Source organism: Microcaecilia unicolor, chromosome 1, assembly GCF_901765095.1.
Source record: "Microcaecilia unicolor chromosome 1, aMicUni1.1, whole genome shotgun sequence".
NCBI classification, from domain to species: Eukaryota; Metazoa; Chordata; class Amphibia; order Gymnophiona; family Siphonopidae; genus Microcaecilia; species Microcaecilia unicolor.
Window position 1 is genome coordinate 752844532 of NC_044031.1, and position 72089 is coordinate 752916620.

Consider the following 72089-nt stretch of genomic DNA (forward strand, 5'->3'; position numbering starts at 1 on the left):
TGGATGGACCATTGGTCTGACCCAGTTTGGTTATTCTTATGTTCTTAGGGAGGGTGTGGAGGAAAAAGAGATGTTAATGATGTGAAAATGCATGTGTGTGGATTAAAGGTCTGTGTGTGGGGTGTGAGGGCATCGCTTTGGAAGTATGGAACCCAGGGTCTGGTCCTTCAGCTGGGGTTATTTAGGTACATTTTCAGAAGTTCTGGGGTACATGCTGCTTAAAAGGATGAGAAAGCCTGAACTAGGCGACGAGGAAAAGCAGGTAAGCCTTCCACTTTTGAAATAGAAAAATAACACAATAGGGCAATAATGCATTAACATCTATTTATAAGCAGCATGCATGCAAATGCATGCAAATTAACTCATTACATTTAAGTGACTCACACAAATCATGTGAAGTCACGCAATCTGTGTTAACTCAAAAAGAGTTATATCTGTCTCAAGAGGTTCAGTCACTTATTTTTTAGAGCATTGGCATGACAATTTGCCTGTCAGTATCTCATTCCCATCTCTCCTTTCTTCCTGCTGCCTAAAGTAAGCCCTCACAGAACAGGCAGGAGCAAACCCTCTCCTGCAGGAGCTCCCCTCCCCCACAAACACACGCCCAAGGAAGTTGCACCCCCTCCTGCATGAATACCTATCCCTGTGAGAGATCCCCCAAGAAGATTCAAAGGGATTTTGAATTGCATGTTCTCCCAGCCTCCTCCCTTGAACCTCCAATTTCCTGCTCCTGGTGAAAGGGGAAGGTGGAGGATAGGATTGCTCTCCACCCATTCCTGCCCTTTTAGCATGGAGACATCGGGTGACATCTGTTTTCCTGATGCTCTCCTGCAAAAAGGAAATATATTGAAGCTGGATTTTAAAATATTTCAGAGGGTACAATAAATTACCCAGATAAGGTGATTGGTGCGGTATGAGATTCTGTACCTGATTGGTTGAATAGACTGAATTGAAAATCACTTTAAGAGGCTGGTGGTTGCTTTTCACTTGGATATAGGACTGAGTCTATTGAGAGGGCCTCTAGCAAAGGAAATATAATGAAAGGAGAATAAACATGAACAATCCTCATCAAACAGCTGATGCTGGTGGGATTTTGTATCACAGGGAACATTGCAACTGTTGATCAAATCTGAGGAAGGCTGACTGTAATTATGACCAAAAGAGAAGTATCAGTGAGTGAACCTGCACATGACGGCAAGAAGAAATAGAGAAAATGAAGGCAGAAAAAGACCCTGATCCCAATATTCTTAGCTGGCTAACCACTAATATTCATAGAACAAGAGAAAAATGACGGCAGATAAAGATGATATGGCCTGTCCAGTCTGCCCATCCATGCCTTTTATTCTTCCTATCACTCCCTTAGAGATCCCATGTACTTATCCCAACATCTCTTGAATTCAGATACTGATTTCATCTCCACAACTTCCAATGGGAGGCTGTTCCACGAATTTACCACCCATTCCTTGAAGAAATGTTAATTTATTTATTTTATACATTTGTATCCCGCGCTTTCCCACTAAAAGCAGGTTCAATGCGGCTTACATAGTATTAGGTTATACAGAATTTAGTTAGGTAGGTAGGAAAATTAAATGTAGCATAGGAATAGCTTGGATGGGTTGGTAAATATAGGTGATATGGGGCAGTGATTGGATGGAGAAGTGGAAGAATGGATGGGTTGGTAGGGATAGGTGATGTGGGGGTGATGTGGGAGATGTAGTCTGGGTCAGTGTCGTTGTCGTTGCTTCTTCGGTGTTCGTTAGGTAGATTGGTTCATAAGTTTAATCAGGGTCTTTAGGGTAAGCTTGCTTGAATAAATGGATTTTTAATGCATTCCTGAAAGGTAGATGGTCATAGATTGATCGGATATTTCGAGGGAGGGTGTTCCAGAGTTGGCTGCCCAGGAAGGAGAAATTGCATCCATAATAAGTTTTGTACTTGAGACCTTTACAATTGGGATAGTGCAGGTTGAGGTAGTTTCACGAGAATACAGACATGTTTCTTGATGGAAGGTCAACTAGATTTGTCATATAGGCCGGAGAATTGCCGTGTATTATCTTGTGGATCAATGTGTGGACTTTAAAGTTGATACGTTCTTTGATGGGGAGCCAGTGTAGTTTTGCACGGAGAGGAGTTGCACTCTCAAAGCGTGATTTGCCAAAGATGAGTCTCGCTGCTGTGTTTTGGGCAGTCTGAAGTTTTTTCAGGATGTGGGATTTGCAGCCCATGAAGTTGCTGTTACAGTAGTCAACGTGGGTAAGTACCGTGGATTGCACCAAGTTCTGGAATGTTTTCAGGGGTAGATATGGTTTTACGCGTTTCAGTATCCACATCATTGTGAACATTTTCTTCGTGGTGGTTGTAGCGTGGTTCTCGAGGGAAAGGTGGTTGTCTAGTGTCACTCCAAGGATTTTCAGGTTGTCAGAAATGGGGATTGTAGTGCCGGAGGTGGTAAGATTAGATGGGGGGGGGGGGGGGGTGCAGAGTGCTGAGAAGAGAGGATTAGGCATTGTGTTTTTTTCTTTGTTCAATTTCATCCTAAAGGTGTTGGCCCAGGACGTTAAGATGTTCGTTCCCATGGATATTTTGTCAGAGATTTCTGTTAGGTTTGATTTAAAGGGGGATGAATATGGTAATGTCATCAGCGTAGATGAAAGGGTTGAGATCATGTCTGAATAGGGCCTTGGCTAGTGGGATCATCACTTCCTCTTTCTTCCCTACTTAATCTCTACACACTACTAACTGTATCTGATATTCTGGAATGACAATGTCATAACAAAACTATGTAAGCCACAGTGAGCCTGCAAATAGGTAGGATAATGTGGGATACAAATGCAATAAATAAAATAAATAAATAAATTAGATTGAAGGCTACTTCTACGCCCCCTCGTTCCAAAGCTTCCTTTCAATTGAAAATGACTCTCCTCCTGTGCATTTATGCTGCATAAGTATTCAAATGTTTCTATCATATCTACCCTCTCCTGCTTTTCTTCCAAAGTAAACCTATTTTAACATCAACTGAATAAATTCTTTACCCTAGTTACATTTTCTATATCACCACGTAGTAACTCTTCACTATAATACAATCCCTCCTCTATATGGACAAGTTCATATGAAATAATTAAAGGGAGACGTTTAGATTTCTATGGCATTATGTAATTAAGATAGATGAAAAAACTCCGGGGATAGAGGGATTGTATTATTATTTACATGTTTCAAATAAGTGCATTGGATTTTAGGTGTGAATGAGCGGAGTGCATGATTAAGATTGTGAGAAGACATTTTACGTGTTTAGAAAATGAATCAATAAAGTGAAATTTGATAATATAGTGAAGAGTTACTATGAGGGGCATAATCGAACTGGATGCCCAAGATTTCCTGAGGGCGTCCTCGTAGGACATCCCCATGAAGGGGCGGGGAAACCCATAGTATCGAAACAAGATGGGCGCACTGTAAAAGTAGTTAGGTGGATTGCCAATTAAAGAACTAGGAGTGGCCTAGTGGTTAGGGTGGTGGACTCTGGTCCTGGGGAACTGAGTTTGATTCCCACTTCAGGCACAGGCAGCTCCTTGTGACTCTGGGCAAGTCACTTAACCCTCCATTGCCCCATGTAAGCCGCATTGAGCCTGCCATGAGTGGGAAAGCACGGGTACAAATGTAATAAAAATAAAATAGATACTATTGGAGATTCTACATGGAATGTTGCTACTATTTGAGATTCTGTTGCTACTATTTGAGATTCTACATGGAATGTTGCTACTATTGGAGATTCTACATGGAATGTTGCTATTCCACTAGCAACATTCCATCTAGAAGTCTGCGCGGCCACATTAGTGATATGCAAGGGTCGACTTCTACGTGGAATGTTGCTAGTGGAATAGCAACATTCCATGTAGAATCTCAAATAGTAGCAACAGTGGAGGAGTGGCCTAGTAGTTAGGGTGGTGGACTTTGATCCTGGGGAACTGAGGAACTGAGTTTGATTCCCACCTCAGGCACAGGCACCTCCTTGTGACTCTGGGCAAGTCACTTAACCCTCCATTGCCCCATGTAAGCCGCATTGAGCCTGCCATGAGTGGGAAAGCGCAGGGTACAAATGTAACAAAAAAAAAAAAACACTGGCCCTTGAATTTCCCAACATAGCACTAGTTTTCAGGAAAATGACGATGATTATTGCTATATATCTGTATACACTTATTTAAAAACTAGTAAAACAGGCCCGTTTCTGACACAAATGAAACGGGCGCTAGCAAGGTTTTCCTCGGAGTGTGTATGTTTGAGAGAGAGAGAAAGTGTGTCTGAGAGATGGAGTGTGTGTGAGAGAGAGACAGACAGAGTGTGTGTGTTTGTGTCAGAGAGAGAGAGAGTATGTGAGAGACAGAGTGTATGTGTGTGTGAGAGAGAGAGAGAGAGAGAGAGAGAGAGTGAGAGAGTGTATGTGAGAGACAGAGAGTGAGTGTGTGTGTGGGGGGCTCTGAGTTCCATGACCCCCTCCTTCCTTCCTTCCTTCCCTCTAGCTCCTCCCCGCCGAGTTCTTGACCCCCCCTTCCCTCCGAGTTCCATGCCCCCCTCTCCTCGGAGTGTGTATGTTTGAGAGAGAGTGTGTAGGTGAGAGATGGAGTGTGTATGTGAGAGAGAATGAGTGAGAGACAGACAGACAGAGTGTATGTGTGTGTGTGTGTGTGTTTGTGTCAGAGAGAGACAGAGTGTGTGTGTGAGTCTGTGTGTGAGACAGAGTGTATGTGAGAGACAGAGAGTGAGTGTTTGTGTGTGAGAAAGTGAAACCTTGAAGCATTCGTGCGCTCAGTAAGGCTCAATCTCCTCAATTGACGACATGTAGTTCCAGAACGTTGCAGGAACGCTTCAAGGCTTGAAGGCTTCACTTTCTCGGCTTCAGAATGTTGGAGGTGCGTTTTATTATATAGGATAAAAACATTTAGTCTTACATACCTAGGTATTCTGAAAACCATTCATTTTGATCTCTCCAGAAGATTTATGCTGTCGTATTCTTCCAGGGAGGATATTCCTCTGGAACAGAACAATGTTGTAAATTGTGCTTATCTACCTTGATTATCTGAATGAAATGCAGCACCCAAAGTTACCAGTGAATGAACTACTGAGTTGGCAGGTAATTCAGTTAATTATTTTTCTCCCTGTGATTTGGCTTCTCCCCTAGGGGGAATTCTTTCCTTTCATTATTTAGCTGTCCTACATGTTGACTCAGTGTAATCTGGCACAAGCAGCATACGTGTTCTCTGTCTACCTACTTCTTTACATATGTTTGGCCCAGCAAATTCCTTCTGCTCCATTGGGCTTCCAGATAAATTGGAACCAGCCCTTATTGGTATTGTAGCATTAGGAACCTTCCTTCTCAACCATCCAGGGTCCTCTCCTTTCCTGCCTAGTATAGCCATCTCAGAGGACCTTTTTTTAAGCTGCGTAGGCGCCTACATGCACCCAATGTGAGCCAATTTGGAACTACCGCCTGGCTACCGTGTGGCTCAGGCAGTAATTTCATTTTTTATGTGTGTCCACTACGCGTGCCGGAAAATTTATGGCACGCGGTGCTAACCAGGCAGTGATCAGCAGTGTATGCATGCCAGGGCATAGCCTGACCTCGGTGGGAAGGGAGTCCAGAGCCTGAGGTGGGGGGGGGCACAGTTTAGGCCGCCTCCCCCAGGAGCGACCCCCCCCCACTGCCGACCCTCCCCCGTCACTGCCACCGCCTTCAGATACCTTTACTGGTGGGGATCCCCAACCCCTGCCAGACAAAGTCTTCTTCAGCGCCGGTCAACTCCGGCGCCTTCGCTGTTGATCTTTTTCTGACTTGACGTCCTCCATGAACGTCCTATATGTAACCCAGTGCAGGACGTGCACGCGGGACGTCAGGAGTCAGAAACTGTTACGTCCCTCACCTGTTCGACGCTCCTCCCGGCTAAGTCATTCCTCAGCTCCGTCCAAAAGGGACAAGGTCAGTCTTAGGAGGGTCTGCTTCAGTTTCCTAAGTCTGGCAGCCGTCATCCGGCTTAGAGCAAGGGCAGCAGCCATCTTGGCTAGCTCAGGAGGGGGCAGCCATCTTGTATAAACGAGAATGGGAAGGAACTCCATATTTGGTCTTGGGAGGATCTCCTATGGGGGCAGCCATGTTGGATTCACCGCTCAGATTGCTTCACTATTTAAAGCACTGCCTCCAGGCCTTCATTGCTTCGGCCTCAATTGTTCTGAGGAGTTGCTGTCGAGTGCTGTTCACCGAATATCTTCTGTTCCTGTTTCCTGTGTACCGGACCTTGGCTAGTTTTCTTGGATTTTGCTTGTTTGCTGCCTGCCTTGACCCTGGGCTGCTTTTGACTATTCTTTCCTATTGGAGTTCTGATTCTGGACTGTGTCTGTTCTCTGCCATCCTGGTCAGCAGCTGTGCACCCCCGCCGGTTCCAGAAGTCCTGGTGGCCACCTGCAGCTGGGAGCTCAACTCTCAGTGAACAGTGGTCGCTTCCCAGGTGAAGCTAGGAGTTGTCTGGCTGCCTGACCGAGTGCGGCATCACTCCATCTCAGCTGTGCTCAGTTGGGGCACAGGGGCTCACTATTACCGGGTCATAACAGAAACAGATCATCAGCGAAGGCGCTGGAGTCGACCAGCGCTAAAGAAGACTTTGGCTGGCGGGGGTTGGGGACCACTGCCAGCAAAGGTACCTGGCAGCGGCATTGATGAGGGAAGGGCGGCAGCGGTGGTGGTGAGGGGTCGGCGGCAGCGGTGGTGGTGAGGGGTCGGCGGCAGGAGGGGGGTCCAAAGGAGAATGGGCCAGGGCTTAATCTGTGGGGGCTCATGCCCCTGCGGCCCCACCTAACTACGCCCCTGATGCATGCTGACGATTACCACCCAGTTAACGCATGAGACTTTACCGCTAAGTCAATGGGTGGTGGTAAGGTCTCAGGCCCATAATGGACGCAGGCCAATTTTTATTTTGCTGCACATCTATTTTCAGCCAAAAAAAACAAGGCCTTTTTTGTAGGTGTGTTGAAAAATGGATCTGTGTACATCCAATACACGTGTCTACACCAGCGCAGGCCATTTTTCAGCACACCTTAGGAAAAGGACCCCTCAGTGACAGTCCCACTGACCGAGTGGCATAGTCTGTGATTTTCTCTGAAATCCCGAGTACACTATTGAGTCCATCAGCATGTTGTATGACTGTTGGAGCTGTCATTTTCTTTGTCGTTTGCAGGAATGTTTGTTTCAATTGAATTTTTCAGTATTTTTTTTGGGGGGGGGTCTATGAAGCAATCATTGAGTGCACACTCTTTTGAAAGACGGTACATGATTTAGAAAAAGGGCACACTCTTTTAGAAACAGGTTACACTCCTTTCCTGATGGTATACACATGTACAGTGCTCATATATACAAGATGGTTTGTGTACGCGCAGTGGTGCAGAAGAGGAATGATGGACTACATCAGGGGGGGACAGGACTAAAGGGAGAGGTTAGATTGCATCATGAGGAAGGAAAGCTGGGACAATGCTGAACATGAGGTAGAGGTATAGAATAGAAAGGGGAGCTATAGGACATGGGAGGGAAATAAGCCGACAGAGAGGAGAGGTGGTGGACTAAGGGGGAAGGGAGAGAGAGACAGGGGCGTGGCCAGACAACAGATTTTGGGTGGGCCTAGGCAAGAAGTGGGTGGGCACCAAGTGCTCTCCCCCAGTAGTACCAAAAAAAATATCTCAGCTGTCGAGAAAACGCTTCTTTCCATCCTGGCTTACCATCAGGGGGAAGTCTTCAGCTGATAGAGCTTGGGATCTCCACCAGATACCACTAAACGTGTGCTACTGTTAGGTGGGCATGAACCCTAAGTGGGTGGGCCCTGGCCCACCCAGGCCCACCTGTGGCTACGCCACTGGAGAGAGAGAGAGAGACAGTGAGGGCTGCTTTTGTGAGTTGGTAGGGTGGGAGAAGAGGGTAATGGTCTGAAGCTGTACTTGCTCCCATGAGATAACTGAATTCTATTATTGTCTCACTGTATTTTCAAATGTAAGCCACATTGAACCCAAGTTTGCTTAGGATAATGTGGGATATAAATGTAAAAAAAAAAAAAAAATCTTTTATCCTCCAACTTCTAAGACACTGCCTATCGAGCTGGGTGGTAATGGCACAATGAAAGCAAGTTTGGTCCAGCGAAGGCTACCTCAAAATAACCTGTTTCTTAGTTGGGCCCTAGTATTACCACATTGAAAATGCAACCATACCATGCCTCTGTGGTTATGTTCCACTAATAAATTAAATGATTACCTGGCTATCTTGAAAGGATTATATACCTTTGGATGCATGACTAGGGATACAAACATACATTTATTTATTGTAGATCACAATTCCTTATGTACAGCCAGAAAACAACCTTTTAGGGTGGATAGTGTTCACAATCAGTTCCTTCACTTAATCCTCCATTGCTCCAGGTACAAATAAGTACCTGTACATACTAGATAAATCGCTTTGAATGTAGTTGCAAAAACAGAAAGGCGGTATATCAAGTCCCATTCCCTTTCCTTTTTATTATCGACCAGATAGAAGAGATAAGAGTTTTCAGTTTTGGCACAGTACAAGTCATCACAAGAACAAAATATAAGAAAACCAATGCCCTCCCGCAGGAGGTGGTGGAAATGAAAACGGTAACGGAATTCAAACATGCGTGGGATAAACATAAAGGAATCCTGTTCAGAAGGAAAGGATCCTCAGGAGCTTAGCCGAGATTGGGTGGCAGAGTCGGTGGTGGGAAGCAGGGCTGGTGGTTGGGAGGCGGGGATAGTGCTGGGCAGACTTATACGGTCTGTGCCCTGAAGAGGACAGGTACAAATCAAGGTAGGGTATACACAAAAAGTAGCACATATGAGTTTATCTTGTTGGGCAGACTGGATGGACGGTGCAGGTCTTTTTCTGCCGTCATCTACTATGTTACTATGTTAATAGACTGCATTAGGGGCTGATAGCCCATTTAGTTATGTTTAAATAAAAGAGATCTGCATGAAACAAAATATTTATTTTTATTTTGACTTACAAAATCACTTGTCCCTGAAACAGAATAATCCATTTGTGTATCTAAAATGTAAACTTCTACAAAACAGATGCAGATGTGATTCCATGTGCCGCAATGAGAGGAGAGTTTCATTTTACTTCCGTTTAATTTCAGTATATCCCAGCTTTATAACACCAGGCTTCCCAGAGCAAGTTACAACAGCATTTAAGATGAACCCATCAAGAAACGGGATATCCTCACTGAAATCTCGTCATCTGTATTGTATAGAACAGTGTAGAAAAAATTAGCACAGAGGTTATACCAGCTATATTACATTTTTAAACTGTTTTATTGATATTCAATTTTTATCATGATGTTTATATCTAGATATGGAAAGCTTTCAAATAAATTAAAACACTGTCAAATAAGTAAAAAAAATTAAAAAAATCTTTTGTCCTCCACATTTTAAGATACTGCCTATCCAACTGGAATCTTTAGACTTTTTACAGGTGGACCACACATTTATTTTGTTTTCAATAGCGTTTGCTATTGTTTTGGATGATCTAAAGCTCCGCCTACTGCAGGCTAGCTCTGCCTACTGCAGACTAGCTCCGCCTACTGGCTTCAGCCCGTATAATGGACTAGATAAGAACACCCCATCTCCTGTTTTCTTCAACCTCTTTGATGAGCCTAAATTGCTGGGGCATCAGAGTGAGGCTTGGAACAATTGGCTGCAGAGGCATCAGTGCAGGGAGGAGGCAGTCCGGGGAAGCTGCGGAGCCAGGCCACCGAAAGGAAAGGTGAAAATGGATATGGATGCATGGTCACGGCCGTGACACCACCCTTAGTGTTGAAATCAATTTTTTATTACTTGGTGTTTAGAAAAGGTTTGAAAACATGAAATAAATTTGTATGCATTGCATTCATGGATGGACCATGCACGTCTTTTTCTGACGTCATCTACTATGTTACTATGTACATTGTATACAAATCTATCTAGTGTGTATTCATTGCGGATGGCCTGAAAACCTGACTCACTTGAGGGTTATTTTACTAAGGCACGTCAAAAAATGGCCTGCGCTGGTGTAGGCACGTGTATTGGGCGCGCGCAGGTCCATCTGGATGTGCAACAAAATGAAAATTGCCGCTCATCCATTTTGGGTTTGAGACCTTACTGCCAGCCGTTGACCTAGCGGTAAAGTCTTACGCGGTAACCGGGAGGTAATGACCTCTGCGCGCCAAATGCCACTTGGTGCACGACCGAAAATAAAAATTCTTTTTCGGATGTGCGTATTGGACACACTGCAAAAATGAAATTACCTCAAGAGCCGCACGGTAGCCGGGCAGTAACTACATTTTTGGCACACGTAAACGCTTACGCAACTTAGTAAAAGGACCCCTATAAGCATTGTACTATTAATGGATATTGATAGTGAAATTTTCCAGGTAATACTTTGTAGCAAAAGGGGTATGGTTGCCATGTGGTTATCGTTTATCGCTTATTTATTTACTATACCGTTTCTAATTGCAATTCACAAAACAGAACGGTTTACATCTTAAAAATAACATATTATATTAACAAAAAAACATATAAGAAATCCATTAATTTGATAGAAAAGCACAACAAACTAAAAACATCCATTCTAAAAGATATAACAACAATAGACAATCATTCATAACAAACTGTATTTACAAGCACATCTGAAAGCAGGAGCCTAGCTTAGAGTTAACAGTGTGTCCTGCATTAATATCTGTGCAACCCTTCCCAGCCTATCCTCCCTTTAAACAGAATTCCATGTTCATGCTCTATTGCTTATGTTTGACCTACGTTTGAGTTACTCTTGCTGTACACCGCCTTGAGTGAATTCCTTCAAAAAGACGGTAAATAAATCCTAATAAACAACTAAATGTTTAGCATGGGATTTAATGCATAATAACTGCATTCATTATGCAGTTTTTAATGAGAGTTAATCGCAAAGGGGGCACTCTATAAGCTTCCAGTTAGGCACCCCGATAATGTGCAATGGGAGCTTACTTTATCACAACACCTGGACGCTCTGATGTCATTATAGCAGGCCTAACATTTGTACTGCCACAGTTACACAGTGGTAGACCTGGCTTAACTGTGACCATGTAAATATGGAAGTCATGGACATAACTTGCGAGTTGTGTATGTAATTGGGAGCCACGCCCTCTTGCAGGGGTGGCCCGACCATTAGGCCGCCTGAGGCCCTGCACGAGCGGCATCTTGGGGAGTGGCTTCACGGCGTTTTACCTCGTCACAACGTTCCAAACCCAGCAGCGGCAGCGAGTCCCATACGCTGCCCTGCCGCCACCGGCACCCGCTTCTTCCCTTTGCTGCAGCCGCCTCTCTGATGTAACTTCCTGTTTCGTCAGAGGCTCAAGCAGCCGCAGTAAAGGGAAGAGGCGGGTGCTGGAGGCGGCAGGGCAGCGTATGGGAATCGCTGCTGCTACTGGGTTTGGAACGTCACTGTGATGAAGTAAAACGCCCGGGGGGGGGGGGGGCAAAATCTCAGCCCGTGGGGGGGGGGGGGGGCGCGGTATGTTGGCTCTGTCTCAGGTGGCATCATGCCTTGTGCCGGCCCTACCCCCTTGCATTTCTACGCTATAGCACTTATTCATGCCCTTCTAAAGTAATGCGTATAGTGCTTATGCGTGTGGGTGCTTATTTTCTCTGCATTTATGCATGTACAGTAAATGGGCACATAAGGGAAGGGAAAGGGGGGAAAAGGAAATGGGACTTGATATACTGCCTTTCTGAGGTTTTTGCAACTACATTCAAAGGGGTTTACGTATATTCAGGTACTTATTTTGTACCAGGGGCAATGGAGGGTTAAGTGACTTGCCCAGAGTCACAAGGAGCTGCAGTGGGAATCGAACTCAGTTCCCCAGGATCAAAGTCCACTGCACTAACCACTAGGCTACTCCTCCACTCATTCCACCAATAAGATCCAACCTCATCAGTGATGTCACAATGGCTTGATTGCCCGATACTTAGCTCACTTCTGATATTGTGATGTCATAAGGGAAAGGGGGAAATGGGACTTGATATACTGCCTTTCTGAGGTTTTTGCAACTACATTCAAAGTGGTTTACATATATTCAGGTACTTACTTTGTACCTGGGGCAATGGAGGGTTAAGTGACTTGCCCAGAGTCACAAGGAGCTGCAGTGGGAAACAAACTCAGTTTTCCAGGATCAAAGTCCACTGCACTAACCACTAGGCTACTCCTCCACTCATTCCACCAATAAGAGCCATCCTCATCAGTGATGTCACAATAGCTTGATTGCCCGATACCTGGCTCACTTCTGATATTGTGATGTCATAAGGGAAAGGGGGGGAAGGGAAATGGGACTTGATATACTGCCTTTCTGAGGTTTTTGCAACTACATTCAAAGTGGGTTACATATATTCAGGTACTTATTTTGTACCAGGGGCAATGGGGAGTTAAGTGACTTGCCCAGAGTCACAAGGAGCTGCAGTGGGAATTGAACTCAGTTCCCCAGAATCAAAGTCCACTGCACTAACCACTAGGCTACTCCTATTGAATTGCCCTTATAAGTAGAACTGTGCTGAATAGCATATTTCACTATTCGGCTAAATACAAATAATGAAAAATATTATTTTGCCCGATATGATAATGAGCATTGAGCTTTAACATAACAAACAATAAAAGAATCAATGTGAAATCTGAGATCAACCCCCAATGTGTGCGCAATTGAATTGAATAACGAGCTAATTAGCACCAATTGGCTTTTTAACATGCAATTCTTGGCACTAATTAGATTTAATTGGAGCTTACATGTGTAAATTTAGGCACAGGATCCACGCCTAAATTTTATATGAGTAAAAAAAGGGGGCGCGGAAATGGGAAGGTCATGGGCAGAATGGGAGCATTCCTAGCATTTATACCCATTTAGGTACACACACGTACCACAATTCAGTTGGTGCAATGGTCATGCCTAAAATTAGATGCAATTCCTAGGCATAAGCACTATTCCAACATTTCCCAAACTGTGCTCCGTGGCACCCTGGTGAGCCGCAGTGAACTCTCAGGGGTGCCGTGGCAAATCTTGAATTCCTTTCCGCCGCCCACAATCCAGCGTCACTCCCTACTTTCCCCTCCCTTAGGTCCGGAATCTGCCGTTTCCTGCTTCTTCCCCCGATACCGCTGCAGTGCCTGCAGCTTACATTTTTGGTCCGTCCGCAATTCACACAGGCACTGCAGGGTCTTCCCTCTGCCACGTCCGGCATCCGCAACAGGAAGTTCCATCAGAGAGGGCTGGACGCAACAGACTTGGAAGGCCCTGGAAGAGTGCCTGCCTGTGTGAATCGCGGACAGCCCGAAAATGTAAACTGCAAGCACTACAGCGGTGGCGGGGGAAGGAGAAGGAAGCGGCAGTGATCCCGGACCTGCAGGAAGGAAGGAAGGTAGCGAGTGATGCTGGATTTGAGGAAGGCAGTGGTGTGCTGGAATTATGAGAGGAGAGGGGCTGCCGAGAATGGTATGCTGGACTTCCTGGGAAGAGGGAGCTGCAGGGAAAAGGAGACCTATGTGGCCAAGGGGGGTGGTGCAGCTTAGTAAAAGGGCCCCTAAAGGCAGGGTATCTATCTCCCATAGTACGGCCATGGGAGGGGTCTGGGTGTGTAATGGACATTCCAAAAAGTTACACTCATAGTAGTTATAGCGCACTTGTTAAGCGTGCCTAACTTGGGTGCCAGCATTTACACCGGGTTTCAGCAGCTGTATGTCTATCACCCTACTACTACTACTACTTATCATTTCTATAGTGCTACAAGACGTACACAGCACTGTACACTGGACATAGAGACAGTCCCTGCTCAACAGGGCTTACAATCTAATTCGGACAGACAAACAGGACAAATAAGAGATAAGGACAAAGAGTAGCAAGATTCCGGAATCCAAAAGAGTACTACTACTACTACTTATCATTTGTATAGCGCTACTAGATGTACACTTGAACATAAAGAGACAGTCCCTGTTCGACAGAGCTTACAATCTAATTAGGACAGACAAACAGGACAAATAAGGGATAAGGACAAAGAGTAGCAAGATTCCGGAATCCCACTGTAGCAACATTCTATGCGGAATCCCAAAGAGCAGCAAGATTCCGGAATCCCAAAGACTACTACTACTACTACTTATCATTTCTATAGCGCTACTAGACTTACGCAGCGCTGTACACTGGACATAAAGAGACAGCCCCTGCTCGACAGAGCTTACAATCTAATTAGGACAGGCAAACAGGATAAATAAGAGATAAGGGAATTACTAAGGTGGGAATGATAAAACATAGGTACTGAAAAAGTGAGTAAGGGTTAGGAGTTAAAAAAAAGCAGCATCAAAAAGGTGGGATTTTAGTCTAAATTTGAAGACGGCTCAAAGTTAGGCGCAGGAATTGGTGCCAAGTTCTATTTTATAGAAAGTGCATAGAATACTGCTTAGTGCCAATTTTTTCACCACCCAGTTTTCGAGGGCTATTTATAGAATTCCTCCCACCAGGCTTTCAGATTGGTTCCTTAAAAATCTTTCATGGTGGATGGGTGTGGGGTGGGGGGGGGGGGGGATAAGGAAGAGATATGTAAAGAAACAGACTTGTACACAAGTATAATGCTAAAGAAACAAGATATGTCATCAAAGAGTTTACATTTTCAGGAAACCAGGTGAAAGATAGCTGCCAAGGTCATATTCAGTCACCAGGTGGTGTATTTAATTTAAAAGGAGTGTTAACCTTGTTTACACAAAATAACACCAATATGCAAAGAAGCAATAAATCTCTTGTCGTTAAACAGCAGGGAGTCTGCTTTCTGCTGGCGGTCTGCCCATAAGCAACATGAACTGGGCTGGCACAGAGAGTGTGTACAGAGCGACATGCCTGAGCCTGGGCCTAGTAATCCTGGCAGACTCCTGAGAGAATATTTGTGGTATGTCCTTTTTACCCTCTGCTTGACTCTCTCCACATTATTGTCAAATATATTTAGAACAAAAGGTGTCCACTTGAAGGAAAGCATTTGCTGATCACTTAAATTCATGCTTTTGGCCGTTTTCCAGGTTTACATTTGCAAAATACATAAAATCTGTTTTTCGGCACTAAGGACCTCGTAACGTTTTCTTCCAAAAATATGGGGGTCATTTCACAAAGAAATGATGAACAGACACTGAAAGGATGAATCATATTTTTTTTTCCAGGTTTATATTTTGTTGTCTCTGGGCATCTAAAAGTCATATCAATCGTAACTCAGGAAGGAGATGATATATCTTTAAGTAACGAACAAATTAACATCAAATTTCTGTTGTCTGAGACAGTTGTGTTGACATTCCCCTTGCTTGTAAGCACCGTCTCTAATAATGACACTTTGATAGCTTAAGTGAGACTGTTCTGAAGTGGGTGGGGAACAAGAGAGATACTGTTTGGTTGAAGAATGCATCTGATTTACAACTTAGTTTATCTAATAAAACTAAAGAGGCTTTCTTCTACTGTTCTGGATGGTCATGTGCTTTCTAAACTGAGCTTGCCCCCAATCCCTGGAGGATATGGTAAAGGATACTATAATTTGTACATAAGAAGCAATTATCATATCAGTAAAGCCTAGCACTTTCTTGCAAGTCAAGTTGCTTCAGGCTGCTTTTGGGCCTTCCCCCTTGTCACACACACACAAAAATCTTCCTGTTTGACAGTATAGGTGACTACTAAGGAAACTAGGGTGGCAGGCACCTGTGGTTGGGAGGCGGGGCAAGTACTGGGCAGACTTCTAGGGTCTATGCCCCGCAAATGGCAAGGATAAATCAAGGCTCAGGTATACATATAAAGTAGCACATATGAGTTTATCTTGTTGGGCAGACTGGATGGACCGCACAGGTCTTTATCTGCCATCATCTACTATGTAGTTATTAAGGTTCAGTAAAAGTTGGGCTTTTACTTGGGAGCAGGGGCGTAGCCAGACTTCAGCGGGAGGGGGTCCAGAGCCCGAGGCGAGGGGGCACATTTTAGCCCCCCTCCCCGGCGCCGCCACCACCACCAACAACAACAACTTTGACCCCCCCCCCTGCCGACGACTCTCTCAACCCCCCTCCCACCGCCAACCCTCCCCCGCCGTCGCGTCGCCTACTTTGCTGGCGGGGGACCCCAACCCCCGCCAGCCGAGGTCCTCTTCTTCATTCTGTTTCTGAAGGAAAGGGAGCTATGCACCTGGGAGCAATTTGTGAAGTCCACTGCAGTGCCCCCTAGGGTGCCCGGTTGGTGTCCTGGCATGGCAGGGGGACCAGTGCACTATGAATGCTGGCTCCTCCCATGACCAAATGCCTTGGATTTGGTCATTTTTGAGATGGGCGTCCTTGGTTTCCATTATCGGCGAAAACCGAGCTCGCCCATCTCTAAAGCCGACCTAAATGTCAAGATGGTTGACCTAAATGTCAAGATTTTGGCGTCCCCGACCGTATTATCGAAATGAAAGATGGACGCCCATCTTGTTTCGATAATACAGGATGCCCCGCCCCTTCACCGGGGCGTCCTTAGAGATGGGCGCCCTTAAAGATGGGCGCCCAGTTCGATTATGCCCCTCTATGTCTAGAAGCACTATAAAAATGGTAAGTAGTAGTAGCTTGCATATTTCTTTAATTTAACCTTTGGTGAGCTATCTACGTGCAGACCTCTATGGTCTGGATCCCGATTATAGCTAGATAGATCTGACTGGGTTGGAGTGTGCTTCAACAGCAACTCCAGTAGTTGAAAATTAAGCCAGTACTGGGCACATCTTTATGGTCTGTGCCCTGAAAATGGTATTGACAGCTGAAGATCAAGTATGCATGTGTTATCATCCCCTATACTAGGAGTTTATCTTGTTGGGTAGACTGGATGGGCCATGTAGGTTTTTATCCGAAGTCATCTATTATGTTACTATCTGAGAGATGGATATCAGGAGCGTCGTCCTGTATTTGTTTCTAAAGTCGATTTATTCGATTATTAGTGGATATGATTCTTATTTAAGGTTATGGATGCCTGTATGTCCGTGATTTCACTTTCCTATTGATATTTTGTTGATCTTTTCCTTTCCTTTCTAATTTAGCCTGTATACTGCCTTGATCTGTGCACCAGATAAAGTGGTTTAGAAACAATAAACAAGTTACATGGTGAGATCACAATTTTATCTTGGTTTCATTTTGAAAATGAAAATAAAATACATGGGATTAAGGAGAATGACTCCCTTAATCCCTCATATAAAGTTCTGGTTTACACAAGAACTGTTGTAAAACCTGTGCTTTGCCTTTTAAACTGGTGTAAAACCCGATGTGGTCATTTTTCCCCATATTTGTCTATTTCCTTTATGAAATGGGGAATAATTGTGTAGATTTTAGTGCCACTCACGCTTGTTCAAACATTTAAAGCTGCTCATAAATGTAATCTGAAGTGTAATATATAAACTAAGGGATGTGCAGAATAAATTGACAGATTACAGCAGCTTTTGACACTGTGGACCACAATATCATGCTAGCACAGCTGGCAGAAACAGGTATCGGTGGAATAGTCTTTGCTGGGTTCAGATCCTATCGGAAAGGGTTCAGATCCTATCGAGGTCAGATCCTAACGGAATCTACGCAGGATACAAAGATCAACTCACAAAAAAACTCCAGACCGCCCAAAACACAGCAGCCAGACTGATATTCGGTAAAACACGATTCGATAGTGCCAAACCCCTCCGAGAAAAGCTGCACTGGCTCCCAATCAAAGAATGGATCACCTTCAAAATCTGCACCCTGACCCGCAAAATTACTTCCGGCGTAGCCCCAGGATACACGATAGACCTCATAGATCTACCAACCAGAAACAGAATCTGATCATCACGATCATACCTAAACCTACACTACCCTAATTGCAAAGGACTTAAATACAAAACAACTTACGCATCCTACTTCCCTACAGAAGCACACAACTATGGAATGCACTCCCAAAAGCTTTGAAAACAATCCATCACCATTTAAACTTCAGGAAATCTCTAAAAACCAACCTCTTCAAAAAGGCTTACCCCACTGACCCGCTGTAAATCCCCAAACCCAGCAACACAGCATAACCATGATCTCACTGGACAATATATAATCTACATTCCCTTCGACCCTCTTGCAGCCTGATACACACCTACCTCATCAGACCACACTATAACCTGTATTTGTTATCAACCGAACTGGCAAATGCCATTACGGTACCATGTAAGCCACATTGAGCCTACAAATAGGTGGGAAAATGTGGGGTATAAATGTAACAAATAAAAAAATAAAAATCTATCAGAGAGGCAACAGACCATACTGTTCAGAAACACTTCATCGTCACCATGGGTGTTGACCTGCAGGGTACCACAAGTTTTGATACTGTTGTCTATTCTGTTTAATATGAAAAGAAGCTTAGCCGAGATTGGGTGGCGGAGCCGGTGGTGGGAGGCGGGGCTAGTGCTGGGCAGACTTCTACGGTCTGTGCCCTGAAATGACAGATACAAATCAAGGTAGGGTATACACAAAAAGTAGCACATATGAGTTTATCTTGTTGGGCAAACTGGATGGACCGTGCAGGTCTTTTTCTGCCATCATCTACTATGTTACTATCAAGCTTATTTTCGAAAGTGATCGCCGGCGATCTTCCGACATAAATCGGGAGATGGCCGGCGATCTCTCAAAAGTGGCGGAATTGGTATAATCAAAAGCGGCTTTTTTGACAGCATCGTCACTTTCCCGTTGCTAGGCCGGCGAAAGTTCAAGGGGGCGTGTCAGTGGCATAGCGAAGGCGGGACATGGGTGGGCACAGGCGTGGCTACCAGATGGCCGGCTTTCGCGGATAATGGAAAAAAAAAGCGGCGTTAAGCAGTATTTCGCCGAATTTACTTGGTCCTTTTATTTTCACGACCAAGCCTCAAAAAGGTGCCCCAACTGACCAGATGACCACCGGAGGGAATGGGGGATGACCTCCCCGTAGTCCCCCAGTGGTCACCAACCCCCTCCCACACTAAAAAGATAAAAATAAAAACCTTTTTTTACCAGCCTGTATGCCAGCCTCAAATGTCATACCCAGCTCCCTGACAGCAGTATGCAGGTCCCTGGAGCAGTTTTTAATGGGTGCAGTGCACTTCAGGCAGGCAGACCCAGGTCCATCCCCCCCCCCCCTACCTGTTACACTTGTGGTGATAAATGTTAAGCCCTCCAAACTCCCCCAAAACCCACTGTACCCACATGTAGGTGCCCCCCTTCGCCCATAAGGTCTAAGGTAATGGTGTAGAGTTGTAGGGAGTGGGTTTGGGGGAGACTGGGGGGGGGGGCTCAGCACCCAAGGTAAGGGAGCTATGCACCTGGGAGCTATTTGTGTATTTTTAAAACATTTTTAGAAGTGCCCCCGGTTGGTGTCCTGGCATGTCAGGGGGACCAATGCACTACAAATGCTGGCTCCTCCCATGACCAAATACCTTGGATTTCGCCGGGTTTGAGATGGCTGGCATTTTTTTTCCATTATTGCTGAAAAACAAAACCGGCGATCTCAAACCCGGCAAACTCTGGCATTTGGTCAGGCTAAACCGTATTATGGAAAAAAAAGATGGCCGGCCATCTTTTTCGATAATACGGTTCCGGCCACCTGTTGCGCCGCCACCAAAATAGATCGCCGGCGATGTTCGATTATGCCCCTCTTATGTTACTCTTTGGGGTTCTACATGGAATGTTGCTACTAACTGGGATTCTGGAATCTTGTAACTCTCTAGGATTCCAGAATCATCAGAACTTTTAGTACAGGAACAGTGCTGGGCAGACTTCTATAGTCTATGCCCTGAGAATGGCAAGGACAAATCAAACTCGAGTATAAAGTATCACTTACCATGTAAAATGAGTTTATCTTGTTGGGCAGCCTGGATGGACCGTACAGGTCTTTATCTGCCATCATTTACTACATTACTATGTTACTCTTTGGGGTTCTACATGGAATGTTGCTACTAACTGGGATTCTGGAATCTTGTAACTCTCTAGGATTCCAGAATCATCAGAACTTTTAGTACAGGAACAGTGCTGGGCAGACTTCTACGGTCTGTGCCCTGAGAATGGCAAGGACAAATCAAACTCAGGTATACATATAAAGTATCACATATCAAGTAAAATGAGTTTATCTTGTGGGGCAGACTAGATGGACCATACAGGTTGTTATCTGTAGTCATTTACTATGTTTCTTCAGGATCTCAACACACTTCTGACCATCAGGCAGCAGCAGGAATCAAACTCAAAGCCCCAGCTCCACAACCTGCTACACTAACCATTAGGTCACTCTCTAGAATGGTAGGCAAACTCTCTTGAGCCAGGACATTGAACAATGAGCTCACGCCCTACAACATTCATAACCTTCACAGCTTCTATTCGCAGAAATTGAACTTGTGCTACCAGTGAACCTTCAGGCAACTCTTAAATATTGTTTTAACTCATATTGTAAGCCACACTGAACCCGCAAAAAGGTGGGAAAATGTGGGATACAAATGCAATCAAACATATAAACGGCGAGTGACCGTACTCACTCGCAAATGCGCAGTAGAGACCTTCTCTGCCCCGCCCCCACGTCAATACGTGATGACGGGGGGCGGAACACAGAGGGTCTGTACTGCGCATTGCTGAGGGAGGGACACCGCCGTCTAACGCTCCCCCCACCCGAGTCGCTGCCGCCACCCACCTTCTACGTTACGTCACATGAGGGCGGGACAGGCAGAGAAGAAGAACGAAGGCCGACGTCGGCAGCTCAGTAGAGCTCAGTGCTGCGTTCACGGACCCTCGCTGTTTCAATAGCGGAGCGAGGGCCCGGCCGGGTGGAAGGTGGGTGGTGACGGCTCGGTGGGGGGGGGGGGGAGCGCGAACTCGGAGGGGGAGGGGCAGCGGCCAACTCGGCGGTGGGGGTGGGCCTTTCAAACCCCCCCCCCTTCCTATAATAGCCCGTTTTTACGGGCTCAAAGTCTAGTAAATAAATAAATAAATAAATATATGCAGGTTCCTTGATTCCAGGGTTTTGGATGTTTACAATCTAGAAACAGTCCACATAGGACAGATTTTCAGAAATGAGATGGTCGTATCACAAGTGTGCATCAAATTGTCGCTGGTTCTGGTTCTTTTTGAAATGCCAAGCATAAAAAAAGAGAAGTCCAAATCTCCCGTGAAGACAAAACAAAACACAAAAAAAGGCGGAAGACAACCCAAAACAGACCAAAAACAAGGGAGTTAGAGCGCCAGAAAAGTTTAATAGGACCTATTTAAATAGGTCCTATTAAACTTTTCTGGCGCTCTAACTCCCTTGTTTTTGGTCTGTTTTGGGTTGTCTTCCGCCTATTTTTGTGTTTTCTTTTTGAAATGCTACATCAATGACTATACCAGCTGTATGTCCATCTGCCAGCAGAATTATACGTGTTCAGTCCATTTACCATTGCTGTTCTAGAGCAGCCGTCTGCCATGAAGGTCAGACTGAGCAAATATGCATGTGCTCAAATGGAAGGAGGACAAGGGCATACTTGAAAAAGGGCAGGGGAATGAAAAACTGACAGTGGGAAAAGCAGTGAAAACATCATAAATAAAAACGAGGTAAAAGAAATGCGAAAAGGGAACTGGGTCAGCTTGACTAGGAAATTAGTCTTGCAGAAACAGCGTTTCAAGCTCTTATGAGAACGATTCTGTCCTACTAAAATATTTGGGGCCCGTTGTTAAAGAAAGTTACTTGTTTAACAGTGGACAGTAAGGGCTAGATTCCGTGTTTGGCGCAGAAAACAAAACGCTATTCTATAAGCCAAGGGCGTAGCCAGACCTCACGGTGGGAAGGGGCCAGAGCGTGATGTGGGGGGGGGGGCACATTTTGGTTTGCCGCTCCCTACCCACTGCAGCAGCAAATACCTGGGCTGCCGGGGGTCACCATGCCCCGCCAGCTGGTGTTGTCCAGCGCCGCGTTGCCTGCCCTGCTCTCTCTTCCCCTCACATCTAGCATGCTCCTTTTAGTGAAATTGAGCATGCTCAGTTTCACTAAAAGGAGTGTGCCGGATGAGAGGGGAAAACAGAGCAGGACAGGCACCATGGCGGATGGCGCCGGAGACCGGCTTTGGACAACGTTTCAGGTAGCGGAGCTTGGGGATCCCCGCCAGCAAAACCAGGGGCCCAAAGGAAATTTGGGGGGGCCCAGGCCGCCATGGCCCCACGTAACTACACCACTGCTATAAGGTGCGCTAAAAGTTAGGTGTGGTTTATAGAACACTGCTTACGCCCGGGAATTGCACCCAGGGGCGTAGCCAGGTACCCAATTTTGCGTGGGTGTGAGCCCCAAGTGACAAGGCACGGGAACCCCACCCAGCATCTTCCCCGCCCAGGCGATCCAGCATCTGTACCAACCTCTTCCCCCCCGGTACCTTTTAAATCCTTCAGTGCTGGGCCTGCAACATGCAGCGACTCATACCAGCTTGTCATGCTGGCCCTGAGCCTTCCCTCTGATGCAACTTCCTAGTCTCATGAACAGTAAGTTGCATTAGAGGGAAGGCTCAGTGCTGGTGTGAGCAGCCGGTATGAGTTACATAGTAACATAGTAGATGACGGCAGAAAAAGACCTGCACGGTCCATCTAGTCTGCCCAACAAGACAACTCATATGTGCTACTTTTTGTGTATACCCTACTTTGATTTGTACCTGTGCTCTTCAGGGCACAGACCGTATAAGTCTGCCCAGCACTATCCCCGCCTCCCAACCACCAGCCCCTCCTCCCAACCACCGGCTCTGGCACAGACCGTATAAGTCTGCCCAGCTCTATCCTCACCTCCCAACCACCAGCCTCGCCTCCCGATCTCGACTAAGCTCCTGAGTTGCTGCTTGCTGCTGACCCAGGACTGAAGGATTTAAAAGGTACCCGGGGAGGGGGGTTGAGGGAGGAAGTTAAGAGATGCAGAATTGCCTGAGCCACGCCCCCTTTTTCAGATCGTGCGTAAATGCCAATTAAATCTAATTAGTGCCAATAATTGCTTGCTAAAAAAGTCAGTTATTGGCGCTAATTAGCTTATTATTCAATTAAATTGCATGTGCAAATTGGTCATGTTCCGAAATTTGGGTACACAATTTTTGGTGACTTTCATAGAATTAGGAAAAGAAAATAAGATGATACCTTTTTTATTGGACATAACTTAATACATTTCTTGATTAGCTTTCGAAGGTTGCCCTTCTTCCTCAGATCGGAAATTAGCAAATGTGCTAGCTGACATTGTATATAAGTGAAAACATTCAAGCATTACTATGACAGTAAAATAGATACCATTGGAGATTCTACATGGAATGTTGCTACTATTGGAGATTCTACATGGAATGTTGCTATTCCACTAGCAACATTCCATATAGAAGCCTGCGCGGCCACATTGGTGATCCGCAAGGGCCGACTTCTACATGGAATGTTGCTAGTGGAGTAGCAACATTCCATGTAGAATCTATAGAAATCAAACAAAATAAAACATGGAAAAGAAAATAAGATGATACCTTTTTTATTGGACATAACTTAATACATTTCTTGATTAGCTTTCGAAGGTTGCCCTTCTTCCTCAGATCGGAAATAAGCAAATGTGCTAGCTGACAGTGTATATAAGTGAAAACATTCAAGCATTACTATGACAGTAAAATAGATACCATTGGAGATTCTACATGGAATGTTGCTACTATTGGAGATTCTACATGGAATGTTGCTATTCCACTAGCAACATTCCATGTAGAAGGCTGCGCAGGCTTCTGTTTCTGTGAGTCTGACGTCCTGCACGTACGTGCAGGACGTCAGACTCACAGAAGCAGAAGCCTGCGCGGCCACATTGGTGATCCGCAAGGGCCGACTTCTACATGGAATGTTGCTAGTGGAGTAGCAACATTCCATGTAGAATCTATAGAAATCAAACAAAATAAAACATGGAAAAGAAAATAAGATGATACCTTTTTTATTGGACATAACTTAATACATTTCTTGATTAGCTTTCGAAGGTTGCCCTTCTTCCTCAGATCGGAAATAAGCAAATGTGGTAGATGACAGTATATATGAGCGAAACATCAAAGCATTTCAATGACAGTCTAACAGGATGGGGGTGGATAGGTGAGAGGAGGGTGACAGAGCAATACAACTTGATGGTTTATAATGGCCTAGAAAATCCTGATCTAGCCCTTTTCTAGCCCATTATAAGCCATAAAGTTGTATTGCTCTGTCACCCTTCTCTCACCTATCCAGCCCCATCCTGTTAGACTGTCACTGAAATGCTTTGATGTTTCGCTCATATATACTGTCATCTACCACATTTGCTTATTTCCGATCTGACGAAGAAGGGCAACCTTCGAAAGCTAATCAAGAAATGTATCAAGTTACGTCCAATAAAAAATGGTATCATCTTATTTTCTTTTCCATGTTTCATTTTATTTCTATTGATTACCTTTAAAAGTGGACTAACATGGCTACCAAACCTCTCTACTCATAGAATTAGGAGGAAGTAAATGTATAACTTCCCTATTTGTTGATATTAAAAGGCTGGGGGCAGTGTTATAAGTGGATGCCTCTTAATGGAACCTGGGCACCAAGGTTCCAATATCGAATAGTAACATAGCCTGGTATCAGGGAGACTAACCTTTAGGTGTCCACACTTACACTAGCCATAGAGTTGGCATAAGTGCAGATGGCTAAGTGTAGCAGGGCCACAAATAACTCACAGTATTCTGTAACTTGCACATTTAAGTGGGAAATCTGCCTATGTCCTGCCAATCCTCTCCCCCCCCCCCCCCCACCATGTGAATGCCCCCTTTCAAATCTGTGCTATGCAGGATGGTTGCATATTTACAGAAAAGCACTTAGTACCTGTATATAATATGTAACCACATCACCTTTCCCTTTCCCATTTCCATGCCTAACTCTTCCAAGCATTTCGATTAAAACAAACTAGACTTTAAGTTCCATGCCTCAGGATCTATCTTTCTCATAGTCATATCTATCCGCTGCTGCATATACCTGGTAAAACTGTAGAATTGATAGTAGGTATCTGCATACTTCAGCCTAGGTACCCTGTCTGTATTTTCTCTGGTGCCAGAGAGATTTTTAAAACTCTCTTCTTTCAGACGATACTACCTTTCTGTCTCTCAGAATACTATCTTGATCTTTGGCTGATTTCTGTATTTTTTTATACCCTTTGTATTTTATCAAAGTAAATTTGTGGAGAAGTAATTTCCAATCACCTTCTCTCTCTCCGAATGGAGAAGAAAACAACGGTGCTCTGCTGCTTTGTTTCATTTTCTTACTGAGCTGATGCTGATATCGCCCATTGGGAAAAGTAGGGCTAGGCTTGTTTGGCTGGTTGTCAAAAAATGTCAACTAATAGTGAACCAGTAGTTCACAGTGCAAATATGTAAATATACAAGTAGAAGGAAAAATTGGGGGGGGGGGGGGATTTTCATATATCACCGGGTCAACACGCCACTATTCACTTTGAGGAGTCTTAATTGGAAATCCTATGATGATGAATATAATCATTGACAAAAACCCCGCTGTATCCAAATAGCATGTGGCATTCAAAAAGTGCATACTTGATTAATTGTTAATATAAATTATACTGAGCGACTGGCGGTAAACTAAAAAATAAAGCAGGGTGGCGCTTATCTTTAGCTCTCTAAGTCCCGACGGACACCTGTTTCGCCATCGCTTTATCAAGGGATTAGAGCGTAGAATAGCGACCTCACGCCTGCTGTATGCTGCTGCTGCCACCCTGCTTTATTATTGAGGAAAGTAAAACTCGAAGAATAAAACAGATACCAGCAATCGGCAATGGGAACCCGAGTAAGCTTCCAAAAAACGCAGCCCGAGTGAGTAAAAAAATGCCGTGTTTTTGGAAGCTTACTCATGTTTCCACGCCGATTGCTGGCGTCTCTTTTGCTTTTCAAGACTTGTTATTCTCAAGGCAAGATTGTATCTTTCCATTGGATGATTGATACATTTGCAGTTTGATACTGCAACTAGACCCCTGAAGCAGGCAATTTTGCCGAAACACAGACCGTGTCAGGTCCGATCAATAAAGTATTATTATTTATTGCATTTGTATCCCACATTATCCCACCTCTTTGCAGGCTCAATGCGGCTTACAATACATCATGAGTAGTGGAAGCATGTAAGAAGATAAACATTTAGCATTATAGAAGGATCTTGGGTACATGATAATGATTGAACATACTAGTAGTTTAACAAGCAAATATTGTAAGGCAGTTCTGGATATTTGTATAGGAGTTCATATTTGTTGGTCTTTGTGGTATGCCTTGTTGAAGAGATGGGTTTTCAGTAGTTTGCGGAAGTTGGTTAGTTCATAGAGCGTTTTTAAGTTGCGCGGCAGCTTGGTCCAGAATTGTGTGCTCACGTAGGAAAAGTATAGTTGTGATGCCCCCCCCCCCCCCCCCCACCACCACCACCACCACTCTTCAAGGCTCCTTGTCCTTCTTTGGCTACTCTATATTGTCTAAATGAGGATTCAGTTTATGCAACCCGCTTCATATTTAAACCAAAAGTGTGTTCTCATTCATCACAGTTTATTGTTTGTCTAAAAATGAATAGTTTGACTCTCTTACAACTACAGTTTGTACACTATCAAGGATCTATAAGTGAAGAACTCACAGACTATAGAAGAAATAATTGAACAGACAGGCTTATGAACCTCAACATGTATACGCTGGAAGAGAGGAGGGAGAGAGGAGACATGATAGAAACGTTTAAATATCTCAAGGGCATTTATGTACAGGAAGAGAGCCTTTTCCAAATGAAGGAGAGCTCTGGAATGAGGGGGCATACGACAAAGTTGAGAGGGAATAGGCTTAGGAGTAACATAAGGAAGTATTATTTCACAGAAAGGGTGGTGGAGGCGTGGAAAGGTCTCCCTTGTGGAGGTGGTGGAGTCGAGGACTGTTCCAGAATTTAAAAAGGCATGGGATAAGCATGTGGGATCGCTTAGGAACAGGAAGAATTAGGGGTTACAGACTGGATGGGTCATGTGGCCTTTATCTGCCGTCATGTTTCTATGCTTCTATGTAACAGCAAAATGCTAACTAAAGAACACAAAGAAAACCCCATTGTTCTCCAGCTGTGGCAAGTCCAGGTCACTTTGGAGTATCGGGCAGATCTTAAAATGACCCCCTTCCCTCTGGCTCATCCCCAGATGTGAGAAGTACTAATTCTATGCCTGCCTGGCTAGAAACCTCGATGCAGAAAAGGAATAAGCATTTTGCATAACTAATCACAAACCAGAGAAGTACATTTATTTATTTATTTACATAGTAACATAGTAGATGACGGCAGAAAAAGACCTTCATGGTCCATCCAGTCTGCCCAAGACAAACTCATATGTGTATAACAAACTCGTCTGTCCGTCAACCAGTTCCTAATCCAGTTCACCACTTCGGGTCCTATCTTCAGCCCATCCAGTTTATTTAAGAGCCTCCTCTGGGGAACCGTGTCAAAAGCTTTGCTGAAATCTAAGTAGATTACATCCATAGCTCGTCCCTGATTCAATTCTCCTGTCACCCAATCAAAGAATTCAATGAGATTCGTTTGGTACGATTTCACTCTGGTAAAACCATGTTGTCTCGGATCTTGCAACTTATTGGCTTCCAGGAAATTCACTATCCTTTCCTTCAGCATCGCTTCCATTACTTTTCCATTTCCATTTTCTATTTATTGCATTTGTACCCCACATTATCCTACCTTTTTGCAGGCTCAATGTGGCTTACAGGATGTTAATATGATATAGTCATTATATAATATTAGATACAGTTGGTGATAATCTGGAGGCAGAAGAGGAATAAGTTGGAAGGTGTTAGGTAAGGTCATGTGAGGGGTGTTTTAAAGCATTTGGGTGGTATAAGGAGTGATTTGTTTCATTAAGGATTATTTTTGTAGGCCTTGTTGAAGAGATGTATTTTCATAGATTTGCGATAGGAAGAGGCATCTGTGTTTACTAATCCTAGTGATCAGAGAAGGTGTACCCTTAGGACAATTACATCCTGTAAATCAGATCACGTAATTTACTGTCTCAAGTGCCTGTGCAATAAATTGTATGTGGGTCAGACCTCCAGAATGCTCTCAGTCCGTTATGTAAATTCCTCATCATATTCAAAGGCCAGGCTGAGATCCAGCACAGAAACGCTTGGAGGTAGGATACAAAGGTAAACATTGAAAGGAAAATGGATTACACAGCGATAACTTCCACTTCCTTGCAATGTTATGACATGTTGCGTAGCCAAAAACAAGACATCAGGCCTAGCCAACTCTCCTTCAGGAAACAAAATCTTCTTTGCATTTAGGAAAAATTGTGACTGTTCAATAAATATAGTGGAGGAGTGGCCTAGTGGTTAGGGTGGTGGACTTTGGTCCTGAAGAACTAAGTTCAATTCCCATTTCAGGCACAGGCAGCTCCTTGTGACTCTGGGCAAGTCACTTAACCCTCCATTGCCCCATGTAAGCCGCATTGAGCCTGCCATGAGTGGGAAAGTGTGGGGTACAAATGTAACAAAAATATATACTATGCATTTTTTTTAATACACTGGAAGACATTTGAAAAGAAGTCTAAGAAAAATCTCTATGCTTAAAATCTGTGCTTCCTAGCATAGGTGGGGGCTGCTGTGAAAAGTAGCCTTAATGCAGCATTATGCGGACTTTTCATGTGAACTAAAGCCATTTTTACCACGGCAGTAGAAATGGCCTTTTTATATATGAGCTAAAGTGGCTAGGGCTGTTCAGCTTGGAGAAAAGGCAACTGAGGGGAGACATGATAGAGGTCTATAAAATAATGAGTGGAGTTGAATGGGTAGAAGTGAAGCATCTGTTTACGTTTTCCAAAAATACTAGGACTAGGGGGCATGCGATGAAGCTACAACGTAGTAAATTTAAAACGAATCGGAGAAAATGTTTCTTCACTCAACGTGTAATTAAACTCTGGAATTCGTTGCCAGAAAATGTGGTAAAGGCTGTTAGCTTAGCAGAGTTTAAAAATGGTTTGGATGGCTTCCTAAAGGAATAGTCCATAGAGCATTATTAAATGGACTTGGGGAAAATCCACTTTCTGGGATAAGCAGTATAAAATGTTTTGTACATTTTTGGGATCTTGCCGGGTATTTGTAACCTGGATTGGCCACTGTTGGAAACAGGATGCTGGGCTCGATGGACCTTTGGTCTTTCCCAGTATGGCAATACTTATATATATTTTTTGTGCTAATGTTGCCATTAAAAAATATTATCACATGAGCACTTACTGCCACCATTTTGTAGGTGGTATAAGGGGTCATGTGGTTTTCCATGCAGTAATGTAGCCGCGCTAACTGATTAGCACAGGAAAGTGCACTGTCTGCCTCATGATACGCCCCCTCAAACATGTAAAAAATATTTTTAGCCCACGGTTGGCGCTCACAGCTTAAAATGGCGTATCACAGGATGTGCTCAGGCATCAGTGCAAGACGCTTGAGCACGTCCTGTGGTACGCCATTTTAAGCTGTGTTAGGTACATATTAGTGCGTAATACAGCTTAGTAAAAGGGTCTCCTAGAGGAGCAACTTTTTTTTCTCTCATATAAACAAAGAAACATGACGACAGATAAGGCCCAAATGGCCCATCCAGTCTGCCCATCCTCAGTAACCCCTAACTCCTCCTTTTCCTAAGAGATCCCATGTGCCTGTCCCATGCTTTTTTAAATTCTGTCACAGTCCTCGACTCCATGACAGAACCACCAGCCCCGCCTCCCACTGCCGGCTCCACCACCCAATCACGGCTAAGCTACAACTACTACTACTACTAATCATTTCTATAGTGCTACTAGAGGTACGTAGCACTGTACACATTATAAGCAGGTACTTTCTCCGTCCCTAGAGGGCTCACAACCTAAGTTTTGGTACTTGGGGCAATGGAGGATTAAGTGACTTGCCCAAGGTCACAAGGAGCTGCAGTGGGAACTGAACCCAGGTTGCCAGGATCAAAGCCGGCTGCACCAACCATTAGGCCACTCCTCCCAAGGAAGCAAGCAGGAAGACAATAAACAAAATATAAAGCATGCAAAATACATGGCACAGATAAAGGTAAAACCTGCCTATTTTTTAAAAAGTAATTTCAAAGGATATTTTTATACATCTGCTAATACATGAGCCAATAGATTAACACTGCATATAACTAGGTTTACTGACAAACCTCAAATGGGAATGCTCTGGAGATCACATCCTACCGTGTGCAGCTCTCAATCTGGTTTAAGGAGAGCTATAGCAACCTACACAGTATCCAGTTTTCACCAGGATCAATAATGCTATTGAATGAGAAGGCAGGCGTGGTAAAAACCGATGAATATGCTTTATTGTACTGAATCTTCTGGACCACAAAAGCAGTCGAGAGCAAGAAAAGCCATAGTGTCAAAAGAACTACAGACTAACTCAATCTGTCATGGGTATCTACACATGAGAGTCATGTGCTCATTGTTAACCTTTGTGAGAATGTGTACAATGCTTCTCCTATATTCCCCATTCTGCTCTGCCTGCTACAGTCTCATGGCTGCCCACACACAGGGTCAGAATCTGAGTCTAGATGGCGGTGGTAGCTCCGTGTTTGAGGTCTTTCTAGAACTGAACAAAAACTTTACACCATCACAAGTTTGAATGGTTTGTTTCGCCAGGGGGAACATATTTATTCCTGTTAACAGAGAGGTTCATTTTCAAAAAGCCAAAAAGTTGGCAACATTTTCCAGGTAAAGCTGCTCAGATATTTTTATTGGAATATTTAGTGGTGCTTGTCTGGGTAACTTTAATACACGATTCCCCTATTTCTGTACGTAGCACTAAGACTGCATTTGCAAATTTGGGTTTGCATCTAATTTGCATGTGCAATTTAATTGAACAGTGAGCCAATTAGCATGGATAATTGGGTTCTAGCGATCAATTATTGGTGCTAATTAGGAATAATTAAAATTTATGTTTGCATCTTTTAGTCACTGTTTTATATAGGTGCATGCATAAATTTTTATGTGTAAATCCAAAAAGGGGGTGTCACCATGGGAGGGGCACAGGCGGATCAGGGCCATTCTTGGAATTTGTTACAAAATTAGACAGATTTACACCAGGTTTCAATTGGTGTGAATTTGAAACCTGGTGTAAATCTACCTAATTCTGTAACATATTCTGCTGTAAATCCTCGTGCCCAAAATTGGGCACAGATCCCAGTTCCAAACACTATTCCATAAACACTGGTACACCACTGATTCGTACTCAAAGGAGCCCGTCTGGAAGATACAAAGCACGTTGTTTCCTGTGTTTTATACGAGGGGGGGGGGCAGGGAGGGTCAAAATTCCCTGGGCCCGGGCCTCCAAGAGGGGCCCAGCACCGCAGTCCCCTCCACCCTCCCCCCTCCATCCACCACCAGGCCGGGCACCCCTGAATTCAAATCATAGTGCCTCACCTTGACCTCGCTCTGTGTGAATGAAGCGCAGCAGCAGCAGTCTGAAGATCGCCTCCCTTCGGGCCTTCCCTCCCTGTGTCCCGCCCTCATCTGGCGTAACTTGCGTGAGGGCGGGACACAGGGAGGGAAGGCCCAAATGGAGGCGATCTGGAACTCTTTGCTGGAGGATGTGGTAACAGTGGTTAGCATATCTGGGTTTTAAAAAAAATTTGGGCAAATTCCTGGAGGAAAAGTCCATAGTCTGCTATTCAGACAGGCATGGGAAACAACAGCTTGCTCTGGGATTTGTTGCAACTCTGAGATTCTGCATGAAATCTTGCCACTCTTTAGGATTCCAGAATCTTGCTATTCTTTGAGGTTCTACATGGAATGTTGCTACTCTTTGAGATTCTGCATGGAATCTTGTCACTCTAGGATTCCAGAATCTTGGCTTTGGTTCTACATGAAATGTTACCACAATTTGGGTTTCTGCCAGGTACTTAAGTAGAGGAGTGTGGTAGCCGTGTTAGTCCACTCTTAAGGTTATCAATAGAAATCAAACAAAATAAAACATGGAAAAGAAAATAAGATGATACCTTTTTCATTGGACATAACTTAATACATTTCTTGATTAGCTTTCGAAGGTTGCCCTTCTTCCTCAGATCGGAAATAAGCAAATGTGCTAGCTGACAGTGTATATAAGTGAAAACATTCAAGCATTACTATGACAGTCTGACAGGGTGGGAGGAGGGGGGTGGGTAGGAAGTATGCATGGGGACATCAAAGCATATCATTGATATTCTAACAGGGTGGGTGTGGATAGGTGAGGGGAGGGTGATCAACAGAGACATACAGCTTTATGGTTTATAATGGGCTAGGAACCCCAGGTCCTTGTTAAGTCATTTCTGTTGGGTGTTAAAATATTCAATCACCAGGACAGCACCCCAATATGCCAACCTTTTTATGGCTGAGCTGGAAGAGACATTTCTGAATACACACCAGACCAAACCTCTAAAATACTACCGGTACATCGATGACATTTTTATGATTTGGATGGAGGGTGAAGAAACTCTGAAACAATTTTATTCTGCATTCAATACATACCATCCTACAATCAGATTCAAAATTGACTACTCCCCAGAAAAAGTCGATTTTTTGGACACCACGGTCTCAATCAGTGATGGCTGTATACAAACATCTATATACAAGAAACCCACAGACAGATGCAGCTACCTCCACAACTCCAGCTTCCATCCTTCACATACAAAAAGATCCATCATTTACAGCCAAGCCACAAGATACCACCGTATCTGCTCTGACTCAGGGGACAGAGACAGACACCTTAAAAGCCTGACTGAATCCTTCAAACAGAAGGGCTACAACCCCAAAATAATCTCCAAGAATATTGCCTCCTCCCTCAAAACACCCAGGGAGAATCTGCTACAGTACAAAAAGAAAAAATCCACAGACAGAATCCCGCTTGTAGTGACATACAATCCAGAGCTGGAAAAACTGAGGAAAATCATAAGAGATGTACAACCTATACTCCAGGAGGATGAATTACTGAAAGAGATATTCCCATCCCCACCAGTACTGGCCTTCCGACAGCCACCCAACTTAAAACACAAGCTAATCAGAAGTAAACTTCCTTCACAGACTGAAAAAGAACAGAAGGGCACACTTCCCTGTAATTTATCCATTTGCAAACTATGCCAAAATATTTCACAGGACCCCAAAGTCATCCACAAAGGAAAGATATTCAACATAAAGGGACCTTTCACTTGCTCATCTTCCAATGTGGTATATATCATTCAGTGTAAAAAATGTAACGAAGGATGCTATATTGGAGAAACAGGCCAGATACTTAAGACAAGATTCAATTTACATAGACATCATATGAACAATACTGGTGCCAGCAGGGTTCCCACGCCTGTTGGTCAACATTTTACAGGACCAGGACACTGTACCAGTGATTTCACAGTGAGAATCCTCAAAGGTAACTTTAAAACCATACAAGAACGTAAGACCTTTGAAGTCAGAATGATTGAATATTTTAACACCCAACAGAAAGGACTTAACAAGGATCTGGGGTTCCTAGCCCATTATAAACCATAAAGCTGTATGTCTCTGTTGATCACCCTCCCCTCACCTATCCACACCCACCCTGTTAGAATATCAATGATATGCTTTGATGTCCCCATGCATACTTCCTACCCACCCCCCTCCTCCCACCCTGTCAGACTGTCATAGTAATGCTTGAATGTTTTCACTTATATACACTGTCAGTGAGGAAGAAGGGCAACCTTCGAAAGCTAATCAAGAAATGTATTAAGTTATGTCCAATAAAAAAGGTATCATCTTATTTTCTTTTCCATGCCAGGTACTTGTAACCTGGCTTGGCCACTGTTTGGAAAAAAGGATACTGGGCTAGATGGACCATTGGTCTGACCCAGTATAGCTACTCTTATGTTCTTATGTATTAAGATTAGGGATGGGCAGGCCAACTATTTTTTTTTTTTCATTTTGTTTAGTTGTCTGTGTTGTATAGTAGATTTTTAATTGTATTTAAGTCTTTTTTAAGTTCAGTGGAATGGAAAATAGTGAGCCTTATTAGTACATAAGTACATAAGCAGTGCCATACTGGGAAAGACCAAAGGTCCATCTAGCCCAGCATCCTGTCACCGACAGTGGCCAATCCAGGTCAAGGGCACCTGGCACGCTCCCCAAACGTAAAAACATTCCAGACAAGTTATACCTAAAAATGCGGAATTTTTCCAAGTCCATTTAATAGCGGTCTATGGACTTGTCCTTTAGGAATCTATCTAACCCCTTTTTAAACTCCGTCAAGCTAACCGCCCGTACCACGTTCTCCGGCAACGAATTCCAGAGTCTAATTACACGTTGGGTGAAGAAAAATTTTCTCCGATTCGTTTTAAATTTACCACACTGTAGCTTCAACTCATGCCCTCTAGTCCTAGTATTTTTGGATAGCGTGAACAGTCGCTTCACATCCACCCGATCCATTCCACTCATTATTTTATACACTTCTATCATATCTCCCCTCAGCCGTCTCTTCTCCAAGCTGAAAAGCCCTAGCCTTCTCAGCCTCTCTTCATAGGAAAGTCGTCCATCCCCACTATCATTTTCGTCGCCCTTCGCTGTATCTTTTCCAATTCTACTATATCTTTTTTGAGATACGGAGACCAGTACTGAACACAATACTCCAGGTGCGGTCGCACCATGGAGCGATACAACGGCATTATAACATCCGCACACCTGGACTCCATACCCTTCCTAATAACACCCAACATTCTATTCGCTTTCCTAGCCGCAGCAGCACACTGAGCAGAAGGTTTCAGCGTATCATCGACGACGACACCCAGATCCCTTTCTTGATCCGTAACTCCTAACGCGGAACCTTGCAAGACGTAGCTATAATTCGGGTTCCTCTTACCCACATGCATCACTTTGCACTTGTCAACATTGAACTTCATCTGCCACTTGCACGCCCATTCTTCCAGTCTCGCAAGGTCCTCCTGCACTGTAGGTAGGGTACTATGACATACTTTGTATTGTTATTTGAATATTTTTACTGCTGTAATTGTCTATTGCTTATGTTTGAGTTATTTTTACTGTACAAGGCCTTGAGTGAATTCTTTCAAAAGGCTGTAAATAAATCCTAATAAATAAAATAAATAATGACAGAAAAAATATATATGTTGGTTCAACTAATAGGAAGCGACATAAGAAATGCTGACATTTCTCATGTTACTTCAAACAAATGCACATTCCTAATTAAGACTAGGAAACAATAGTTAATAGATTTGGGCAGACTGGATGGACCGTGCAGGTCTTTTTCTGCCGTCATCTACTATGTTACTATGTAGATATTATTTTTAAAACTAATTGAAGGAAGTTTTGTTTTTATTTTGTTTCTTGTTGTTGTTCCTTTTTTTAATCCAAAGCACAATTTTATTTATTTATTTGTTGCATTTGTACCCCACATTTTCCCACCTATTCGCAGGCTCAATGTGGCTTACATAGTACCGTGAAAGGCGTTTGCCCGGTCGGTGGTTAACAAATACAAAGTTGTATAGTGATCATATGAGGTATAAGAGGAGGGTCGGAATGGATGAAGATTGCGTGTTGTCCTGTGCGATCATAGTCATGCTGTGTTGGTAGGTGAAGAGGTTTACGTGGGGTCGTTGGGGTAGGCCTTTTTGAAGATGTGGTAAAAAGCAGTAAATATCAGAGTTTTAAAAGGGTTTGCTTAGATTTTTGGCTGAAATGTCAGTACACCTTAACATTTCAAGTAGATTTGGGAAAGTCATTGCTTATCGATGGGTGTAAGGAACAAGGGGGCCTTTTTACTATGCCGCATAAGCGTCTACACACGTCAACACATGCCAAAATGGAGTTACTGCATGGCTGGCACGTGGCCCTTGTGGTAATTTCATTTCTGGCGCGTGTCCGCTATGCATGCCCTAAATTATTTTTCTGCGCGCGTTAGCTAATCACGCCAAGTTGCATTTGGCACACATAGGTCATTATCACCCGGTTACCGCCTGAGACTTTACCGCTAGGTCAATGACAGGCAGTAAGATCTCAGACCCAAAATTTTGATTTTGCCGCACGTCCATTTTCAGCCAAAATTTTAAAAAGGGGTTTTTTTTACAGGCACGCTGAAAAATGGATTGATGCATGCCCAAAACCCGCGCCTACACTACCGCAAGACATTTTTCAGTGCACCTTAGTAAAAGGACCATCTTGCCTAACACTTGTGCTCTGGATTGGCCACCTTTTTTATTTATTTTATTTGTTACATTTGTATCCCACATTTTCCCACCTATTTGTAGGCTCAATGGGGCTTACATAGTACCGGAGAGGCCTTTGCAGGCTCCGGTGTGAACAAATACAGGTTGATGTTGTGGTAAGATCAAGTTCATGTGGCACAGCCACATTAGGGAATCGGAGAACGGAAGAGTTGTGTTATGTCCATTACGTGCTTTAGTTTGGTTGTGTTGCAGTGATTAGGCATTTAAGTTGGATCGGTAGGGTATGCCTTTTTAAACAGGTTGGTTTTCGGAGATAAGATGCTCGGCTTGATGAGCCTTTTGTATAAACCATTGTGGTATTTCTTATGTTCTTAATTGACCTGATAAGTAATCTAGTTAATTATAATCAGATATTCAGTTGATTTGGAATCCTAGAAGAGGGAAGTCATTAGCATGGGCTACCACTGTTGTACTGTTAACCCCATTTATTAGTAACTACGTCTCATTGCGTAAAACGTGATAAAATAGCATGAGTTAGTGGTAAAATAACAAGTCTTAACGGTCGCCCATGCTGATAACTTCCCCCCTTAGTGTGAAGAGTTTCAATGTCTGGTAACCAGAGTTGATATTGTGATGTCATAATGCCTCATTCCACCAATGCCTAAGAGCCACTGATTGCCCTTTACTTGGCTCACTTTTATTACAAATAAGCAGTGAGTTCAATTTCTTTTTTCTTGAATTAAGGGAGGGAAGATATCAACATGAGATACTGTTAAAACGTATTATTTTATTGTTAACCCCAATGGGGCCTATGCTAAAATAGCACATCCTAATTGTAACCCACATTGATAACCATGCCCTTGAATACGCTCGAGGGGGTGGTTATCCATGTGGGTTGCTATTAAAATGTATTAGTTTACTCTTAACCCAGGATAATAGTAAGTCGGTCTCATTCATAAAATGGACCTGTGCTAAAATAGCATGAGCTAGTAATAGTAGGGTTACCATATGTCCGGATTTACCCGGACATGTCCTCTTTTTGAGGACATGTCCGGGCAACCGGGCGGGTTTTGCCAATCTGCCTGTTTGTCCAGATTTCTGGACAAACGGGCAGGCTGGCGGGCGGGCCATCCTATGCTAGTCTCCCGGCCCTCCCCTCCCCTTACTTACTACTCTACTGCCCTGGTGGTCTATTGCTGATCTCGGCGCTGATTCAAAATGGCCACCGAGAGTTGAAGCAACCTCGTGAGACTTCAACTCTCGGCGGCCATTTTGAATCAGCGCTGAGATCAACAACAGGAGGCAGGGCAGCGCTCCGGGCAGCAAAGAGGGGGCTCTTTCCTGCCCCGAAAAGGTCACTAGACCACCAGGGCAGCAGAGTAAGGTAAGGGAAAGGGGGTGACGGGGAGGGCAGTGGAGGGGGGGTGACGGGGTGTGTGACAGGAGGAGGGGAATATGTTACAGGGGGCGGTGCAAGAGTGTGAAAGGGGGCGGAGCGGAGTGTGGTGGGGGCAGGGCATGTGTCCTCTTTTTGGGGGGACCAAATATGATAACCCTAAGTAATAGTAAACGTAGAAGTATAAAAATAAAATGAAGGGAGATAAAGACCATATGATCTATCCAGTCTACTCATCTGTATCATCCCTTCCTCTCCCTCAGAAATCCTATGTATTTGTCCCAAGTTCACTTGAATTCAGATACAGTCTGCATCTCTACCACCTGCATGGGGAGCGCCACGAATTTTCCACCCTTTCCACGAAGAAGTATTTTCTCAGGGTGCGCTGAGGTATCCCGTGGTAAGTTGCAAATATGCAAGCACTACCCGTGTGCTAAAAATATTTTTTATTTTTTAGCTGAGGGGTCATATCTGAGAGCGGAGAGTGGGCAGTTCTGTACTAATCAGTGCATCAGCTTTCCCACATGCTAATTGATTAGCACAGGATTAGCACATGAGCTCTTACGGTCTACAAAATAACTAGTGGTAAGAGCTCATTTGCTAATTTTTGTTAATGGCCATGCGCTAATACATAGTAACATAGTAGATGACGGCAGAAAAAGACCCGCACGGTCCATCCAGTCTGCCCAACAAGATAAATTCATATGTGCTACTTTTTATCTACCTAACCACCTCTGCAACCGATACTGTATTCCCTTCCAGAATGCTCTAGCCTTCACACATTTCCACAAAAGATGTCCCATAGTCCCCTTTTCCCCACACCCCCTCCTAATGACAATATTAGCGCATGGCCTTTAAATTGGAAAATGCTAAATATGCATATTTTCTGGCCCTGGCAAGAAGTGGCCTTAATGCACAGGAAAGACACGTCTAAGGCCTCTGTAAAAGGACCCCTAAGCAGCGGCGTACTGAGGGCTGGGTGGTGGAGGCGGTCTGCCCCGGGTGCAGGGAGCAGCTGCACAGCTGTCGGCTCTGCCGGTTTCCTGCTCCCTCTGATGTTACTTCCTATTTCAGGGCAGAGGGAGCAGGGAACCGGCAGAGTCGAAAGCCAAGCGGCTGCTCCCAGCACCCCAGGAGGTAAGAGCAATATACCCGAGGGGGAACGACACTGCAACTGAAGGTTGTCAATGCTGCACCAGGGAGTGGGGGGGATGCTGCACCCGTGGGTAGCAGCTTACCAAGAAACACCACTGCCCCTAAGAATTTTATGTCATGGACACAGAATGTAGAAAAGCTTCAGCCTCATAAAATCAGTTTTACTCTTTTGGGACCTTGCCAGGTACTTGTGACCTGGATTGACCACTGTTGGAAACAGGATACTGGGCTTGATGGACCTTAGGTCTGTCCCAGTATGGCAATGCCTATGCTCTTATGTTAGCTCTTAGTAAATTGTCGTTACAAGTTTGGACTTAAAAATAGATCTCCCCCCCCCCCCACCCACCCACCACCCCCAAATTGTATCATACTTTGAGTCCAAGGCATCACAAATACTCTTTCAACCAGTAATCTGACTGTTTAATAAATATGCTTATGTTGATCAAAAATATTTTGTCACCGATTTCTGATAGTGCACGTGGATGGGAAGAGGAGTGGCCTAGTGGTTAGGGTGGTGGACTTTGGTCCTGGGGAACTGAGCTCAATTCCCACCTCAAGCACAGGCAGCTTCCTGTGACTCTGGGCAAGTCATTTAACCCTCCATTGCCCCATGTAAGCCGCATTGAGCCTGCCATGAGTGGGAAAGCGCAGGGTACAAATGTAACAAAAATAAAAAATTTGAGATTCTGGAATGTTGCTACTATTGAGATTCTGTTGCTACTATTTGAGATTCTACATGAAATGTTGCTACTATTGAGATTCTGTTGCTACTATTTGAGATTCTACATGGAATGTTGCTATTCCACTATTCCACTAGGCCACTATTCCACTAGCAACATTCCATGTAGAAGCCTGCCCTTGCAGATCAGCCGCACAGGCTTCTGCTTCTGTGAGTCTGACGTCCTGCACGTACGTGCAGGACGTCAGACTCACAGAAACAGAAGCCTGCGCGGCCGTGTTGCTGATCTGCAAGGGCAAGCTTCTACATTGAATGCTGCCAGTTGAGGAGTGGCCTAGTGGTTAGGGTGGTGGACTTTGGTCTTGGGGAACTGAGTTGGATTCCCACTTCAGGCACAGGCAGCTCCTTGTGACTCTGGGCAAGTCACTTAACCCTCCATTGCCTCATGTAAGCCGCATTGAGCCGCCATGAGTGGAAAAGCGCGGGGTACAAATGTAACAAAAAAAAAAACAAAGTTAGTCCCTTAACAGCAATAAAGTGGTTTCATGAGAGACAAAGCATTCCTAGAGCAGCAAAAACAGTTATGTTGTTATGGACCTTAGGTGAAGGATGAGAAGAAAGATCTATACAGCTTAAACTTAAAGCAGCATTTTATCATAGCCAAGCCAAAGTTGGCCTTGCGGAAAATGCTAAGAGAAGAGTAAATAACAGTGAGAGAAAAAAGTGGCTGCTAGGATTTTAATGAAGCAGAAATATTAGCATTCATGAGACTGTAGAACAAGGAAGACATACAACACTATTGGGTAAAGCTCAGATAAACTGGAAAAGTAGTCTGTGAAGCCAAAGATGTAAATGACAGAAAATAAATATCCACTAAGTAAAATGGGGGGGGGGGGGGGGGTGGTGAAGACTTTATTTTTAAGATATGCTAGTGACAAGAGGAAGTGCAAAAGTAGCATTGTCAGACTCAAAGGTGAAGCTATGGAATATGTGGAGGCTGATGAAGATTTATTTAGATTTTGCTCACACCTTTTTCAGTAGTAGCTCAAGGTGAGTTACATTCAGGTACACTGGACATTTCTCTGTCCCAAGAGGGCTCACAATCTAAGTTTGCACCTGAGGCAATGGAGGGTTAAGTGACTTGCCCGAGATCACAAGGGGCTGCAGTGGGATTTGAACTGGCCACCTCCGGATTGCAAGACCCCTGCTCTAACCACTAGGCCACTCCTCCATTAGCAACATTCCCTCTAGAATCTCAAATAGTAGCAACATTCCAGAATCTCAAACAGTGGCAACATTCCATGTAGAATCTCAAATATTTATTTAGATTTTGCTCACACCTTTTTCAGTAGTAGCTCAAGGTGAGTTACATTCAGGTACTCTGGATATTTCTCTGTCCCAGGAGGGTTCACAATCTAAGTTTGCACCTGAGGCAATGGAAGGTTAAGTGACTTGCCCGAGATCACAAGGAGCAGCATTGTGATTTGAACCGGCCATCTCTTGATTGCAAGAGTGGTGCTCTAACCACTAGGCCACTCCTCCCCTAGCAACATTCCCTCTAGAATCTCAAATAGTAGCAACATTCCAGAATCTCAAACAGTGGCAACATTCCATGTAGAATCTCAAATATTTATTTAGATTTTGCTCACACCTTTTTCAGTAGTAGCTCAAGGTGAGTTACATTCAGGTACTCTGGATATTTCTCTGTCCCAGGAGGGTTCACAATCTAAGTTTGCACCTGAGGCAATGGAAGGTTAAGTGACTTGCCCGAGATCACAAGGAGCAGCAGTGGGATTTGAACCGGCCACCTCTGGATAGTAAAACTGGTACTTTAACCACTAGGCCACTTCTCCACTATAGCAACATTACATGTAGAATCTCAAATAGTAGCAATAGAATTTCAAATAGTAGTAACATTCCATGTAGAATCTCAAATATTTATTTATTTAGATTTTACTCACACCTTTTTCAGTAATAGCTCAAGGTGAGTTAAATTCAGGTACACTGGATATTTCTCTGTCCCAGGAGAGCTCACAATCTTGGTTTGTACCTGAGGCAATGGAGGGTTAAGTGACTTGCCCAAGATCACAAGGAGCAGCAGTGGAGGATTTGAACCAGCCACCTCTGGATTGCAAGACTGGTGCTCTAACCACTAAGCCACTCCTCCATTCCAGAATCTTGCTATTCTTTGGGGTTCTACATAGAATGTTGCTACTCTGCATGGAATCTTGTCACTAAGATTCCAGAATCTTATTTATGTATTTAGATTTTGCATACACCTTTTTCAGTAGTAGCTCAAGGTGAGTTACATTCAGGTACTCTGGATATTTCTCTGTCCCAGGAGAACTCACAATCTAAGTTTGTACCTGAGGCAATGGAGGGTTAAGTGACTTGTCCAAGATCACAAGGAGCAGCAGTGGGATTTGAAGCGGCCATCTCTGGATTGCAAGACCAGTGCTCTAACCACTAAGCCACATAACTGCTTTAACACTGGTATAGAAGAACAGCCTAGTGGTTAGAGCACTGGTCTGACTACCAGGTAAGCATGGTTTAAATCCCACTGCTGGTCCCTGTCATCTTAGGCAAGTCACTTAGGGGGAAAGGTAGCAAGCTGCATTAACGCTTTAAGGGCCCCTTTTACAAAGACACGCTAGCTTAGTGTGCACTAAAAAAAGGTGTATGCTAAATATTAGAGATGTAAAATAAAAGTGGGAGGACGACCAAGGATGCCAAAGACTGAGAAGATGTCTAATAATAGAGAAGTTTATTGAAGTATGGAGACTCGACACAGCGTTGTGTTTCGGCCTTAGGCCTGCATCAGGAGTCTATAATAAAATGTAATACATAAATAATAAAGAAAGAAAATAAATTGCACTGCACAAATACATTAAAATACACGGTGGATTATATATTAAATTTTTATGTAGAATATACCTATATTTTACTTGAACTTAATTTGAAAACATGTGTAAAGCATAACGAATACAATATATAAGCTGAGTGTATGCAATAACTCGTACGTTTTTAGAAATAGCAATAGAATAAAACACATGGTAAATACTTGGTGTGCATATATAGAGGGTTTAAAATTAATTAAAATATATTTGTAACTTAGTTTAAACTAAAAATGTAAATCAAGTTTGGTTAGTCGATAAAAAGCAAATACATTTAAAAATACAGTCCACATATAAACGCATTTAATTAAACTATAACCAATAAATATTTAAAAATAACATAATATGCAAACTGAGTGTCACATACATTTAAAAATGAAAGTAGCAAAAATACATATTTTTAAAAACGAATTGAAAAACATAATTAAAATCATATTAAAACATATAGATGGTGTGCATAAACAAAATGGATTTTGGACTGAATGAAATTGATTCCTGTAACTGAATTTTAAATAGAAATAAATATATTTAATCATTAGTGCACGCTAAAAACACTAGCATGCCTTTGTAAAAGACCCCCTAAGCAGTGGTGTTCCTAGGGGGGCTGACACCCGGGGCGGATCGCCGATGCGCCCCGCCCCCCTGGTGCAGCACCCCCCCCCCCCCCCCGGTGCAGCGTGACCCCTCCTGGCGAAAGGACACCCCCCACCCCGGCGAAAGAACCCCCCTGGGTGCACGCCGCTGGGGGAGGGGTGCCGCACGCCGGTCAGCTTCCTTCGTTTCCATGCTCCCTCTGCCCTGGAACAGGTTACTTCCTGTTCCGGGGCAGAGGGAGCATGGAAACGAAGGAAGCTGACCGGCGCGCGGCACCCCCCCCAGTGGCATGCACCCAGGGCAGACCGCCCCCACCGCCCCCCTCTTGGTACGCCACTGCCCCTAAGTCATGTTATTTGTCCCTTAAGATGACTTAAAGGGGCCCCAACGCAGCTTGTTTAAACTATCGTGGCAATATTTAGATCACCGCGGGTTACGTAGTAATGAGATGCAACACATTCAAATGCATGGACATCAGACTCACAGAAACAGAAGCCTTGCAGATCAGCAACGCAGCTGCTGTCATGGACCTGAGTATGACATCTGAGGCTGGCAAGTAATGTTCTTCAACACAATTTTGGGGGGTGGAAGGGGGTTAGTGACCACTGGGGGAGTAAGGGCAGGTCATCTCTGATTCCCTCCAGTGGTCATCTAGTCATTTGGGGCACCTTTTTAGTGCCTTATTCATAAGAAAAACAGGTCTAGCTCAAAATGTCCAAGTTTTAGTGCTGGATGTGTTTGCTTTGTTCCATTATGGCTCAAAGACGTCCAAGTCTTAGGAACGACCAAGTCCCGCCTTGAACACGCCCCCGATACGCCCCCATGAGATTTGGACGTCCTTCTGACGAACTTCAGAGAAAGACGTCCAAAATGCGATTTGGACGTTTCTGTGAGATGGACATCCAAATGCCGATTTATGTCACTCTTTGGACGTCCATCTCTTTCGAAAATGAGCCTGATACTCTTGTGTTAAGCGAAGCCTTACAGGGAGTGCATTCCAGAGTGTGGGGGCTATTCCGGAGAAGGCTCGATTGCAGGTATCACATCTTGTGATGCCTTTGAAGAGGGCGTGGCTAGGGAAATTCCTTGGGAGGACATTAGTGACCTTGAAGGTATCTAGAGGGAGATCCTGTTCTTCAAGTATTTTGGGATATTTCCTTTAAGGGCCTTGAAGGTCAAACAGAGAATTTTAAATTTAGACCTGTATTGTACTGGTAGCTAGTGAAGTTAAAAAAAATGGTGATGTGGTCACGTTGCTTACAGCCTTCTATTAATCTAGATGCACCGTTCTGAATCAATTGGAGCTGTGCAGTCAGAGCAATGTAGATTGCATTACAATAATCCAGTCTTGATGTTATCATGGCTTGCACAACTGAGACAAGCCTTGCCTTTTCAATGTAAGGAGACAGGCAGCATGGTTGTCGCAAGTGATAGTAGAGAAGCACATAAGTACATAAGTATTGCCATACTAGGACAGACCAAAGGTCCATCAAGCCCAGCGTCCTGTTTCCAACAGTGGCCAATCCAGATCACAAATACCTGGCAAGATCCCAAAAAAGTGCAAAACATTTTATACTGCTTATCCTAGATACAGTGGATTTTCCCCAAGTCCAATTGAATAATGGTCTATGGACTTTTCCTTTAGGAAGCCGTCCAAACCTTTTTAAAACTCTGCTATGCTAACCATCTTTACCACATTCTCCGGCAATGAATTCCAGAGTTTAATTACACGTTGAGTGAAGAAAAAGTTTCTCTGATTCGTTTTAAATTTACTACTTTGTAGCTTCATCGCAAGACTCCTAGTTCTAGTATTTTTGCAAAGCATAAACAGACGCTTCACATCTTCCCATTCAACTCCACAATAGGACACTACCTCTTATCCCATGACTCTCCAATTTCCTCTGGAGTCTTTCATGAGGTACTTTGTCAAATGCCTTTTGAATATCCTGATACACAATCCTGCTTATAATCGAAATAGAAAAACGCCTATATTGTGACCCACATCGGGAGATAGACGTTTATCTCACAAAAGCGAATAAAGCTGTATAATTGAAAGCCGAATTTGGACGTTTTCAACTGCACTCCGTCGCGGATGCGGACAAAGTTGATGGGGGCGTGTCGAAGGCGTGGTGAAGGCGGAACTGGGGCGTGGTTATCTGCCGATCAGAGATGGGCGCCTTTCGCCAATAATGGAAAAAAAATATGCGTTTTTAGCGAGAATGTAGGGCACTTTTCCTGGACCCTGTTTTTGCACGAATAAGGCCCCAAAAAGTGCCCTAAATGACCAGATGACCACTGGAGGGAATCAGGGATGACCACCCCTGACTCCCCCAGTGGTCACAAACCCCCTCCCACCACAAAATATGCCGTTTCACAACTTTTTATTTTCACCCTCAAATGTCATACCCACCTCCCTGGCAGCAGTATGCAGGTCACTGGAGCAGTTATTAGGGGGTGCAGTGGACTTCAGGCAGGTGGACCCAGGCCCATCCCTCCCCTACCTGTTACAATTGTGCTGCTTAATGCTTATTAGTCGTCCAACCCCCCAAACCCACTGTACCCACATGTAGGTGCCCCCCTTCACCCCTTAGGGCTATAGTAATGGTGTAGACTTGTGGGCAGTGGGTTTTGAGGGGGATTTGGGGGGCTCAACACATAAGGGAAGGGTGCTATGCACCTGGGAGCTCTTTTACCTTTTTTTTTGTTTTTGTAAAAGTGTCCCCTAGGGTGCCCGGTTGGTGTCCTGGCATGTGAGGGGGACCAGTGCACTACGAATCCTGGCCCCTCCCACGAACAAATGCCTTGGGTTTATTCGTTTTTGAGCTGGGTGCTTTCATTTTCCATTATCGCTGAAAAACAAAAACGCCCAGCTCACATATTGTCGAATAAAACATGGACGTCTATTTTTTTCGAAAATACGGTTCGGTCCGCCCCTTCACAGACCCGTTCTCGGAGATAAACGCCCATGGAGATAGACGTTTTCGTTCGATTATGCCCCTCAATATCAACCATCTAACCTTTATCCACGTGTTTGTTCACCCCTTCAAAGAAATGTAATAAATTGGTGAGGCAAGATTTCCTACACTAAATCCATGTTGACTTTGTCTCATTAATCCATGCTTTTGAATATGCTCTGTAATATTTGTTCTTTATAATAGTCTCTACCATTTTGCCCGGCACCGACATCAGACTCTCCGGTCATAATTTCCAGGATCTCCGCTGGATCCTTTTTAAAAATCGGCGTTACACTGGCCACCCTCCAATCTTCCGGTACCAAGCTCGATTTTAAGGATAAATTACATATTACTAACAATAGCTCCCCAAGCTCATTTTTCAGTTCTATCAGTACTCTGGGATGAAGGTTGCTTGGATTTTGGGGATCAGAGTAAGTGTTGAATTGAGCTGTATTCCAAGGTTCCTGACTTATGATTTGAGGGGGGAGTTCATAATTCCCAAAAGAGATTTAGATGTCAGGTATGTCCCCTCTTGTGGTAGAGACCCAGAGAAGCTCAGTTTTACTTGGGTTCACTTCTATTGCACAAGTAACTTTGACAGAAAAGGGTATGTCTTCTAAAGTGCGCTAGTGAATGGACTTAGCGCTTGCTAGTGCGGGACTTTCCCACATGCTAGTACCCTAATTCTATATATGACACTCAAAATTGTGTGTGTAAATTCGGGCGTGCACCCAATTTGCATACACAATTTATTGAAAAATGAGCTAATTAGCAATTAACAGAACTAACTGGCATTAATTTAGATTTATGCATGCATTTTAGGCAGCAGGATCCATGCAAAAATTTTACGTGTAGATCTGAAAAGAGACGTGCCTATAGGAAGGGTATGAGCAGATCAGAGGAGTTCCTGGAATTTACACACTGTGTTACAGAATAATGGAGATCTGTTTCTAATTTAGGCACGAGAATTTACACTAGGTTTCAGTTGGTGTTAATCTTCGCACCCAAAATTGGGCGCAGATCCCAGCGCCAAACACAATTCTGATTGCCATTTATAGAATTTAATCCTAAACCCATTTCTAATGTACACAGTAGAGAGGTGTGGTAGCCGTGTTAGTGCACTTTTAAAGGTAATCAATAGAAATAAAACAAAATAAAACATGGAAAAGAAAATAAGATGATACCTCTTTTATTGGACATAACTTAATACATTTCTTGATTAGCTTTCGAAGGTTGCCCTTCTTCCTCAGATCGGAAATAAGCAAATGTGCTAGCTGACAGTGTATATAAGTGAAAACATTCAAGTATTACTATGACAGTAAAATAGATACCATTGGAGATTCTACATGGAATGTTGCTACTATTGAGATTCTGTTGCTACTATTGGAGATTCTACGTGGAATGTTGCTACTATGGGAGATTCTACATGGAATGTTGCTACTATTGGAGATTCTATGTGGAATGTTGCTACTATTGGAGATTCTACATGGAATGTTGCTATTCCACTAGCAACATTCCATGTAGAAGGCTGCGCAGGCTTCTGTTTCTGTGAGTCTGACGTCCTGCACGTACGTGCAGGACGTCAGACTCACAGAAGCAGAAGCCTGCGCGGCCACATTGGTGATCCGCAAGGGCCGACTTCTACATGGAATGTTGCTAGTGGAATAGCAACATTCCATGTAGAATCTATAGAAATCAAACAAAATAAAACATGGAAAAGAAAATAAGATGATACCTTTTTTATTGGACATAACTTAATACATTTCTTGATTAGCTTTCGAAGGCTGCCCTTCTTCGTCATAAGTTTGTTCGTTTGCTTTTTCATGCGGCTGTATGCAAAGAAGGGCAACCTTCGAAAGCTAATCAAGAAATGTATTAAGTTATGTCCAATAAAAAAAGGTATCAACTTATTTTCTTTTCCTTGTTTTATTTTGTTTTATTTCTATTGATTACCTAATGTACACAGGAAATAGGACATTTTCAAGTATTTGAAGTATTTCCTTTTTCAGGTCATACACGCAGCTCCGTGTGACCCTGGGCAAGTCACTTAAGGGGTCTTTTACTAATCCACGGTAGTGTTTTTAGATCATGGATAGCTGGCGGTAGACGCCGAGATGCCCATAGGAATATAATGGGCATCTTGACATTTACCACCAGCTGCTTTCTACTGTGAGCTAAAAACACTACCGTGGATTAGTAAAAGACCCCCTTAGCCCTCTATTGCCCCAAGGTACAATATTGGGCTCATTTTCAAAAGAGAAGGACGTCCACCTTTTAACATAAAATGGACGGAAGATGGACGTCCTTCTCCCAGGGACGTCCAAATTGGTATAATCGAAACCCGATTTTGGATGTCCCTAGCGGAAGTCTGTTGCAAGGACGGCCAAAAGTTCAAGGGGGCATCTCAGAGGTGTAGCAAAGGCGGGACATGGGCGTGCCTAACACTTGGACGTCTTTGACCCATAATGGGAAAAAAACAAGGACGTCCCCGATAAACACTTGGACGTTTTTACCCGGACCTGTTTTTCTTACGAATAAGGCACAAAAAGGTGCCCAAAATGACCAGATGAACACCGGAGAGAATCGGAGATGACCTCCCGTTACTCCCCCAGTGGTCACTGTTCCCCTCCCACCCTCAAAGAACATCTTTAAAAATATGTCCTGCCAGCCTCAGATGTCATACTCAGGTCCATGACAGCAGTATGCAGGTCCCTGGACCAGTTTTAGTGGGTACTGCAGTGCACTTCAGACAGGCGGACCCAGGCCCATAACCCCCTACCTGTTACATTTGTGGAGGAAACAGTGAGTCCTCCAGAACCCACCATAAACCCATGGTTCCCATATATAGGTGCCCCCCTTCACCCATAAGGGCTATGGTAGTGGTGTACAGTTGTGGGTAGTGGGTTTTGGGGGGCTCCGCACACAAGGTAAGGGAGCTATGCTCCTGGGAGCATTTTATGAAGTCCATCGCAGTGCCCTCTAGGGTGCCCGTTTGGTGTCCTGGCATGTCAGGGAGACCAGGGCACTACAAATGCTTGCTGTTCCCATGCAAATTTGGCTTGCATTAGGACGTTTTGGACATGGACGTCTTTGGTTTCGAAAATCGCTGAAAGTCAGAAACGTCCATGTGTAGAGACGTCCAAATCTAGTAACATCCAAATTTAAGGTTTTGGACGTCTCTGGCGGTATTTTCGAAACGAAATGGACGTCCATCTTGTTTAAAAAAAACGGGTTTCCCCGCCCCTGTAAATCGGAACTTGGACCTTCCTTTTGAAAATGCCCCTCTATATAACTTAGATTGTGAGCCTATTAGAGACAGTGCAAAGTACCAATAATAGAAATTGTAAACCGCCTAGTTGCTTCAGGGATCACTTGCAGTATATCGAGTGCTGAAAATAAATAAGTAATGTTCATATTTGCCTGATTAACCTGAAGAAATTTGATCTAGGAGGCAGTAAAGTATCCTGTGTTATGGGATGCGCTAACCAATTATCGCATGCAAATGTGAACATGTTGGCAGAATAGCGCATTCACACTCATTTTCAATGCTGACTCAGCCTCTCCAAAAGTTAAATACAAAGGGGCCCTTTTACTAAGTCGCGTAAGCGTCCACATGTGCCCAACATACGCCAAAGTGGAGCTACCGCCCGGCTACCATGTGGCTCTTGCGGTAATTTCATTTTTGGCACGTGTCCGATACGCGTGTCCGAAAAATCATTTACTGCTAGGTCAACGGCTGGCGGTAAGGTCTCAGACCTAAAATAATAATTCACGGTGATGCTCCGACCTACATGTTAGAGCTTATTGACCTACCACCCAGGAATGCTAAAAGATCGGCACGCACATTCCTAAATCTTCACTTCCCCAGCTGTAAAGGTCTAAAATATAGATTAATACATGCATCCAGTTTTTCAGACTTGAGTTCACAAATGTGGAATGCTCTACCATTGGACCTGAAAATAATTTGTAACCTAATTAACTTCCGTAAGGCACTGAAAACACATCTCTTTAATAAGATATACCATAATGACTTATAATTGGAACTGTAATTCACCGTCATTTACTTAACAATCGGATTACTGTCTCCCTATATCGTATTGTTTAATTTTAATAAGCAATCCATGTTCAATATGTGATACCATTTGAATATTTTCCCTTTTTTTGCCCGACTGTTCATTTAGCATTCATGTTCTATATAGTATATATTACCAATTGTATATGTATTCTGAAATGACATAAGTCATGGCGGAAAATTGTAAGCCACATTGAGCCTGCAAATAGGTGGGGAAAATGTGGGATACAAATGCAACAAATAAATAAATAAAATGGACACACAGCAATTTTCATTTTGCCGCACGTCCATTTTCAGCAAAAATTTTAAAAAGACATTTCTTGCAGGTGCGCTGAAAAATGATTCTGCGCATGCCCAAAACACGCGTCTACACTACCGCAGGCCATTTTTCAGCGCCCTTTAGTAAAAGGAGCCCCAAAATATAAGGGGGTAACTTGTAACATAGTAGATGACGGTAGAAAAAGACCTGCATGGTCCATCCAGTCTGCCCAACAAGATAAACTCATATGTGTATACCTTACCTTGATTTGTACCTGTCTTTTTCAGGGCACAGACCGTACAAGTCTGCCCAGCAGTATTTCCCGCCTCCCAACCACCAGTCCCGCCTCCCATCACCGGCTCTGGCACGGACCGTATAAGTCTGCCCTCCACTATCCTCGCCTCCCAGCCACCAACCTCTCTTCCCCCACCTGTTCCGCCACCCAATTTCGGCTAAGCTTCTGAGGATCCATTCCTGCTGCACAGGATTCCTTTATGCATATCCCACGCATGTTTGAATTCCGTTACCGTTTTCATCTCCACCACTTCCCGCGGGAGGGCATTCCAAGCATCCACCACCCTCTCCGTGAAAAAATACTTCCTGACATCTTTTTTGAGTCTGCCCCCCTTCAATCTCATTTCATGTCCTCTCGTTCTACTGCCTTCCCGTTTTACGTAGGCACGCTGGCGGTTTTTAGCACATGTTAAAAATAGACACTCGCTAAACGCTAAAGATGCCCACGGCATCTTTAGCATTTAGTGCAGGCCTATTTTTAATGCATGCCGAAAATGCCAGCGCACCTACATAAAAGACCCCCTAAATAATGCACAGTTAGCACATGCTTTAACACACTTAGTGATAAATGTTTTCACACTTGCTAAACCCAGATTCAGGCTTAGTAGACATACCTCAAAGGTATCCATTAGCCTTCAGTATCCACTCTTTCTCCATTAGTTGACATTTCTGCTTTAAGCCAGGCTAACTTTCTTCTAAGAAAAAAAAATATATACAAAGGCAGCAAGGTCTGGTTAGAGCTGCAGTTGTCTAACTATGCTTTTGTCTTTTCCCATTTTCAAAATGTGAATATTTAACAGCACCAGAAACGCCCATCTTGTGTTCCTGGGAGAATAAAAGCAGTTTCTGTTTCTAACCTGGGAAGAATGTGATATGGGATTGAAAAGCATCCCTGGCCTTTTGTTTGTCTCCCCCAGTCCTGGGCCTTTTGCTTTTAACATCATAATAAAGGATGCTCTTTAGTGGATTATCTTGAGAAGGGATTAACTCCTTCAAGACTTCTTAGGAGGTAAGGTGTTTTGAGCCCTAAATACACACCAATTGCCAGCTTAACTTTTCATCTTATTTTGAAAACTGCTCAGCTGGAATTCGGATTCTTTTCCATGGAGCTGCTTTTCTCAGTAGCAGAGTTTAGGTCTGGGAAGCAGATGTTAAAAACGCTTACTGTTCTTTTAATCTTGCATCCAAATGCTTAAAATATTTCACTTAGGCTGCCCAGGGTATGACTGAGTCGAACTTTGTGAGTCAGAAAAGCTTAAACCCCTGTTTCTGTCTTTCATGCTGGACAATGACATTTTAATAGAGTTCATTTCAAACAGGCCACTTTGGAAAAGCTGCCATACCTTTACTGTTCACCAATGCCGTCAACTTACTACTACTACTATTTAACATTTCTATAGCGCTACAAGGCGTACGCAGCGCCGCACAAACATAGAAGAAAGACAGTCCCTGCTCAAAGAGCTTACAATCTAATACTTCACGATACTTTAAAGTATGCTTAAAACACAATATATCTATCTATGCCTAATTGATCTATAATTAAAGGGGAAAAAACCAGTCTCTTAAAATTGCGCTTCTTTATTTTAATGACCATTCACTTTTATTTCACTGATTTCTCGTGATTAAAATAGATCCCATGCCCTGTGTTCATCCTTTCCCTCACCTAACCTTGGGGTCCTTTTACTAAGGTGCGCTGAAAAATGGCCTGCGTGCGTGTATTGGATGCGCGCAGGTCCATTTTTCGGCGCACCTGGCCTTTTTGGCAAAATTACAATTGGTATGCGGCCATTTTGGTCCCGAGACCTTACCACCACCCATCGACTTAGCGATAAAGTCTCACATGTCAACCGGGCGGTAATCAGCACACGTACTTCCAATTACCTTGCGCCGGAAATTTTCCGGCGCGCATAGTGGACGCTCGTCAAAAATGAAATTAACGCCCGGGCCACGCGGTAGCCGGGCGCTGGTTCCAAATTGGCGCACATTGGGTGCGCAAAGGGCCCCCTTATTACAGTAATTAACCTATTCAAATAAATTATCATTATTTTCAAGCTGAAACAATGTATATATTGGATGTTGTCATGCCAAGTGACAACTTCACTTTCACAAGCCATACATATTTCAGCCCTCTCTTTTGTAATACGTCTACTTACCTAACAATAATTAAGTTTCTTGAATATCCTACAAGGGCTATTAGAAACTCTCAAGGAAACATGGCAGTTAAAATGAAAATCCTAATTATGTATGCACACTTTTTTTTCTACCGCAGTCTATTAACTTAAACATCCAAAATATGCAGCTCCTTTTCCCACCAAAAGCAAATTTCAGAAAATTAAATTTCTAAATTTTAGCAGGCTGAGAGGATCCAGGTGCAGTCTAAATACCCACTTATTCATCTTGGTAATAATAACTATTTCAGAGACAGGACTTTAATTGTAAATAATCCCCCACATTCTTTCAGTGAAAACTCTTTAAGGAGTCATGAATTTTATTCATACTTACTCACTCTTTGAGAGTCTTTTGTTTATTTGCTGTTAAGTTCTTTGTGAAATAACAACTCCCAGTAGAAAATCCCTCTCTCTGGTTAAGGAATTAGCAGAGAGACTAAAGCAGAAAATTCTTTAAGCCTTGTTTTGTGCTAAGAGAAATGTTTGACATTTCTGTGGAGAGGTGTTTGGTTTAGATTCATTAGGTCTTACGGACACTTTTCTCTTCTTTGCCCCTTTCACTTTTCTGTCACTGTGGTTTTTTTTCCCCTTCTGTTTGGCAGAGTGAGAAGAATTGGGCAGTGTTTGTAATTAGGTTCCCTACATCTGAATAGCAAAAATCCAGTTGAGTTTTAAAGGGTTGTCCAACCATTCTGCTCTCCCAGCAGGCCCAAACCTGAAGGCGAAACCTTTTCTGTCCTGTCAGTTGGGATAAACAGAAGACCCAGGGGTCAAGGAAAAACATTTCTTTTCATTCGAAAAAATGTTTGAAATTAACACCTCAACATGAGGTGTCACTTTCTTGCCTACTTTTTAGTTGATTCTCAGTTTCTTACCCACAGGCTGAAGCTCAGAACCAAACGTGGGCGATGGAGGTGATTAGCGTCGAACTCTATAGCACCTCTATTGGGTTCATGTCTGGACTTTGACCAGCCCAGTCCAAAACTTTAATTTTGGTTCTCCTCAGCCATTCAGATGTAGACTTGTTTTTGTGTTTTGCACCACTGTCTTGCTACATGACCCAATTACGCTTCAGCTCCAGCTCAGACATGATAGACATTCTTAAGAGTTTTCTGGTACAGTGCTGAATTCATGGTTCCTTCAATAATGGCAAGCTTTCCAGGTCTTGAAGTAGCAAAGCATCCCTACACCATCACACTACCCCAAACCATGTTTGACTTTTAGTATTATCTTAATGTGGAACAGTGGCATTCCGAGGGGGGCTGACACCCCGGGGCGGATCACCGCTGCGCCCCGCCCCCCCGAGTGCAGCGCCCCCCCCCCCCCCCCGGAACAGCGCGACCCCCCCCCGGCGAAAGAACCCCCGATCCCCCGGCAAATGAACCCCCCTGGATGCATGCCGCTGGGGGGGGGGGGGTGCCGTTCGCTTGCCGGCTCTTCGTTTTCATGCTCCCTCTGCCCTGGAACAGGAAGTAACATGTTCCGGGGCAAAGGGAGCATGAAAATGAAGAGCCGACAGGCGTGCGGCACCCCCCCCCCCCCAGCGGCGTGCACCCGCGGCGGACCGCCCCCACCGCCCCCCCCCCCTTGGTACGCCACTGATGTGGAATGCTGTATTTGCTTTACACCAGAAATAATGGGACCCGAGTTGTCCACCAAAGAGTTCTGCTTTCAATTCATCTGTGATCGAACATTATCTCGAAAGGCTTGGGGCTCATTAAGGAGCGTCTTTATAAATTTGAGATGAGCATTGATATTACTCTCGGATAATGGTGGTTTCTGCCTTGCTGCTCACTCATAAATCCCATTTTGCCAAGTCATTCCTTTTGTGGCGTCATGAGCGCTGAACTTACCTGAGGCTAGAGAGGCGTGCAGTTCTGCGTTCCTGCCCTGCTCTTCTTGCTCCTCCTGTCCTGTGCACGCTGACGCTCCTTCTCAGTTTCACGTAAAGGAGCGTCAGCGTGCACAGGATGGGGGGAGCGGGGCGGGGGTGCAGCTATTCCGGAGACGGTGCTGGAGGGGGCTTCGGCTGGTGGGGGTTGGGGACCCGCGCCAGCCAAACAGGGGCCCAGACATAATTTGTGGGTGCCCAGGCCCCCGCAGCTACACCCTCGCCTTAGTCAAATCTCATTTTTTTAATTATTTTTATTTCTTGGCCACTGTACCAATTTTTGTTTTGTTGTAATAAATGAAATTACAGTCAAACAAAAGCACACTTCAATCGTGGTTTCAGATTTTAAAACTGGTGTCACACTTGTTGGGCAGACTGAATGGACCATACAGGTCTTTATCTGCCGTCATTTGCTATGTTACTATGTTAGTGCCCGCAAAGGACTCAAATACAAAGCAACCTATGCATCCAGCTTCTCCTATATAAGCACACAATTAAGGAACGCACTACCAAAAGTTGTGAAAACAATCTATGACTGTAATATATGGTAACATATATTAAATGTTTTTTTCCTGGGACTCTGGGGGGGCTGTTCCAGGGTTTTGGTGGATGCTGCTGGCTGGAAAAGGTTTAAAGTTAGTTTGGAAATTATTAATAGAGTTAGCTGAAGAAAGTGTGAGATGTTTCTTAAATGTGGTTTTATTTTTCAAGAAATAAACCATGATTAGGTGGGGATTGTACTTTAAAATGTTCCTTTCTGTTTTGGGTACAAGTCAGGTTAAAATTGACTTTGAAATTCTCTGTATAGGAAGTTTTGCATTTACTTCTATGGGGGGAAGGGATAGCCAAGATTCTAAACCAAACAGATAAAAAAAAACCCCAGTCTTTAGCTGACAAGCTGATTGGTTGAGTGGTGTCAGGTGTTCCTCTAGTGGGGGTGAGCAAGGTTGCCAGGTGGGCGGTTTTACCGCCCAATTGGGCGGGTTTTCGCCAGTGGCGGCGGGAAAATTTTGCCGGCCGCGGGATGTGGTTTTTTGGGCGGTTTTCCCGTCGCCGCTGTGCGAGTTCGGCGGTTTTTTCCGGGGCTTCTATTGGTCCAGTTCTCGTCCAATAGAAGCTTTTCTGGGGCTTCTATTGGTCCAATTTGGTCCAATAGAAGATTTTCCGGGGCGGAGCTGACGTCAGGGATGACGTGGGAGGCGGGGTTAGTGACGTGGGAGGCGGGGTTAGTGACGCGGGGCGGGGTTAGGTGATGCGGGGGTGGGGTTAGTGACGCGGGGGCCGGGTTCGGTGACGCAGAAGACGGGGATTGGCTACGGGCGGTTTTTGGGCGGGTTTACGGGGGTGAGTTGCCAGGGGGACTGGTGAACTGAAGACCAGGGCTGTGAGCATGGAGAAAAAGGCTGAGTGTGTGAAATGTAAGAAATAAAAGTATATATTTTATGGGTTTAAAGTGGAATAAGTGATAGTAAGAGTAATTGGGAGACAGGCTTGTGTGTACCAGTTTGAAAGTGAGTACTTAAATAGACAAGACTGCCTTTTTCATGGCTGTGTTGCTGAATACATGTGGGGAAAACTGATGTGTCCTGGGTGAGAGAGAGTTGTACTTATAGAAAGCTGTGAGGAATTTTAAAGCAAATTTAGTTTGGTTTGGAGTGAAACAGAGGTATGTCCCTGCATGCAGTGAATGGAATGGTTAAGTTCTAAGGGAATTTAAGGTCATGGAAGGTGGAATGAGAGTCTGTATGCAAAGGTACTAAGAGGACACATGGCTGCCTACCATTTTAGGGTGAGAGAGGCTTTGATTTGTGGTGGGAATTGTACTACATGAGCAAGCCTAAAAGTGTGTAAGGATTTAAAGTATGACACAGGGGAAGGACTGAGAAGTGAAGTTGATAGTTGGAAAAAGAAACCATTAAGCTGTGTCTGTGGGGAGGGGGTGTTGTTTGTGAGAGTTCTGAGTTCAGTGCAAGATTTGGAATCTGACTTCAGAATAAAGAAAATCCAGCACTGCCTGTGTATGAGTGTGCTGTATTTTCCAGATTGATCTGATAGCTGTGCAGGGAAATTTTATGTTTATATGTGAAGTCTGTGAGATGCAATGTTGAATCCCCATTTGAATATGGAATGGGTTACTGTGTGAGATCTCTGAATGCAGTGTGAAGCCTGCTGGATTTTAGACTAGGGAAACAACAGTGAGAAATAGGTTTTGTAGTGAGAAAACCTTTAACTTATTTTATTTCAATTAGCAAGTGTGGCCACAGTATTGAGAACTGATTAATTGTCACCAGAGTGGAGTCCGTTCCTGAAGAAGCCCAGGCAGTTTTAAAATTTTGCACCCAGTTATTTTCTTTATAAGTGAGGTTTAGGAAGAAGAAATCTGGGGGAGTCATCCTCTGAAGGGTTCCAGATGAGCTCCAACGCAAGAAAGACATCACCTAAATAAATTCCACTACAGCTAAGTGACATTGCCAAGGGTGTTGAAAGGAATATATAATTTTTTTCACAACATCTTAAGGGAAAACTAAAGAACAGAACAACATCAAATATATAAAAAAAATCCATGTTTTCCTGACTTGCCTAAGTGTTCTGGGTTCAAGTGAGATCCTTGCACAAACATCCAGAATACCATAAAGACTCAAATTCTCACATCAATAGCAAGGAAAGAGTATTCAAACAAATATCTGATTTTGATAAAAAGACAATTTAAATATTTATCTGAAAAGGTTCTTTTCTGCCTTTTTAGGTGATTTTGTTGAAAGAAACAGAAAAAGTTAAGGGTATACATGTAAAACTACATTTGAATGTTGAATATGTTATTGCAGTTCTATTAAGTCACACACTAATTATGAATTTGAGTTTATTTGAATGAAAATTTGCTTGCATTTGTATCCAATAAAGAAAAAGATAATTTGCATATCTGAAAGTTTGGTCCTTCCAGTTCAGGAACAAATCCTAAATTTAGCTTCTTTTCCTCCTTTATTCTTTGAGAGTAAAGGACGAGGTTAGTTTATTTGTACCACTCCCTCGGCTGTGAGTGTGTGTTCCCTGGATATTCGCCACGACTACAAACATCAGGTATCTTGGAGCACATCACTACAGTCCAGCTGAGAGGGGTGGTAACATGACCATCTAAACTTCAAGAAATCACTAAAAACCAACCATTTCAAAAAGGCGTACCTTACCGACCCAACATAAAGGCCTGAACTCTGCAACACAGCAAAACCAAAGATCGTATTAGACACTATCGGGCTTATTTTTGAAAGTGATCGCCGGCCATCTTCCGACATAAATCGGGAGATGGCCGGCGATCTCTCAAAAGCTGCAAAATCGGTATAATCGAAAGTGACTTTTTTGTCACCATCGCCGCTTTCCCGTCGCCAAGCCGGCGAAAGTTAAAGGGGACATGCCGGCGGCATAGCGAAGGCGGGACATGGGCGGGCATGGGCGTGGCTACCAGATGGCCGGCTTTAGCGCATAATGGAAAAAAAAGTGGCGTTAATCAGTATTTCGCTGGGTTTACTTGGTCCTTTTATTTTCACGACCGAGCCTCAAAAAGGTGCCCCAACTGACCAGATGACCACCGGAGGGAATGGGGGATGACCTCCCCGTACTCTCCCAGTGGTCACCAACCCCCTCCCACACTAAAAAATAAAAATAAAAACCTTTTTTGCCAGCCTGTATGCCAGCCTCAAATGTCATACCCAGCTCCCTGACAGCAGTATGCAGGTCCCTGGAACAGTTTTTGTTGTTTGCAGTGGACTTCAGCCAGGCGGACCCAGGCCCATCCCCCCCTACCTGTTACACTTGTGGTGGTAAGTGCTGAGCCCTCCAAACCTCCCCAAAACCCACTGTACCCACATGTAGGTGCCCCCTTCACCCCTTAGGGCTATGGTAGTGGTGTAGAGTTGTGGGGAGTGGGTTTTGGGGGGGGGGGGATTTGGGGGACTCAGCACCCAAGGTAAGGGAGCTATGCACCTGGGAGGTATTTGTGTATATTTTTTTAATTTTTACAAGTGCCCCCTAGGGTGCCTGATTGGTGTCCTGGCACGTCAGGGGGACCAGTGCACTATAAATGCTGGCTCCTCCCACGAGCAAATGCCTTGGATTTAGCCGGGGTTGAGATGGCAGCTTTTAGTTTCCATTATCGCTGAAAAACAAAACCGGCCATCTCAAACCCGGCGAACTCTGGCATTTGGCCGGGCCAAACCGTATTATCGAAAGAAAATATGTCCGGCCATTTTTTTCGATAATATGGTTCGGCCGGCTGTTTGCGATGACGCCAAAATAGATCGCCGGCAATCTATTTCGCCGGCGCCATGCGATTATCCCCCTCCATATAACCTTCCCTGTCCTTGACCCTAATGTGCCTGAAACATACCTACCTTATTCGACCACAACATCACCCTGTATTTGTTCCTCTACTGGACTTTGCAAACACCTTTATGGTACTATCCTGCTTATAATCGAACGAGAAAAACGCCCAAGTTCCGACCTAAATCGGGAGATGGACGTTTATCTCACAAAAACGAATAATGCGGTATAATCGAAAGCCGAACTTGGATGTTTTCAACTGCACTCCATCGCGGAAGTGTACAAAGTTGACAGGGGCGTGTCGGAGGCGTGGTGAAGGCGGGACTGGGGCATGGTTATCACCCGAACAGAGATGGGCGCCTTTCGCCGATAATAGAAAAAAAAGTATGCGTTTGTAGCTAGAATTTAGGGCACTTTTCCTGGACCCTGTTTTTTCACGAATAAGGCCCCCAAAAGTGCCCTAAATGACCAGATTACCCCCAGAGGGAATCGGGGATGACCTCCCCTGACTCCCCCCAGTGGTCACTAACCCCCTCCCACCACAAAAAATGATGTTTCACAACTTTTTATTTTCACCCTCAAATGTCATACCCAGCTCCCTGGCAGCAGTATGCAGGTCCCTGGAGCAGTTGTTAGGGGGTGCAGTGGACTTCAGGCAGGTGGACCCAGGCCCATCCCCCCCCCTACCTGTTACAATTGTGCTGCTTAATGCTTAGTCGTCCAACCCCCCCAAACCCACTGTACCCACATGTAGGTGCCCCCCTTCACCCCTTAGGGCTATAGTAATGGTGTAGACTTGTGGGCAGTGGGTTTTGAGGGGGATTTGGGGGGCTCAGCACACAAGGGAAGGGTGCTATGCACCTGGGAGCTCTTTTACCTTTTTTTTTTTTTTTTTTTTGTAAAAGTGCCCCCTAGGGTGCCCGGTTGGTGTCCTGGCATGTGAGGGGGACCAGTGCACTACGAATCCTGGCCCCTCCCACGAACAAATGCCTTGGATTTATTCGTTTTTGAGCTGGGCGCTTTCATTTTCCATTATAGCTGAAAAACAAAAACGCCCAGCTCACAAATTGTCGAATAAAACATGGACGTCTATTTTTTGCGAAAATACGGTTCGGTCCGCCCCTTCACGGACCCGTTCTCGGAGATAAACGCCCATGGAGATAGACGTTTTCGTTCGATTATGCCCCTCCATGTTAGCCACATTGAGCCTGCAAATTGGTGGGAAAATGTGGGATACAAATGTAACAAATAAATTAGTGTGCGCAGAATGCTCAGTAGCTCTAGCGTGGGAGACAGTGAGCTCACCGAAGATTAGCGCAAACAGCATGCTAATGCAGTCAAACGGATGTTAATGAGGCCGTTTCCTATTCCGTCCTAATGCTCAGAGAACAGCACACAAAACAAAGCCGCCCTTACCGCTGAAAAAAAGAACACCAGCTCGGAGCAGGCATTAGGGTGTTTGAAGAGAAGTTTCTCATGATTCATTGTTTAAAATCTATTGGTTTTGGAAGCAGGAGGAAGCCTGTACAAGCAGGAGTATAGCTATGTGGGGCCACGGGGGCCTGGGCCCCCGTAGATTTGGTCCTGGACCCCCCTGCCGATGAACCTCTCGACCCCCCCTCCTGCCGCCAACCCTCCCCCGCCATCGCCGTGGGCTACCTTTGCTGGTGGGGGACCCCAACCCCCGCCAGCCGAGGTCCTCTTGCTTCCCGCTTCGTTCTGTTCCTCCCCCATCCTGATCTCTCTTTCTCTTCTCCCTGAAGAAGAATGAAGTCCAGGCCCAGGCCCTCTTCAATCCTGATTCCCCTCCCTCCCCTCAATGAAGAATGAAGTCTGGACCTGAGCCCCTCCCCAAACCCATAGGTACCCTTGGGCCAACTTTGAAACTCCCTAGTGGCTGGAAGGGATCATATGGGCAGGATCAATGGCCACTCACTCTTACTCATTGTGGGTCTGGCATAAAATGGCTTTCGTGACCCTTGCAACAGTCCCACAGTAGATTCTACTTTGGGGAAGGAGAAGGGATTGGTGGACTTAGACCCGGACTTCATTTTTCTTTGGGGGGAGAAGGAAAAGGGGCTCAGGACTGGGGGAGTTGGGACCAGAGACCCTTGAAACTACTTATGTGGATTCCGACTGATATTCAGCCAGGGCCTGAATAAGTGTCTTATGCAAGTCCCAGCTCAATATTGGCAGGGACCCACTTAAGCTCCAGCGACCACCTTTGCTGCCAGGGATACCAAGCCCTGCCAGCTGAGGACATCTCCCGCTACAGGCGTGACTCAAGTAGGCAACATCTTTGCCTGGTGATGATTGACATCCCCACTAGCCATGAAGCCACTGAAAAAGTCAAACTGCGGAGCCACCAGAAAATCCCTGAATTCTTTTAATATCCTTGGATGTATCCTATCTGACCCCATCACTTTGTCTGCTTTTAATTTAGCTAACTCCTCATGAACACTGTCTTCTGAAAAGCATCCAAGGTCTACCCCACTTCCAATCCTTCTAAAGTACATTAAGATTTTGCAATCACTGTACATGAATTGCCAAAGTTAACATGTGATACATGCAAAAAAAAAAACCCGCATTAACTGTTGTGGTGTTCCTAGCAAGGTTCTCTCTCTCTCTCTCCCTCCCCCCCCCCCCCCATTTAATGGAGAGAAAGATTTTTTTACTCTCTCTCTCCCCTCCCCCCCCCCCCCCCCCCCCCCCCCCCCCCCCATTTAATGGAGAGAAAGATTTTTTTACATAAGACATAATAACAACCACACTGAGTCAGGCTGATGGTACATCTAGCCCAGTATCCTGCTTTCATCAGTGGCCAATCCAAGTCAGAAGTATCTGGAAGAATCCCAAAGAGTAGCAAAATTCCATGCTACTGATCCCAGGAATAAGCAGCGGGTTTCCCCATGTCTATCTTAATAGCAGATTGTGAACCTTTCCTTCAGGAACTTGCCCAAACCTTTTTTTTTTAAACCCAGATACGCTGACTGCTGTTTCCACATCCTCTGGCAAAGAGTTCCAGAGCCTAATTATTCATTGAATGAAAAAAATATGTTCTCTTATTCATTTAAAAGTGTTACCATGCCATTTCATGGAGTATCCCCTAGTCCAGTGGCGTAGGAAGGGGGGGGGGGTGCACGCGCTGGGGGGGGGGGGTGTCGGCTCTTTTCTGGTTACTTCCTGTTCCGGGGCAGAGAAAGCAGGGAAGCAGCAGAGCCGACGCAGCTCCCAGTGACGTGCACTGGGGGCGTATCGGCCCTCCCGCCTGCCCCCCGCTGCAAGGTAGGGTGCGTTTCGGGGGGGGGGCGCTCCGGAGGGGGGGCGCCGTGCCCTGCACCCAGGGGGGGGGGTGCGCAGCGGCGACCCGCCCGGGGTGTTAGGCACCCTCGCTACGGCACTGCCCTAGTCTTTGAACTTTTTTGAAAAAGTAAACAGTCAATCCATGTTTACTTGTTCTACTCCACTCAGGATTTTATAGACCTCTGTCATACCCCCTTCAGCTGTCTCTTTTCCAAGATGAATAGCCCTAACTACTTAAGCCTTTCCTCATATGAGAGGAGTTCCATTCCCGTAATCATGTTGGTTGCCCTTCTTTGATTTTTTTTCTAATTCTAATATATCATTTTTTTTTTTTTTTAATAAAGTGATCAGAATTGCACAGAATAGTCAAGGTAAGGTCTTACCATGGAGCGATACAGAGGCATTATAATCTTCTTTGTCTTATTTTCTATCCCTTTCCTAATAATTCCTAACATTCTGTTTGCCTTTTTTGGCCACTGCCACAAACCACGCAGAAGGTTACAATGTATTATGCACAATGACACTTAGATCTTTTTCTTGGGTGCTGACCCCTAATGTGGAACCTAGCATCAAGTAACTATGGGTTGGATTATTTATCCAGTCCGCCCACAAGGCAGCCAAATTTGTAACTGCCAGTCCATGCAGGTTACACCCTTCTACGCATCCTTTAAAGTTGAAGGTCATTTAAGATTTGATAGCGCTAAACCTCTTCGATTGAAATTACACTGGCTCCCTGTCAGGGACCGCATTACTTTCAAAATTTGCTCTCTGGTCCACAAGATAATCTACGGTGGTGCCCCCGGATATATGATTGATTTAATAGATCTTCCAGCCAGAAACAGAATCAGTTCATCATGTACTTATCTGAACCTTCACTATCCAAGCTGCATTGGACTCAGATACAAATCAACCTATGTATCCAATTTTTCTTACTTAAGTACGCAAATGTGGAATGCAATACCAAAGAGTGTGAAAACGATGAACGACCATCAAAACTTCAAGCGAACTTTGAAGACCTATCTGTTTTGCAAGGCCTACCCTATTGATTCTACTTAAATGCCTCAACTCTACAATGCATCTATACATACATTGCAATGGACATTTTATTTCTTATTTCCTTGTCCCTTATTGTACCCATTTACCCCTACCTTACCTGACCCTTTTTCTAATTGTATTTGTTTAATACCTACCATACTTGGCGTTCACCATTACGGTATTTTGTAAGCCACATTGAGCCTGCTAATATGTGGGAAAATGTGGGATACAAATGTTACAAATAAATAAATAAATAAATTTAGTTTTGTTTTGATTCCATCCGCTTTCTGTTTAGGGATCCTCTGTGTTTACCCCACATGTTTTTGAATTCTGTCACTGTTTTTGTCCCACCACTTCCCCCAGAGGACATTCCAGGCATCCGCCACCCTCTTTATGAGAAAGACATGCATGCTTGAAGGACAATGCGTTTCTTAAAAGAAGAAGAGAATGCATTTGGTAATGCCCATCCGCTTGGGGAACACCCCAATGAAAAGTTTGAAAAAGGGCTCAATTTGATGTATATCATTGACACACAGTGGTCTGCAGAGTTTTGGCCGCACATGGGAAAAGAGTTGGCAGTTCTCCTTCAGTTTGTTTGGATCCAAAGCGGCCCCAACTTAAACATTTGTGAAGACCTCTGCCCTAAGCCATTTGGCCAAATATTACCAGTTGGGTCCCAGTCAGTATGTAAGATCTCAGATACTCCAGCTAAAAAATGTTAAAAAAATTCTCCAAAGAATAGCTTATACCTGAAAAGAGCTATTGTACTTGTGAAAATATATCTGCAGAATGGCTAGTATCCTTTCCAGAAACAGAAATATTATCAAGGCGCTTGCTTCACAGATGTTATATTGCATTGTCAATTGTAGTATACAAGAACCATCGCTCTGCAGCAGAAACATAATCAAATGTTGCATTTTTAACGACGTAAACCTGGCTGTTGTGAGTTCATTTCTGTTCGAGCCCTTTCTACTCCTTTAAACTTGTTTTCTTTCATTTCTTTTTGCGTATGTTTTTCTTCTTCTTTTAAACGGGTGTTCTACAATTGGATGTGAAAGGTTTCTTGACAAGATGGATGACAAGAAAGATTCAATCTATGCAGTAGCAAGAAATTATATTGTAGTCTACATCATAAATATATGTATAACGTAAACCCAACCCATTCATTCTTTTTTGGTAGTAGTTTTGCTAGAGGTGGTTGGAGGGATATTCTATTTTTAGAAAATAAAAACGCTCTTCTCTTGCCTTCTGTCATTTTTTGAAAGTTGAAGCATGATCAATTATATTCCCTTTGCTTTGTCATGCTTTATCAAGCTCATTAGAAGTGATGCACGATGTGAAGTTTTCAGAACCCACAGCTGTTCCTTGCTCTTATCTTTCATGTTTATTACAGCCGTCTGCCTGGTGTACTTCTTGCAGACCAACCACCTATTAGGAATGATTGGACTTTCCCTGTGATATCATGACTTTCTTCTAATTGGGACATGTGGCAGAGCTGTACAATGTCAAGGATGATGTCATTGTATAGCATTAATTATTGCAGTTGTGAATATTTTATCTGAGATTGTTGTCCCCATGGTGAGATATGCAGTAAAACCTATGTAGTCATTACGAGCTCAGTTTTGTCACTTTGAGGAGACCTGTGATATTTTTTTGTGACATCACTTTTCAGATGAACCAAACGACCATATGGCAAACAAGGTTTTGAGATCGCAGAGGTCTTTTCTATGGCCAAAACCAAAGGAAATAAGTTTTATATCTATAGGAGTGGGACACATGGGCGGTGAAGAGGTACCATGCATTGATCAGGATGAAGACCTTGAGTTAGTTATGTCTGATGAATGTGATAGGGTGATGAGCAGAACCAGGAGGATGTTGAGGTACATAAGGAGAGGCATAACCATCAGAAAAAAAAGGAGCTGATTATACCTCTGTACAGATCGATGGTGAGATCTCAACTGGAACAGTATGAGTATCCTTTACTAAAGTATGTTAAACCATTGGGGGGGATTCTATAAATGGCATTGAAAATTGGCACCGGGAAAAAAAATCGACACTGTTCCATAAAGGGCATTCCGAGTTGTGTGTCTTTTATAGAATAGCACTTAAAACCGGATTGGGCGTGGGTATTTACATCAGCTAAAAGCTCATGGCATTTGGGCACAGAAATAGTGCTATTCGCATTTAACTTTTCAGAACACCCCTGCCCCTCCCATGGCCATTCCCTCTTTTGAGTTCCATGCTAGGGGATTTAGGTGCCTGGTGTCATAGAATAGCATGCAGACATATGCATCTACAAATCCCAATCATTGCCAATGAACTGCAGAAAAGGAACAGAAGGGTACACGTCCCTCTAATTTATCCAGTTGCAAACTATGCCAAAATATTTCACAGGACCCCACAGTTACCCACAAAGGAAAGATATTCAACATAAAGGGATCTTTCACTTGCTCATCTTCCAATGTGGTATATATCATTCAGTGTACAGAATGTAACGAAGGATGCTATATTGGAGAAACAGGCCAGATGCTTAAGGCAAGATTCAATTTACATAGACATCACATGAACAATACTGGTGCCAGTAAGGTTCCCACCCCTGTTGGTCAGCATTTTACAGGACCAGGACACTGTACCAGTGACTTCACAGTGAGAATCCTGAAAGGTAACTTTAAAACCATACAAGAACGTAAGACCTTTGAAGTCAGAATGATTGAATATTTTAACACCCAACAGAAAGGACTTAACAAGGATCTGGGGTTCCTAGCCCATTATAAACCATAAAGCTGTATGTCTCTGTTGATCACCCCACCCCTCACCTATCCACACCCATCCTGTTAGAATATCAATGATATGCTTTGATGTCCCCATGCATACCTCCGACCCACCCCCATCCTCCCACTCTGTCAGACTGTCATAGTAATGCTTGAATGTTTTCACTTATATACACTGTCAGCTAGCACATTTGCTTATTTCAGATCTGACGAAGAAGGGCAACCTTCGAAAGCTAATCAAGAAATGTATTAAGTTATGTCCAATAAAAAAGGTATCATCTTATTTTCTTTTCCATGTTTTATTTTGTTTGATTTCTATTGATAACAATGAACTGCAAAAATTGATTGATAGCATCAATTAACTGCTAATTAATGGCTTGTTAAACTATTTGTGTATGCATCTTTTGTTCTATGCCAAATTTTCGTACCATATATAGAATCGGGGGGGGGGGGGAGGGGTTGCCCATGAATTGGTGCACACTATTAGCACACAGCTGAGGTAACAGTAACCACAATGGTTTGACACTTAGAATGCCCTAATTTGAGCATGGAAATTCTATAAGGAAGGTACCAACATTTAGGCACCAAGAATGTACATATATATTATCTGCACCCTTCTCCTCTACTGCTAACTCCAGACTCCGTTCCTTTTATCTTGCCGCACCATATGCCCGGAATAGACTTCCTGAGCCGGTACGTCAAGCTCCATCTTAAATCTAAGCTAAAAGCCCACCTTTTTGATGCTGCTTCTAACCCTTATTCACTTGTTCAGAACCCTTATTTTATCATCCTCACTTTAATATTCCCTTATCTCTTGTATGTCCTGTTTGTCTGGCCTAATTAGATTGTAAGCTCTGTCGAGCAGGGGCTGCCTCTTCATGTTCAAGTGTACAGCGCTGCGTACGTCTAGTAGCGCTTTAGAAATGACAAGTAGTAGTAGTATATATGAGCAGAATACCAGCATATAAGTGTGTATGTGTGCACATATATGTGGTCCAAAAAGAAGCACAAAAGGCTGTCAAGAATGGAACCAGTATACTTTACTGATGACCCGACACGGGCCGTGTTTCGGCATATATTAACGCCTGCCTCAGGGGTCAATTCTAAACTATAAACACAGATAACATAACACATTCCATTCCATTATTTGGCAATAAAATGAAACAAAACCCCCCAAAATCTCACAACATTGTAAACCAAAAACTGTATATTGACCAGTATGACTAATATTGGAAATGCAATAAAATGTAAAATACATTCAAAACCATAAGAAAACCATTAAAATGGCAATGCATAACCTTTAAACTATTGTGATACTCATGCATTCAAAAAACATAAGAAAAACAATGCATTACCCTAAAGCTGTTATGATACTCATATATGTATAATTGCTGACACTAGTGATATATGCGATAAAAAGTGAAAGTGAGCTATGAAATAAAAATAAATGCGATGATAAAAATGAAAACATGTTATAAAACCAAAACTAACGGCACACATTTGGTTGTGTACATGCCGATATTCCAGCTGTACACTATTCTATAAAATGGACAATGGGGGGTTAAGTGACTTGCCCAGGGTCATAAGGAATTACAGTAGGAATTGAGCCTAGGTTGCCCGGATCAAAGTCTGCTGCACTAACTATTAGGCTACTCCTCCACTCGTGCTGTCTCCTGTTATCCAACTTCCTTGGAAGGACATGTGGCCACCAGAGCAGAATTAACGTAACAACACGATAACTCGGCACTGCGGCACACAAAAGCAGAAGACAAATCAGTCTTGCCAGCGCCAGGTAGCCCCCCCCCCCCCTTGGAGGCTGGCCCAGGGGAATCTTACCCCACCTACTCTCCCCTCTTGGCAGCCCTGATTTGAAGACAGGGTGTTTCATGGTATTCTTACTCATTTTCTCCTTTCTAACATGCTTGACCCCCGTCTTGTACCATGAAATCATTTCCCCTCCACCCCTCTCCCTCTGCTACATCTAAGATCGTCTTTGTTCCTCCTCTGATTCCATCCATTCTGACTGTCTCACAGAGGGCCGTGCCAACACAGTAAGCGCGGTAAGTGCCGCAGGAGGGCGCCTGCCTTCAAGGGCGCCGCGCTGTCAAGTTCTATTTAAAAAAAATGTACTCCTCCGCTCCATCCATGATTCCCCGGTGCTTTAAATTTACCTCGCTCCGCCTCCGGCTCTGACGTCTGTGCAGCGTCTATTAGATTGTAAGCTCTTTGAGCAGGGACTGTCTTTCTTCTATGTTTGTGCAGCGCTGCGTATGCCTTGTAGCGCTATAGAAATGCTAAATAGTAGTAGTAGTAGTGAAAGTGCTGCCTGTCTCACGTCTCTCCACCAGCCTTCCCTTCGCTCGTTCGTTCCCTCTGTGTCCCGCCCTCAAGGAAATGATGTCAGAAGAAGGCGGGACACAGAGGGAACGAACGAGCGAAGGGAAGGCAGGTGGAGAGACGTCAGACAGGCAACGCTTTCACTGACACTGCGCAGACGTCGGAGCCGGAGGTGGAGAGAGGTAAATTTAAAGCACCGGGGAATCGGGGATGGAGCGGAGGAGGCTCAGGCCAAACCCAGCCATTTCCTCCATCGCGACCCAGACGGCAGCTTGGGGGAGCAGCGCTTGGCTCTTTGGCACCGCCCAGCTCTTCATGCGCCTTGGAGCCAGGCAGGTCTGGGGGGGGGGGCGCGCCAGCCAGCCAGCCAGCCAACTGATAGTCTGCAGGGGGCGCCAACTGATGGTCTGCAGGGGGGCGCCAGAGACCCTAGGCACGGCCCTGGTCTCACATACCTCAATTTCTCTACTATCTTTCTCCTCTTACTCTTCCATCATCTACTCAATCATTTCCCCTCCCCTTTTCTCCCTCTGCTACCATCCACTCTCTTCTCTACAATCTCCTCTCATATCAACCAATCCCACCCTCCCACATACACTTAATTGCCCTACCATCTTTCTCCTCTTACTCTTCCACCATCTGCTTACTCACTTCGTCTCCCCTTCACCTCTCTCTTTCTTCATCTACTTTCTCACTCCCCTTCCATCGGACCCCCTCCAACGTTGCCCTTACTTTTTAAAATCTTGATCTTCTTCACTGGGACTGAAGCAAATGTGCTATTCTCTGCTGTGAGCATGGCCTACATGCTGCTTCCCGTGTTATGGGATTTGGTATCTCCATGGCACATTCAGCAACTCTTCACAACTACCATTGGTTGCCCCATTCTTCCTGTATCATGGGGCTTGGGATTCGTATGGTACATTCAGCAACTCTTCACCGTGACCACTTAAGACCCCTTTTCCAAAGTTGTGGTACCTGTACTGCCGCTTTGATGTGTGCCAATCTGGCACCACCGCTGGGCTACAGGAGGAACCTGGTAGTATTGCCTGCCCCCAACATGCATCATTTCTGATGCATCAGATCATTTTAAATTGTTTGCACCGGGGTAGCGTGGGAGTCCGTACTGCCTCCGAAATAGATGATGATAAGGACTCCCTGGGAAATGGCTGCACAGCAAATGTTTCACTTACCGTACGACCATTTCATCCCCGCCCAGAATTTCCCTTTTCCGGGCGATGGTAAGAGGTAGGTCTTGGCGCGTGACAAACCCGTGCACCTTCGTCACCGCAAAGGCCCTTGGTGTTCTTCAGAACACTTTTTTTTACATAAACATATTTACCGTCTTTGTGAGTGATATTGCAGAAGGGCTGTCGGGTAAGATTTGCCTTTTTGTAGATGATTCAAAACTCTGTAATAAGGTAGATACCCCTCATGCTGTAGATAGTATGAGGAGGGATCAAGATAAGCTAGAAGCAGGTCCAGAAATTGGCAAGTAAATTTTAATGCTAAAAAATGCAGGGTCATGCACTTGAGCTACACAAACCCAAGGGAGCAGCAGTGGTGTTCCTAGGGGGGCTGACACCCGGGGCGGATCGCCGATGCGCCCCACCCCCCCGGGTGCAGCGCCCAACCCCGGATGCAGCGCGACCCCTCCGCAAAAGAACCCCCCCCCCCGGGTGCATGCCACTGGGGGGGGGGGGGTGCCGCGCGCGCCTGTCCTCCGTTCGTTCCATGCTTCTTCTCTGCCCCGGAACAACCTGTTCCGGGGCAGAGAAGAAGCATGGAACGAACGGAAGACAGACACACATGGCATCCCCCCCCAGCGGTGTGCACCCAGGGCAGACCGCACCCACCGCCCCCCCCCTAGGAACGCCACTGGGGAGCAGTACCATTTAAGTACTTCAGTGCTTGAAAGAAGAGTGAGATTTGGGGGTGATCGTTTCTGACAATTTGAAGGTGGCCAAACAGGTAGAAAGGGTGACTGCCAAAGCCAGAAGGATTCTTGGGTGCATATGAAGAGGAATGGCCAGCAGGAAAAAGGAGGTGATAGTGCCTCTGTATAAGTCTCAGGTGAGGCCCATTTAGAGTTCTGTATGCAGTTCTGGAGACTGCATCTTCAAAATCATATAACCAAGATGAAGTCGGTCCAGAGGGTGGCTACTAAAATGGTCAGCAGTCTCCAGACTCATAGACACAGACTCATAGACATCAATATGTATACTTTGGAGGAAAAACGAGAGAGGAAATATGATTGAGACTGTTGAGTATCTCCATGGTATGAATGCAGAGGTGGTAGGTCTCTTTCAACTGAAAGGACGCTCTGGAATGAGAAGACATAAGATGAAGTTGAAGGGGGATAGACTCAAAAGTAATCAATACTTCTTTACGGAAGGGGTGATGGATGTATGGAACGACCTCTGGTGGAGGTGGTGGAGACCAGGACTGTATTTCAATTCAAGAAAGAAAGGGATAAGCATGTGGGATCTCTTAGGGGGAGGAAGAGATTGCGGATGATATGAATGGGCAGCCTGGATAGGCCATATGGCTTTTATCTGTCATCATTTTTCTGTTTCTATGTTTCTATTAACAAACAAGCCTATGGACAGACAGAAAGATGGACAGATCTTCCTCAACAGGCACTCTTGCTCCAATGAAATACTCCTAACAATGACTTTGCTAAATCATATCCCTAGCAAAGATTAAGTATTTGGTTAATTTACTTAATATACCAGGAATGACTTTTAGCTCTGATACCTAAACAAAAGGCAAACAACCTTCTGACTTTTGACCTAAGCTTATCAGATGGTTGGTGTAATGCTGTCAAGCCCTCAGTGCTACATGCAGGGAAGGTCACATTTTATAGGTGTTTATGACAGTCAAAGGTTCATACTGCCTCTCCTTGTCAACATTAAAACGATACAGGTCAACTGGCCAGGTTAATGAGGTCTTATGCAAAAGGAATAAATAACGTGAACAGAATAACATTAAAATTAATGCTGTAAGACATAAACAATTCTGAAAAGGGGAAATGCCTTTCGGTAAAAGTGTTTCTGTATTTACAATTATCACTTAACATAATTAATTATTGTACCTAAATATTGTACAAATAAAGGTTTATCGTTATACTTTCTTGCGTTTTCTAAAGAGGTTTGCCTGGGAGGCGATGAAAGAGAGTTACCTTTTTGCAAACAGGACTATTCCCTGTTATCTGTCTCAATGAAGTGGGCAGCTTGAGAATTCAGTCACATAACACGTTTTTTTTCCCTTTTTAATAGGCCCTTTAACTAAGCTGCGTTAGGCGTCTGGTGTGATGCAATCAGGCGTCCTGTGTTAACTGCAAAATGTGCACACGCTCAGAGGCGTTCCTGAGGGGGGGGGCGGTAGGTTTGGTCCACCCCGGTTGCACGCCGCTGGGGGGGTGCTGCGCGCGCCTGTCCTCCGTTGTTCCATGCTTCTTCTCTGCCCCGGAACAGGTTACTTCCTGTTCCGGGACAGAGAAGAAGCATGGAACAACGGAGCACAGGCGCGCGTGGCACCCCCCCCAGAGGCGTGCACTACTTACTACTACTACTACTACTTAACATTTCTAGAGCGCTACTAGGGTTACGCAGCGCTGTACAAAATACACGAAGAAGGACGGTCCCTGCTCAAAGGAGCTTACAATCTAAAGAACGAAATGTCAAGTTGGGGCAGTCAAGATTTCCTGGGTAGAGGTGT

General features: G+C 44.3%; 1 long non-coding RNA gene across 1 annotated transcript; it reads right to left on the minus strand.

Annotated features, from left to right (window-relative positions):
* Window positions 1–26835: 26835 nt before the first annotated feature.
* LOC115460681 lies at window positions 26836–44091 on the minus strand. The gene is made up of 3 exons (XR_003940537.1): window positions 43937–44091; window positions 40116–40117; window positions 26836–26847 (listed from the first exon to the last, which is right to left on the minus strand). It is a non-coding gene; the product is annotated as an uncharacterized LOC115460681 (long non-coding RNA).
* Window positions 44092–72089: the final 27998 nt, after the last annotated feature.